Source organism: Myodes glareolus, chromosome 17 (genome assembly GCF_982192425.1).
Source record: "Myodes glareolus chromosome 17, mMyoGla1.1, whole genome shotgun sequence".
Lineage (NCBI taxonomy): Eukaryota > Metazoa > Chordata > Mammalia > Rodentia > Cricetidae > Myodes > Myodes glareolus.
The window spans coordinates 31,884,422-31,956,510 of NC_142042.1; the positions used below are offsets into that span (position 1 = coordinate 31,884,422).

At 38.0% G+C, this 72,089-nt stretch overlaps 1 long non-coding RNA gene across 3 annotated transcripts; it reads left to right on the forward strand.

Moving 5' to 3' along the window:
• Positions 1–11,942: 11,942 nt before the first annotated feature.
• On the forward strand, positions 11,943–54,331 carry LOC125414831 (uncharacterized). 3 transcript variants are annotated; one of them, XR_015735246.1, is made up of 4 exons: positions 11,943–15,418; positions 50,903–51,188; positions 51,618–51,713; positions 52,378–54,331. It is a non-coding gene; the product is annotated as an uncharacterized LOC125414831 (long non-coding RNA). The 3 variants fall into 3 exon arrangements; XR_014997796.2 differs by lacking the exon at positions 11,943–15,418 and adding an exon at positions 39,535–39,617; XR_015735247.1 differs by lacking the exon at positions 11,943–15,418 and adding an exon at positions 41,877–41,991.
• The last annotated feature ends 17,758 nt before the right edge of the window (positions 54,332–72,089 follow it).

Sequence of the window (72,089 nt, forward strand, 5' to 3'; positions counted from 1 at the left end):
ACAGAGAAGAGAAGTGATGGGCCTGAGAATTTTTATTTTCCCCCAAACTGGGTAAAAAAAAAAAAAGTATCATTTTAGTAGGATTTTAAAAGGGATGTGGATTTCAGGGTTAAGCTGATCATCAAATATAATTTTGATTTAAGTTTCTCAATTTTGAGGTATCTTCTAAGAATACAAAAAAAATACAGTGGGGAAGGGAGAGAAATCAAACAGCGTTAGTAACAGGCAATAGAATGATGACAGAGTATACGGGACATAAGAAAGAAGAAAAGGAAAGCAAAGCAAAGAGAGTTGAAAATACAATTAAGCACTTAATTATATTAAATATACTACAAGTCAAGGAATTGCTTTAAGTTGAGAGTACCTCCAAAATATTTGAATACAAATTAACTTTTGTGAAAGCAGAAACATGGTTTATATTAAAAACCAGTATTCCAAAATTGTAGAAATTAGCCTTCATAAACTATGGAAGCTAAGCATTTATACTTAAGGTCATAAAACGTCCGAAAAGTGTGCCTCTTTTGGAGCTATTACTTCATTAGCTCTCATAGATTCTTATAAATTAAGCATACTTAATTGAATACATTTCTTTGTTCGTTAATAGTGTAGAAAGGAAATTAAATCATCATGTCAAAATTGTTTTCCTGTTAGCCCCTCATAGGATTTTACCTGAGAGTTTCCAGAGAGTCAGAAAGTCTTCACTTCAAAATTCAACTGAGAGCAATTAAAGGGAAATATTTTCCCATTAAACATGAAAGAATCTAGTGTTAGCGCCACTGTGAAACCCTGCCCAATGTTGTCTGAGGATATTTGCCGAAGGAGCCCATCAACTTTCTTCCTGGAAAGAAACACTGTAAAATAATCGCATCGTTATACCTGAGATTATTTTGTTAGTGAGCAGAGAAATTTTAAGAGAAATATCAAGTTGCAGGATCTCTATACATCTAATCAAGTAATCAGAAGGGCCATAAACATAATCCCCTTTAATGGAGGGTCATTTGGAGATATGGCTGTACTAGATTTAATAAAATAAAATAAAATTTAAAAGCATCTTTAGCCAGTACAATAAATACTATGAATTACTTGATAAAGTCATAAGCAAGCCTTGTTCCCATAGTAACCACTAAAGCTGATGCAGAGAGAAAAGAATAATTTCTGAGATTTAGTATGCAATTGGCAGTGCTTACTTAGCTGTAGATACTAATGTGAATAATCTTTGTTCGGGTATCTAATTTTCAGAGTTGTATATGTAAACTCATTTTCAAGATGCCATAATTTAGCTTCAGGAAAAGTCTGAGAGCAGGCGCTAACTAGAAACAAATCTGTGCTTAAAAGGTAAGATGTACAACTCATCAACCGCTCGAAAAAGCAAGCATCCCAACTCTTTATTCTCCATGATAACTTTAGAGTTCACCTTACTTTGGTGCCACCATGTAATACTATATCATCGGCACCGACTGAATTAGTTGGACACTAAATGTACATTACTTGGAATATCCCAGTGGAAGTTCAATATCCCAAAGCAAGATGAGACATTTAGTTATATGTCTACTGGATTCATAAATTCTTTTAAGACCTACAAAATATTCTCAGAGGAAATTTCAAAATTTATATTATGAGAACCACTTCCCGTTCTTATCTTTTTTAGGGTCTAATATATATTGTCAATTGGAATCAAGAATTCTATGTCATCTTTACAGCATTATTTTACAATTAATGAATATTAATAGGCCTTGATTAATTTCTTATAACAGATAGTTGGAAACAAGTCTAAGCAAAAACCAAGCTAGATTTAATAGTAAATCTCCATGTCATTATTTGGGGTTTGGGGGGGTCCCAAAAGAAAGCATAATGAGAAAGACTTGCTACATCCCTGGACTCAGATGGAAATAATATTTTTCAAGGAGAATTATTTTTACATGTAAATGTGAACGTTCTCATTATGTGTTATAATCTGCAGATGACCCTATGTAGAAATGCCCAGATCACAGATGAACTTAACTAGTTAATAAATTCATTACTGTAAATTTTAAGCATACCGGGACTCTGCCGGAACCAGAGAAGCTTCCTCCGTCATTAGTGGAACTATCATAGAGACCAACAACTGGACAATATTCTGGGGATGAGGAACTGTGCGATACTCAGTACTAAATGCTTTCTTTATTAAACTTCTCCCCTCAGGGGTCAGGGAGCTATGCAGAAGAGGAGGCAGAAAGGTTGTAAGACACAGGGGATGGAGGACACCTGGACAGATGCACATATGTACTCACAGCGCCTGTGGGCAACATGCACAGGGCCTCCACAGGGCAAGCCAGATGGGGTCTCATTACTGAAACAAGGAAGTGGGCACAGGGCCTCCCCCCCCCTTCCCCTAACCAAGAAGCTATCTCCAGTAGACATCTCTTTAAAAAGGATTTTTTTCTTCAACGGAGTTTTATTAGGCATACAAACTCCACTTATGCATAGGCCCTATGCCCAGGACTAGGTGGCCAACACAAAATGAACTCAATGGTATTTTTGTAAACTTTTTCTCCCATATGGCTTTGTTTGGGCATTTTTGGTCTAACTGACCTTTTGCTTGTATATTATGGTTTCTGGTTTTGTTTTGCTTTTTACTCTAAATGAGTTTTGTTTTTATATGTTTGTGTACCTATGTATGTATGTGTTTCTTCTGTTTTTTCTTTTGTTTTAATTCTGTTTTGTTTGGTGGTTTTTGCTTGTTTGTTTGTCTTTGATTTCCTATGGTTTTCTGAAAAGAGAAAGAAATTGTGTGAGTGGGAAGGTAGGGAGTCCCTAGGAAGAGTTAAGAGAGGGATAATCGTGATCAGAATATATGAAACAGGTGGCATTAAAAACATTTATTTTTGATATATACATAAGAAGTTGGTTTTAAGAATGAAAACGTGCTTTTCTTTGGTAAATGATACCTTGACAGTGAAAAATCAAAACGGAAGATGGATAGAGAGCAGCAGAAGAAAATAGCTGCATTCTATCCAATTTGCTACCAAATAAACCTCTATTGCAAGCAAAGTCAGGAATTCAAATTTCCCCAATGCTCATTCGCTGACCTCGATGCTGTTAATAGCTCAGAATTATTCAAAGAGTCCAAAGAGTGTTAATTTGGTTTTGAAAATTTGTTATTGAGTTGCTTAGTTTTTTCTAAAAAAAAAAAAAATTGATCTAGTTCTAAATAACATCTTGTTGGGAAGAAAGGAGAGACTTTCAGCTCTACCCCTACCCCCTCATGTGTATGAGTGCTTCTTCCTGAATCCACTGAGAGCTTTTGGAAGGTAGAGAGATCATCCCAGTGCCTCACATCCTGTTATCCCTGGTGATAGGACTTCCTGGGGTTTTGTTCTTTTCTGTTGCTGGTCTTATTTGATGGCCTCTTCAGACCTATAACATTGAAAAATCAAGCGAAAACCAAAGTAATTAGCATTCCTGATAGAGGCAAGCAAGCACTCTGCTGACTGAAGATGATCTGGGGGGAACATGAGGAGGGCAGTCAGTGCTATGCTTGTCAAAGGACAAAAACCATACCTTGGAAGAGGCTGAAAATGGGTTAACATCATGCCAGGAGGCTGGACTGGTCCTGAGGACAATAAACAGTAAGGCATTTAGGTGTGGTGTATACTAGCAGCTCTGAGAAAGCAATCAGAGCTTCAAAGCTAAAACTGTTGCTCTTGGCACAGAAACCCAAAGCTTATGCTCAGCTACATGCAGTCTGTTTTTCAGAATTATGGAAAAAATCCTATGCCCATTCCTCTCCTGTTTCCCTCTATCCCCATGCACTTAAACTAATTGCCTTCCCAAAGAATTATCACCTCACATGATAGGCATGATATCTACCAGGAAAATAGCAAGGCTAATATCTCTAGGTGCAGATTTATAGCTATATTATCTGTAGGAAGAATGGAAACTTACTTTACTTTTATAGAAACTTGGGTGTCTTAATAACTCGCGTGTGTAAGGGAATTCTCTAAACTCTGGCCCTGACCAGTAGTAGCACTGGGGTTTGAATAAGCTCAGATATAAAAGCCATTGTGTTCAACCTCTTCATTAAATGATTTTCAATGAAGTTGAGATACTCTAAGATCCTCTTTGGTAAGGAAACCCATTAAATTAAACAAAATATTCAGAAAGTATATTACTTTTTGCGGCTTGAATCTTTTGCTTTTACTTTGCTCTACTTGTTTGTTTGTTAGTATGTGCTTGTATGTATGCATGTATTCACTTATTTGGCAGAGTATCAGAAAGCCTGGGATACTATAAAACATTATGTATCCCAGGCTGACTATAAAGTTCAGATCTTCCTTCTTCCATCTCCTGAGTCCTGGAACATCAGGCGTATGTCGCCACACTCAATGTTAGCTTCTATTTTGAAAAGGATGCTTTTCATTCATTTTTATTTCACTCAATAGTAAATTGCTCTTCAAATATAATAATATTTATTTTTATTTCACCTTATATTCTCTGTAGAAAAATAATCAATTGTATCCAGCTTTTATTCCTAGATTTGCTTAGCTTTCCATCCCAGATTAAAAAGTTTTATAATCTCTTACTCCCCAAAAGCCCCTTCAGATGTCATTCCTGTGATAGGCAAAAGATTTTTGCTTTTCAGTCATGTGATTGTGCAAGGAGTTCCTGGTTTTCAAATTGGTCCTGTTCCAGGTTTATCTGTAGGTCAGCTGGAAGCTTGGAACATTCTCAGCCTTGTAAACGTGGATGCAAATGAGAGCTTGATTCCCCGGCCAGTTATTAAAGCCTTGAGAACTCACCAGAAAGCAGAGTTACAGTATTGTATTATTGGCCAAAGTTCCAAATCACCAGTACAGATCATTAGTGAATTAAGCAGTCAAGAAGGGCAGATGCACTTAGTGCAATTAAGGGCATATATAAGCTACAGCTTCTTTACCCGTGATAAGAAATAATCCATAAAAGTAACCTTCAAGGATATTTGATGTAAAGTAAATGCTCAATTCTCTGCTCTGATTATAAAATTCTATCCTGTAGGTGCTGCAGTGGCTGACTTCATGAGTACTGACACCTGCTTCCTCCACAGTAGCCATGGGGCGGGTGGATCAGAGAGGAGCACTTGTATCAGAGTTAAGAGGGCCCGTGGTGGAGAGTGTGGAAAACGTGCTTCACTCAACAAGTCTCTTTGCCAAGGATCTTTAGTGTGCATGTCCCAACAAGGCTACAATCAATGGGAAAGGGGTAATTCTGTTTATCTCTTTTCTGAATGTTTCCTTCCGTGAAGCCCAGGCTGGACTGGAACTCATAAGTTTAGCTTCCTGAATGGTAGAATGACAGACGTGTAATTCTATGGCATGATGCCCAGATTGGAGATAAAACTCACGTACTTTTTATTGGCCTGTATTTGAATTAAAGACAGAAAGGAATTAAGCCCACTTAGTACCTAATACTCCATTGAACCTGGTCGCTCCCTTGGTCGCTGTTTCTTTTCTACGTATAGTCTTTGAGGTGTGGCGGGAGCAGGAGAAGGAAGTAGTTCTCTTCTCTGTTAAATTAAAGTTCTTGTGCTGAAATATATTTGAATGACATAATAGGAGCTGGTGAATTTCTGTAAAGCAAACTCTCCAGATCAACGGACTCATCTCACCAGCGACCCAGAAGCCTCCTCAGTGTCTTTCCTGTGAGTTAACTTAAATGGAAACTAAACAAATAAATGCACTTCAAACAAGGAAATGCACATAGTAAGTGGATAGGAATATTAGGAAGTGAAGCATAGCTTTTATGATTCTGCTACTGAATATTCATAAAATTCAAACAAAATGACAAGCTAGGCTTCTAACTTCTAAAAGAACTTACAAATTGGTAACATGTAAGCTTTGAAAATACTTATAGCTAATGCAAAGTTACAATATTCAATTTCTTTCAAAATAACTGATTAGCATGAGGCAGTATAAAATGTATTGCTTGAATTTTTAGTAAGAATAGTTAATAGAAACCAGCAAAAGAGAAATATCATTATTTATTAAGGTAAAGATTTATGTATCTTTGTAAGATTTCTTTATCTATTATCAATTAATAAAACAAAGTAACAACATGATCAAAAGTCTATTGCTTTAGTATCTCCTTCACATAGTGTTAAATCAAGATTTATAAAGACCATTCACATTGCTCTAGAAGTGTTACTGGTATTACTTCACATGGTCATATTAGCTAATTCTGATATACACTAATCATGGGAAATCCAATGGCTTAACCATATTCTTAGTTTAGTTCACAGTTGTATAGGAGAATATGACTGAGTTCTGTGCACAGGGTACCATACCAGCATGTTAAGTGGCTAAATCTCCATCTGGAGAACTGTTGAAGATCAGCCTTGACAAAACTTGTATGTTCCAGGATAGAACCTTGAGCATTAGAATTATTAAACAAACAAAAAAAAAACAGGGATATGAGAGAAATAAGAGGCAGATATACAGAACAGCATCGGGGAGGGGGGGTTAGGTGAATATTGAATCCAGAATCTGCCCTCGTTTATTCTCCACATGCTTATAAACTTCACTCCAAAATGGGAGGGGGACACAAAGGACTTCATTAACATGGTATAAGGAATACACTTGTATTCTCCAAGTGGTCCAATTGGAGCAGATCCACTTCTAACCCAAAGTATTAATTAATCACACCCTAGGTTGAAGTCTCCTGTTTGTAGCCACATCTGCTGTCAACACTTGGAAAGAGCAAAAATAAGCTCAAACTCTCTGACCTCAAGTCAAGGTGGAAAAGACTCACATTCGTGGGCCCTCACAGAGAACCATGTTTGTTCTTCTGGCAGTGGCTGCAAAACTAATATCATAATTCCTTAATGGGCTGCTCTTCCACTCCACAGAAACTGCGCTCCTGGTCAAGTGGCCTCACCCATCTCGAAGCCTCAAACTGTGCAGTAAAACTCTCCGTTATTTGAATTTCTGGCTTTCTTTTTCGTCGGAGAAATTCTTGGCTTTTAAAAGGCTTATATATTTGGTTAGGCTGGGCCAGTTGCATTATAATTAAAATATGCTTGTCTACAAAGGAATAATTAGTAATTTGTTTTTCTAGTTTATAATTTTATATATTGACGAATACTGGAAAGCCTAATATGAGTGTGTTCTCCCAAAACATGATGTCTTTTTTTAAAAAGTCAAATCCTAAGATATTTACTTGCAGAACATTTCAGATTCAAAACAATATACCCCCTGCTAGTCCTTGATTCCCCTAATTACTTGCAATGTGTTTGGGTTTGTTAATTCTGGTATAGAGGTAGCATTCCTCAAGGGACTTTTTTTCTCTTTCTTCCATTTCCATCCTTGAACTTGCCTACATTGTATTACAGAACAAAAAAATAAGGTTTTGTCTAAAGAAGTATATGCCAACTGCTCCTATCCTTCAATAGCCCCATTCTTGCCACAGTTTGAATGATAGTCAAGCAGGTCTTTGTTCAATAAATGTCCATTTGAGGTGATACTGGTTCAATATATCATATTGTATTCTGAAGAGAGTTACTATAAAAATCTGTGAAATATTTGTTTTTTGGCACAAAATTCTACTAGGAACATCTCCAGAATTGGCTGATGTGATTGACATGAGGTGAGCATGGAGGTGGTATGAGAGTCGGGTTCCTGCTACAAGTTTACCTGGAGTAGCTTTCTAGAACTTCCCTTCTTTGTCATCCACCCCATAGTCCACCTGCAGGAGTCTCAAGTGTCCTACAGAGATGCTACTTGTGTGTTCAATACCACATCATGTAACTCATCCGGGTAAACCACTAACCAAATGTCCTATATTAGCTGCACGTTCCTGAAGGCTAGTTTCATGTGGCAGTTTTCAGAGGTCGTCCTATTTTTCTACTTCAGACAGTGGATTTGTGATAGCTGGATCAGCTGTGAGAAAGCTAAATTTTGTTCAGGTTCGTAGAAATCTTCTGGACTTTGTCTTTATTCCCGGTACACCCAGTACATCCCCAGTGCCCTGATGTGAAGTTCTTTCTGATATATCAGTGTCTGAGGCACATCTTGATTTCTCCAGCATCCCTCTTCCAAACTCTGTTCCTAGAGGCTATCACAGTGCTTTGTGACGTTTCAGCAGTCCTTAGCTACAGTTGCCTGGACAGAATCTCGTTGACCAATCAGGTTGAAGGGTGTGGCCCTCCATTGTCTTGATAGGGTATAAATACAGGATTCTCAGTCTTCTTTTTCATACTACTGGGAGGCTTCCTTATGGAGAAGGTCATCAAACAGAATCACAGGAGCCTAGTATAAATAAGGACCCATGGAACACAAGCGCCAACAAGAAATAGGAACAAGGCTTCGTGTCAATCCAGTCCAGTGCCTGAAACAAGCCTAGAGTCAGTCTGTCTCTAGAAGATACAGAAAGATAAGCAGACCCAAGCTAAGTATTCTCCCTGCTCCCCCACCCCGACTGCCTATTCTTCTCTGGCCTCTCATAGGTGCCCCACCCCCAAACCTACATCTCCACTTATAAAGCCTACTTTATATGCAAATTGATTTCTCTCCCCAGACCCAAACTTTTATGACCTCATTGTATTGTGCTTGCCAGTATGAAAGACCACCAAGAAATGGAAGAGAACCTTAGAAAAGAGCAAAGTGAGGATGAGGAGGATCTCTGAAAGACTCGCGTTCTGTTTTTTTTTTAAGTTTATTAAATTATGAAAGTTTTCATTTCCGCCCCTCCTCCCAACACCCTTCCACTCCCCCCTCCCCCTCCTCCTCCCTCTTCATCCCTAAGAGCAGTCAGGGCTTCCAGCCCTGTGGGAAGTTCAAGTTCCTCCGCACTCCTTCCAGGTCCCTGAAGGTGAGTATCCGAACAGACTGGATCCCAAAAATCCAGCATATGCAGAGGAAACAAGTCCCAGTGTCATTGTCAGTGGCTTTTCAGAAAGGCTCCGGACCAGCCACATTCAGAGATCTGGCCACATTCAGAAAATCTGGTTGGATCACATGCTCGTTCAGTCCCAGTCCTACTGGCCTTGGTGAACTCTCATTAGATCCGTCCCCTTGTATCAGTGGGTGATCACACCCCTCGCGGTCCTGAGTTTTTTTTCATGTTCTTCCTTTTTCTGCCCCTCATTTGGACCATGGGGGGCTCAGTCCGGTGCTCCAATGTGGGTCTCCATCCGTATCGCCATCCATCATCAGATGGAGGATCTATGGTGATAAGCAAAATCTTCATCAGTATAGTTATAAGCCAAGGCCGGTTCAGGCACCATCTCCTCTGTCTAGAGAACAGTCTGGGGATCTCTTCTTGGTCCTGGGATCCCATTTATAATCAAGTCTCCTGTAAACCCTAAAATGACTTCCTTAGTTGAGATATATTCTTCCCTAATCTCATATCCATCCTTCCTCCCTCCCCCCATCCCAGTCCACCTAGCTTTCCCCATTCCTCCACTACTCCCTTCTCTCTAACCCTCTTCCCTTCCAACAACCCTCCCATCCCCCCATGCACCCGAGGTTACCTGGCACTCTTGTCTATTTCCAATCTCCAGGCAGATAGCTACATGATTTTCAACAGGTTCACCTTCTTATTTAGCTTCTCTAGGATCACGAATAATAGGCTCAAAGACCTTTAATTATGGTTAGAAACCACATATGAGTGAATACATACCATATTCCTCTTTTTGGGTCTGGCTTACCTCACTCAGTAAGGTGTTTTCTATTTCCATCCATTTGCATGCAAAATTCAAGATGTCATTGTTTTTTACCGCTGAGTAGAACTCTAATGTGTATATGTTCCACACCTTTATTAACCATTCTTCTATTGAGGGGCACCTAGGTTGTTTCCAGGTTCTGGCTATTACAAATAGTGCTGCTATGAACATAGTTGAACAAATGCTTTTGTGATATGATAGGGCATCTCTTGGGTATATTCCCAAGAGTGGAATTGCTGGGTTCTGAGGGAGGTTTACTCCCAGTTTCCTGAGAAACCGCCACACTGATTTCCACAGTGGCTGCACAAGTTTGCATTCCCACCAACAATGGATGAGTGTTCCCCTCATTCCACATCCTCTCCAGCATAGGCTATCATTGGTGTTTTTGAGTTTGGCTATTCTGACAGGTGTAAGATGATATCTCAAAGTTGTTTTGATTTGCATTTCCCTGATTGCTAAGGAGGTTGAGCATGACCTTAAGTGCCTTTTGGCCATTCGGAGTTCATCTGTTGTGAATTCTCTGTTCAGTTCAGTACCCCATTTTTTAATTGGGTTAGTTAGAGTTTTAGTGTCTAGTTTCTTGAGTTCTTTGTATATTTTGGAGATCAGATCTTTGTCTGATGAGGGATTTGTGAAGATCTTCTCCCAGTCGGAAGGTAGCCTTTTGGTCTTACTGACAGTGTCCTTTGCTTTACAGAAGCTTCTCAGTTTCAGGAGGTCCCATTTATTCATTGCTTCTCTTATTGTCTGCGCTCCTGGGGTTCTGCGTAGGAAGTGGTCTCCTGTGCCTATATCTTGTAGACTACTTCCCACTTTCTCTTCTATCAGGTTCAAAGTGGTCAGATTAATGTTGAGGTCTTTAATCCATTTGGACTTGAGTTTTGTGCATGGTGATAGATATGGATCTATTTTCATTCTTCTACAGGTTGACATCCAGTTATGCCAGCACCATTTGTTAAAGATGCTTTCCTTCTTCCATTGTATGCCTTTAGCTCCCTTGTCAAATATCAGGTGTTCATATGTTTGTGGGTTAATACCCGGGTCTTCTATTCGATTCCATAGGTCGACTTCTCTGTTCTTATGCCAATACCAAGCTGTTTTCAATACTGTAGCTCTGTAATAGAGTTTGAAGTCAGGGATGGTAATGCCTCTAGAAGTATCTTTATTGTATAAGATTGTTTTGGCTATCCTGGGTTTTTTGTTTTTCCATATAAACTTGATTATTGTTCTCTCAAGGTCTGTGAAGAAGTTTGATGGAATTTTGATGGTAATTGCATTGAATCTATAGATTGCTTTTGGTAGAATTGCTATTTTTACTATGTTGATTCTCCCAATCCATGAACAGGGGAGATCTTTCCATTTTCTGGTATCCTCCTCAATTTCTTTCTTCAAGGACTTAAAGTTCTTGTCAAATAGGTCTTTCACTTCCTTGGTTAGAGTTACCCCAAGATATTTTATGCTATTTGTGGCTATCATGAAAGGTGATGTTTCTCTGATTTCCCTCTCAGCTTCTTTATCCTTTGTGTATAGGAGGGCAACCGATTTTTTGGAGTTGATCTTGTATCCTGCCACATTACTAAAGGTGTTTATCAGCTGTAGGAGTTCTTTGGTAGAGTTTTTGGGGTCGCTTATTTACACTATCATATCTTCAGCAAATAACGAAAGTTTAACTTCATCTTTTCCAATTCGAATCCCCTTGATCCCCTTATGCTGTCTTATTGCTATTGCTAGGACTTCAAGCACTATATTGAAGAGGTATGGAGAGAGTGGACAGCCTTGTCGTGTTCCTGATTTTAGTGGAATGGCTTTGAGTTTCTTTCCGTTCAATTTGATGTTAGCTGTCGGCTTACTATATATTGCTTTTATTATATTTAGGTATGATCCTCGTATACCCAATCTCTCTAACACCTTTATCATAAAGGGGTGTTGAATTTTGTCAAATGCTTTTTCAGCATCCAATGAAATGATCATATGGTTTTTTCTTTCAATTTATTTATATGATGGATTACATTGATAGATTTGCGTATGTTGAACCAGCCCTGCATCTCTGGGATGAAGCCCACTTGATCATAATGGATAATTTTTCTAATATATTCCTGGATTCGGTTTGCCAGTATTTTATTGAGTATTTTGCCGTCAATGTTCATGAGTGAGATTGGTCTGTAATTCTCTTTCTTGGTTGTGTCTTTGTGTGGTTTTGGTATCAGGGTAACTGTACCTTCATAAAAAGAGTTTGGCAATGATTCTTCTGTTTCTATATTGTGAAATACATTAAGGAGTATAGGTATTAGCTCTTCCTGGAAGTTCTGGTAGAATTCTGCATTGAAACCATCTGGCCCTGGGCTTTTTTTGGTGGGGAGGTTTTTGATAACAGCTTCTATTTCTTCGCGACTAACAGGTTTATTTAGATTGTTCACCTGGTCTTGATTTAACTTTGGTAAATGGTATTTATCTAAAAACCAATCCATTTCTTGTACATTTTCCAACTTTGTGGCATATAAACTCTCGTAGTAAGATCTAATGATTCTCTGAATTTCCACTGTGTCTGTTGTTATGTCCCCCTTTTCATTTCTGATCTTATTAATTTGAGTGTTCTCTCTCTGCCGTTTGATTAGTTTGGCTAGGGGTTTGTCAATCTTGTTGATTTTCTCCAAGAACCAACTTTTTGTTTCGTTGATTTTTTGGATTGTTTTCTGTGTTTCTATTTTGTTGATTTCAGCCCTCAGTTTGATTATTTCCAATCTTCTACTCCTCCTGGGTGAGTCTGCTTCTTTTTTTTCCAGAGCTTTTAGGTGTGCTGTTAAGTCTCCAATATATGCTTTCTCCGTTTTCTTTAATTGGGCACTTAGTGCTATGAACTTTCCTCTTGGAACTGCTTTCATTGTGTCCCATAGGTTTGAGTATGTTGTGTCTTTATTTTCATTAAATTCAAGGAAGACTTTAATTTCTTTCTTTATTTCTTCCTTGACCCAAGGATGATTCAGTAGTTGACTGTTCAACTTCCACGCATTTGTAGGCTTTCTGGAAATCACTTTCCATTTCACTCAACCAGATGTTAGCATATGCTCTTAGCAGATACGAAAAGAATGGCTTACATTTTAATGTACACCTCAGTTGTATAGAACAAAAAGAATATGAAAACTGTAAACTCAATAACGCAGCTCAAGCGCAGATCCTGGAGTGATGGGCATATCTGCACTGTCCAGTGCTGTGTACACAAGACACCTATGACTATCAGCACTTGAAATATGACCAGTCAGACTGAGGAATAAGATCTTAATTTTATGTCCTTACAGTTGACTACATTTATGTTTTAATCACCACATACAGCTAGTGCATACTGCAAGGCTCAGCTGTAGAAAACTAGCAAGAAACACTCTGGTTTGAGGTCTAGTTCAAAATGATTCATATTCAGAGATGTGACAAGATCTGTGTTCATTAATTTCCAGCTCTTGCTTTATTCTCTTATTCCCAGCAGCAAGAGGATTGCTGCTGCAGGATAATGTCGAAATGGTCCTCCAATCTATTCTAGCTAATGACTAAGGGTACCCCAGCTGTAGTTTTCAAATGGATTGCAAAAGCTCCTCAAGAGAAGCAATATCATCTTAACATATATCTCTAATATACTATAACCCAACTTAGACACTTAAATATTTATTGCTAGGATTTTCTTGGAAAGAGCATGACATATGCATTTAGACAGATAAGGATAATTTATATCAGAAAAGTAAGTGTGCATCTTACTAGAGCAGAAGGGTTGTTTGTAGCACACACTGTGGGCTTGTCCTTCTGAAGCTCTGTGCTGTTTGGCTGTGTATCTCTATGTGTGTCTGCATGACTGTGAGTATGCCTGTGTGTCTCTGGGTCCATGTGCATTTCTATTTTTGTCTGTATATGTATCCATGTGTTTCCATATGTATCTGTGTGTCTGTGGGTATACCTGTGAATGTGTCTGTGTTTCTGTCTGAGCATATTTCTATGTGTGTCTGTGTTTGTATATGTGAATCTGGATATCTGCAACCTACCTCCGTGTTTATGTGTATGTGTAGTTGCATCTGTGTGTCCTTGTGCATGTATGTATATTATGTATGTGTGTTTATTTGTCTATGTGTGACAGCATATATCTATGTATGTGTGAATGTGTGTCTTGTGTGTGTATGTGTTATTAATAACTATGGCTCATAGGCAGTAGACACTTTACAGAGAAGTCCAAATTGTTTTAATTTTTCTAGCTCTGACAAAACTCTAAGTCTGTATTGGTGCTTAAAATGGTAGTTTTATATAAAATACAGACATCTGAAAAATTTTAATATTATTTTAAATTATTAATATTAATAAAACTTTTAATAATAATTCAGAAAAACAATGTAAATTCAATCAACAAAATAAACATTATTTATAAAAGTAGATTTGTTTTAGCTAAAATAATTCATCATCTGTCCTTTTAAGACTCATCTTTCAAGAGGTAATTGATTAATCAGAACTTTCAATGTTCTACAGTGCTTCCTTCATCACAGAAGATGGAAGGTTTAAATTCTTACTTCCAGAGTACACTGAGCATAATTTTATTTTCATTCAGCTTTGCTAAGAAGTAGCAACAGCACAGTAATCAAAAATAAAGGAAACACGAAGTAAGAGAAGACAGACAGAGCTGGTATCTGCTCTTTAGCTATGATTTCTAGGCCATGATTTCTGTGACCGTCACCTTACACGTTCCAGGATCCCTAAGTCCAATAAAGCAGAATTATTTAGAAGTATATACATCATTATATCAAGGCATCAGATATCTTTCATGAACTCCATCTGTTTAGGTATTCTGTCCCACTCTTGTTGCTAAACCAGAGTGCCTAGAGGAGGAACATCATACTGTATGAGACTTTAATGCCTATGATGACAAGTTTATTTATGCACAGTATAGCATTTTTCTAAGAATCATCTCAAACTCCCCACAGACAAAGCTTTTGGCCTCACTAGGTATTTTCCCTGCTATCAGCTGTGATGTAGGTGGGCCTTCTGTCTATGTGTTGTTTTCATTGGTTAATAAAGAAACTGCCTTGGCCCTTTGATAGGACAGAAAATCAGGTAGGCGGAGTAAACAGAACGGAATGCTGGGAAGAGGACAATGAGTCAGATGCCATGGAGCCAGCCACCAGGTCAGACATGCTGACTCTTTCCTGGTTAGCCATCACCTTGTGGTGCTTCTCAGATTATTAGAAATGGGTTAATCAAGATGTGAGAGCCAGTTAATAACTCTAGAGATATCGGCCAGACAGTGTTTAATTGAATACAATTTGTGTGTCGTTATTTCCGGGGCTAAGCTAGCTGTGCTGGAACCAGGCAGGACGAAAGGCAGGCCTGTCCGCGGCTCCTCACTACACAGCTGGGGACTGTTCTATTACACTGTTGCCAGAATTCTACATCCAGTTTAACTTCCACTTTCTAAAACATATTCTCTACTACTAATAATACTGAAAAACATTATGTAATTCATACATTTTTTTCAATTAGCAATTAAAGATTTTCTCACACACACACATACAAGAGTGGGTTCTTTGGTGACATGATTAGGATGAATGTCCTTATGAGAGAGACTCCAAAGAAAGTTCATTCTTTTTGCTTTTGTGCTTTTCTGGCTTGTGAGAATAGAGTATCCCTGTGAAAGGTGGACCAACAGTGTGCGTTTGGAAGCAGAGAGCAGCCTTCTGGAAGCATCAACAACGAAATGGACTTCCATCCTACAGAACTGTAAGAGAGCAAATATGTCATTTTTTAAAAAAAATTAAAGAAATTTAATCAATTTAATGTTTCTTTCTTATTAAGGAAGGGAAATATGGTAATCCAGAATATATATATATATATATATATATATATATATATATATGTATGTATGTATGTGTGTGTGTGTGTGTGTATGTAAGTTATTTTGCCAAAAGATACTCTTAAATTGTCATTTACCTTTGACTTAAATTCTGGACAATGTGGTTATTTCTAAACTAGCTTACATTATTACTTTATAATATCAACTAGGAACTTGTGAACCAAAGTGGTTTTCCCCCCTTAACTGTAGCTCATGTTCACATTTGACTTGGCTGCATAACTAATGGCTGTTCTGAGAAATACATTTCTCTGATCCGTTAATACTCAGTTCTTATTAAACAATTCAATTACTAAATTGCACCACTCAGTATTTTACATTAACAGTGACTACCCACTGATTATAGATAGATGGCCAGGTCATTTTTACGCAAAAGCACTTTTGATCATTTAACATATTACTATCAAATTAGTTGTATTGCCATAAAACTCACAGTAGGCAAGTAATCAACAGAGAAATGACTGAATGCTTGATTTATTTTGTAATATTGAGGAAGACCGCATTTGAGGCAATATGAAATCTGAGTTCAGTATAAACTGGGTATTTTAAAGAAGAGGAACAAGAAAAATAGCTCTTCCTGTTTCAATTTTATGGAACTGAAAAGAACTAATAAATGCTAAATACAGCATGTGTGTGTGTGTGTGTGTGTGTGTGTGTGCGCGTGTGTGTGTATTTCACATATTCGTGTTGCATACATCAGCAGGAATGAAACCAACAGTGTCTTTCTGGGGTTATTAGTAATTCAGTGGTCCTTGAAACTTAGGTTTCTGAAGAAGCTCTGGGAGACAGAATAAAGAGTTAGCAGTAAGGAGCAGATGGTAGAAGTACTTTGAATGCCATATTGATTTTCAATTTTATTTATGGGAAGGTGGAAATAATTGGCATGCTCTACACACAGTAACAAGATTTGCTGGTGACAGGCAGCTTGTATTTTGGTACTTTAATCAATTTCTGATGTGCAAACACAGGACAAAGAAAGGAGGCTGAGTAAAGTTGATTGCTCGATTAATGAGGAAACAAATAGATATGATGTAGGAGAGTTTTAGAGTAATAATTGGTAGAATTTCTTGATGTACTAGATATAGCTAAAGGTAAAAAAAGAATCAGATATGTGTGGGATAACATGTCAAATAACTTCAGTAAATGGGGTAGCCATTTAGTGGGATAAAAATACCCCAAGGCACTGCCGGTCAATTTACATGCCACATTCAATACCTCATCTCAGCCATATTCTCCACGCCTTGCACCAGGGTGTATTCAGGTGAGTCTCTTGGAGCTTCCCCTCTGCACACCTTCCTTAAACCCATGGATATAGTCTAGGACCCACACACTATGCCCCTCTTCTAGTCTAGACAGCTCTGCTCACATGAGTCAGAATTCATAGACCCTTGGTGCACAGCCAACCTCTCCAACCAGCTGGGTCCTGCACACCTTGAGCCTGGATCTAGCCAGGTGAATCCACATTATCCTCTCTAAAACCCTCCTCACAGGTGATGCTTCTCTGATTTCCCTCTCTGATTCTTTATCCTTTGTGTATAGGAGGGCTACTGACTTTTGGAGTCGATCTTGTATCCTGCCACATTACTAAAGGTGTTTATCAGCTGTAGGAGTTCTTTGGTAGAGTTTTTGGGGTCGCTTATGTACACTATCATATCATCTGCAAACAACGAAAGTTTAACTTTTTCCTTTCCAACTCGAATCCCCTTGATCCCCTTATGTTGTCTTATTGCTATTGCTAGAACTTCAAGCACTATATTGAAGAGGTATGGAGAGAGTGGACAGCCTTGTCGTGTTCCTGATTTTAGTGGAATGACTTTGAGTTTCTCTCCATTTAATTTGATGCTAGCTGTCGGCTTGCTGTAAATAGCCTTTATTATATTTAGGTATGAACCTTGTATCTCTAATGTCTCCAACATCTTTATCATAAAGGGGTGTTGAATTTTGTCAAATGCATTTTCAGCATCTAATGAAATGATCATATTTTTTTTCTTTCAGTTTATTTATATGATGGATTACATTGATAGATTTGCATATGTTGAACCAGCCCTGCATCTCTGGGATGAAGCCTACTTGATCATAATGGATAATTTTTCTAATATGTTCTTGGATTCGGTTTGCCTGTATTTTTTTTTCTCCCAGAAGTTCGGGGTGGTTTTTTTTTCTTTCTTTCTTTCTTTCTTTCTTTCTTTCTTTCTTTCTTTCTTTCTTTCTTTCTTTCTTTCTTTATTAAAAATTTCCACCTCCTCCCCACCTCCCTTTTCCTTCCCCCTCCCCACCTCCCCCTCCCTCTCTAGTCCTAGGAACAGTCAGGGTTCCCTGCCCCATGGGAAGTCCAAGGTCCTCCCTCCTCCATCCAGGTCTGGTTTGCCAGTATTTTATTGAGAATTTTTGTGTCGATGTTCATGAGTGAGATTGGTCTATAATTCTCTTTCTTGGTTGAGTCTTTGTGTGGCTTTGATATCAGGGTAACTGTAGCTTCATAAAAAGAATTTGGCAATGATTCTTCTGTTTCTATATTGTGAAATACATTAAGGAGTATAGGTATTAGCTCTTTTTGGAAGTTCTGGTAGAATTCTGCATTGAAACCATTTGGTCCTGGGCTTTTTTTGGTAGGGAGGTTCTTTTTTTTTTATTCATTTTTTTTCCGTTAGACTTGTTTATTCAAGTATCCGAAAACACTCTTTCCACTTCCTCCCCTCCTCCCAATACCCTCCTGCTCCCTCCACTCCCCCCACTCCCTCTCCTCCTCCCTCACCATTCCCCAGAGCAGTCAGGGTTTCCTGCCCTGTGGGAAATCCAAGTTCCTTCCCCCTCCCTCCAGGTCCAGGAAGGTGAGCATCCAAACAGGCCAGGATCCCAAAAAGCCAGTCCATGCAGACGAAACAAGACCCAGTGCCATTGTCAATGGCTTCTCAGTCTTATTTGGACCTTGGGTGCTCAGTCAGCCCTCATGTCAACCACATTCAGAGAGTCCGGTTTGATCTCATGCTCATTCAGTCCCAGTCCAGCTGGCCTTGGTGAGCTCTCATTCGATCAGTCCCCTTGTATCAGTGGGTGAATGCACCCTTCGCGGTCCTCACTTCCAGTGCTCCAATGTGGGTCTCCGTCTCTATCTCCATCCATCGTCAGATGAAGGCCCCCTCTGATTTTGCTTTCCTTGCTCACGATCTCCCTCCCTCTGCTTCTCATTTGGGCCTAGGGAGTTAAGTCCAGTGTTCCAATATGTGTCTCTGTCTCTATCTCCATCCATCGCCGTATGAAGGTTCTGTGGTGATATGCAAAATATTCATCAGTATGGTTATGGGTCAAGGCCAGATCAGGCACCCTCTCCTCTGCTGCCCAAAGTAAAATCTGGGGACTTCTCCTTGGGCCTGGGGACCCCTCCAGAATCAAGTCTCTTGCATACCCTAAAATGGCTCCCTTAGTTGAGATATAAACTTCCCTGCTCCCATAACCCCATAACCATCCTTCCTCCCTACCCTCCTCCCATTCCCCCAAGCCATCCCCGATACTCCCCCTCTCCCCTCTCCCTAACCATCTCCCCATACTTCCACCCCCCCACCCCCCGTGCACCCAAGTTTGCCTGGCAATCTTGACTACTTCTAATATCGAGGAGGATAACTATATGATTTTCTTCAAGTTCACCTTCTTATTCAGCTTCTCAAGGTTAACAAATTATAGACTCAAAGACCTTTAACTATGGCTAGAATTCACTTATGAGTGAGTACATACCATATTCCTCTTTTTGGTCTGGGTTGCCTCACTCAGTAAAGCGTTTTCTACTTCCATCCATTTACATGCAAAATTCAAGATGTCATTGTTTTTTACCGCTGAGTAAAACTCTAATGTGTATATGTTCCACACCTTTTTTAACCATTCTTCTATTGAGGGGCACCTAGGTTGTTTCCAGGTTCTGGCTATTACAAATAATGCCGCTATGAACATAGTTGAACAAATACTTTTGTGGTATGACAGGGCATCTCTTGGGTATATTCCCAAGAGCGGAATTGCTGGGTCCTGAGGGAGGTTGACTCCCAGTTTCCTGAGAAACCGCCACACTGATTTCCACAGTGGCTGCACAAGTTTGCATTCCCACCAACAATGGATGAGTGTTCCCCAAACTCCACATCCTCTCCAGCATAGGCTATCATTGGTGTTTTTGAGTTTAGCTATTCTGACAGGTGTAAGATGGTATCTCAAAGTGGTTTTGATTTGCATTTCCTTGATCGCTAAGGAGGTTGAGCATGGCCTTATGTGTCTTCTGGCCATTCGGAGTTCTTCTGTTGTGAATTCTCTGCTTAGTTCAGTACCCCATTTTTTAATTGGGTTAATTAGAGTTTTAGTGTCTAGTTTCTTGAGTTCTTTGTATATTTTGCAGATCAGACCTTTGTCTGATGAGGGGTTGGTGAAGATCTTTACCCAGTCCGAAGGGAGCCTTTTTGTCTTACTGACAGTCTCCTTTGCTTCACAGAAGCTTCTCAGTCTCAGTAGGTCCCATTTATTCATTGTTTCTCTTATTGTCTGTGCTACTGGGGTTCTACTTAGGAAGTGGCTTCCTGTGCCTATATCTTGTAGACTACTTCCCACTTTCTCTTCTATCAGGTTCAAAGTGGACAGATTAATGTTGATGTCTTTAATCCATTTGGACTTGAGTTTTGTGCATGGTGATAGATATGGATCTATTTTCATTCTTCTACAGGTTGACATCCAGCTATGCCAGCACCATTTGTTAAAGACGCTTTCCTTCTTCCATTGTATACCTTTAGCTCCTTTGTCGACAATTAGGTGTTCATAGGTTTGTGGGTTAGTATCTGGGTCTTCTATTCGATTCTATAGGTCGACTTCTCTGTTCTTATGCCAATACCAAGCTGTTTTCAATACTGTAGCTCTGTAATAGAGTTTGAAGTCAGGGATGGTAATGCTTCCAGAAGTTCCTTTATTGTATAAGATTGTTTTGGCTATCCTGGGTTTTTTGTTTTGCCATATAAACTTGATTATTGTTCTCTCAAGGTCTGTGAAGAAGTTTGATGGGATTTTGATGGGGATTGCATTGAATCTATAGATTGCTTTTGGTAGAATTGCCTTTTTTACTATGTTGATTCTCCCAATCCAAGAGCAGGGGAGGTCTTTCCATTTTCTGGTATCCTCCTCAATTTCTTTCTTCAAGGATTTAAAGTTCTTGTCAAATAGGTCTTTCACTTCCTTGGTTAGAGTAACCCCAAGATATTTTATGCTATTTGTGGCTATCGTGAAAGGTGAAGTTTCTCTGATTTCTCTCTCTGCTTCTTTATCCTTTGTGTATAGGAGGGCAACTGATTTTTTGGAGTTGATCTTGTATCCTGCCCCATTACTAAAGGTGTTTATCAACTGTAGGAGTTCTTTGGTAGAGTTTTTGGGGTCGCTTATGTACACTATCATATCTTCTGCAAAGAACGAAAGTTTAACTTCATCCTTTCCTATTCGAATTCCCTTCATCCCCTTATGTTGTCTTATTGCTATTGCTAGAACTTCAAGCACTATATTGAAGAGGTATGGAGAGAGTGGACAGCCTTGTCGTGTTCCTGATTTTAGTGGAAAGGCTTTGAGTTTCTCTCCATCCAATTTGATGTTAGCTGTCGGCTTACTTTATATTGCTTTTATTATATTTAGGTATGATCCTTGTATCCCCAATCTCTCCAACACCTTTATCATAATCCCAGGACCAGATGGTTTCAATGCAGAATTCTACCAGAACTTTCAGGAAGAGCTAATACCTATACTCCTTAATGTATTCCACAATATAGAAACAGAAGAGTCATTGCCAAACTCCTTTTATGAAGCTACAGTTACCCTGATACCAAAACCACACATAGACACAACCAAGAAAGAGAATTACAGGCCAATCTCACTCATGAACATCGGTGCGAAAATTCTCAATAAAATCCTGGCAAACCGAATCCAAGAACACATTAGAAAAATTATGCATTATGATCAAGTAGGCTTCATCCCAGAGATACAGGGCTGGTTCAACATATGCAAATCTATCAATGTAATCCATCATATAAATAAACTGAAAGAAAAAACCATATGATCATTTCATTGGATGCTGAAAAAGCATTTGGTAGGGAGGTTCTTGATAACAGCTTCTAATTCTTCTCGACTAACAGGTCTATTTAGATTGTTCACCTGGCCTTGGTTCAACTTTGGTATATGGTACTTATCTAAAAAAATGTCCATTTCTTTTACATTTTCCAATTTGGTGGCATACAGGCTTTTGTAGTAAGATCTAATGTTCTCTGAATTTCCTCTGTGTCTGTGGTTATGTCCCCCTTTTGCATTTCTGATCTTATTAATTTGCATATTCTCTCTCTGCCGTTTGATTAGTTTGGATAGGGGTTTGTCAATCTTATTGATTTTCTCCAAGAACCAGCTTTTTGTTTCATTGATTCTTTGCGAGGGGTGTGCCCACTCACTGAGACGGTGGGGCTGATCTAATGGGAGCTCACCAAGGCCGGCTGGACTGGGAATGAAAAAGCATGAGATCAAACTGGACTCTTTGAACGTGGTGGACAATGAGGGCTGAGTGAGAAGCCAAGGACAATGGCAATGGATTTTGATCCTACTGCATGTACTGGCTTTGTGGGAGCCTAGACTGTTTGGTTGTGCACCTTCCTGGATCTGGATGGAGGGGGGAGGACCTTGGACTTCCCACAGAGCAGGGAACCCTGACTGCTCTTTGGACTGGAGAGGAAAAGGGAGGGGGCTGGGGGGAGGGGAAGGGAAAAGGGAGGTAGGGAGGAGGTGGAAATTTTTTAATAATAAAAAAAATAAAAATAAAACCCTCCTCAAATTCCAGATCTATTCCCAAATTTCTTACTAGGATCGGAATGCACATCCCATGAACCAGTCTAGCCAACACTGTCCATCTAACTTCATCCTCATTACGCCTAGGTATGGCAAATCTTCTGATTCTAACCTAGACCTCATATCTTGTGCTCTTTCCCAGCCTCTGTATTCACATTAGACACGAACTAACAAAAGAAGCCAACATACCCAGTTTTATTACTTCCATCAAATCTTTAAACCCTTTAGAGATTTATTTCAATGAGAAGTAGCTAGATAAACCCCAGGATGAAGAATTTAAAAGAGCAGTTATAAATTTCCAAAGAATTCAAAGAGATTAAAGACACAGCTCAATGAATTTATGGAGAAAAAAAGAAGCTAATGATATACAACAAAACACAAACACAGGGTGATTGAACTGATGTCGACAATCCAGGATAGAAAAATTAAATTTAGTAAAGATGTAGATACACTAAGGAGAATTCAAACTGAAATAAAATGGAACGGATAATCCAACTAAGAAACTCAAGTGGAAATCTGATGAGTAGAATGAACCATGCAGAAAAAGAATATCAGGACTCAAGGATAAAGAAGAGGAACTAGACCAAACAATCAAAAATACATGAAGAAAATTAAAACATAGTAAAGGAATATACAGGTAACATTGGATATCATAAAAAGTTCCAACTTTTGAGTTATTGCAATTGATGAGTGAGAAGTCTAGCTCAATGGCACAGATCAGATCTTCAACAAGGCAAAAAAAAATTTTCCTAAACTAAGAAAAGACACATGTCTACAAATAGAAGAAGCAAAGAGAACACAATATTAAAAAATATATTATCCATGACATACCATAATTAAAACACTAAAGAACATATAACAAATGGTATTGAAACATTTAAAAGACAACGAGGTCACATAGAAAGGATAACTCAGAAAAAAAGCAGCTAAATCTCAGTGGAAACCTTGAAAGACAGAAGAGCCAGGAGTTTATGCTATGGAAAGTATTTAATATTTTAGAATAGGATTATCCAAACACTGGACTTCCCCAGGGCACATTAGACAAAGAAAAATTGCCTTGGGAAATATATAAACTTATCATTTGAGATCTGCTGGGTACTTACTGATTTGCTGGATACCTTTTCTCAACCCCTTCCATTTTGGCTAAGGCATTGATTCATTTTTTATAAGAATAGACATATATCACTTGTGAGATTGTGGTGTTCACCTGTAGTGCTTTAGCTAACACCCCGACCTAGAATTTATATGGCAGAAGATTCTTTGAAAGCCTTTAGTTGATGCTTTATCCTGATAAGTAAACAGACAGGCCTCTAAGAACAAGTATGTAAGTAAGATGGCTTCCCTAATGTCATTCATTTTCAGTGACTCAAATGAGTCTCTTTTTCTTGTCTTAGACATTTTGAGATCCCTATCTCCAAAGGGAGAGACTGTCAGTAAGAGACACATCACAATCCCTATTGGACTTTATAAGCTAACAATTGTTTCTCAAGTTCTCCATGCTGCTCCTATGTATGAACAGATGGTAAGAAGTGAAGCTAGCATACAGCCATGTTAGTTTGTCTCTTTTCTCCAAAGCAGCATAATTTGAGGGGGCAGGCAGAGAGGAATAGATCATGTCCTACCAATCACTCGATCACATCTTGGTAGTCTTTCTTATTCCACTATTGTTCTATAACAAAATACCATCTACTGTGCCATTCTAAACATTACAAGTTCCCTTTACACAGTCCTGGAAACTGGGAAGCTCAAGATTACGATATCAACCACTTCAAGGTCAAGTGGGGGAAGTCACAGCTTCCACAATGATGCTTCTTCCTGTGTTCTACATGATCAAAGGCTCACTGGAAAGGGGTATCGCCCTTTTTCTGAGAAGGTCTTGGTGACCAGGCCTAGAAGCCTAGAATCTTCAAGAATAGTATGAGTTACACAGCAGGATTGAAGACTTCATTCTTTCAGTTATGTGAAGATGACTAGGAAGATTCCTATCATCAATCCCTTTTGGTTTCAAGAAACAACATCATTCAAGCTCATTCCTCTTCCTCACATTAGCCTAAAACCAATATTTGATCACATGAGAAAAGAATACAGAAGTGCCTTTAAGTCAATAGCAAATACAGGTAGTATATGGTCAATGAAGGCATGAGAAATCACTGAAATTCGTCACCATTCCCTCTACCTAGTTGTGTTTCCTGAAACACCCTTCTCTGGGCATTGACTCCCAAAGCACATCTTAATTAGCATTCTTCCTTAATACTCTACCCGAAAGTGCAGTTCTTGTGGAATCTATTCTTCAAGACATTTATTAAACTGCTGCTATTTCAGATATTCTGGGTCTATACTGTATTAGATTGCGTTTTTGTTTGTAAATATTGAGAACTTCTGGATTCCAAAGCATGTTTAGAGCCAAAACTTTTAGATAAAGAATTGTGGCCCTTTATACCAAACAAAGAAAATAGAGTTGGTAAGGATTAGAGTGTGAATGATGCCTACAACCAACATGTCTTCCCTATGCATTTACTCTTCATAGAAGAAAATTAGCTTTTCTCTAACCGATGATTGAGTAGGTAATCCTTCCCAGGCTTTACTCTTCAGGAGAGTTTGCCATTCCATTCATAAAATTTACATGCACATGTTAAAAATATGATGTCCATCTTTAATAGCTTTTCAGTTTTAACTTGTCAGAATATATTTATCAACATAATTGATAAACAATGTGTAAAACTTTCCCAAGGAATACAGGAGAACAGAGAGGTGGTTCCGTTGGTGAAGTGTTTGCCATGCAATGTGAAGACCTGTGTTCAGATTTCCAGCATCCTTATAAAAAAGCTCAGTGTAGCAGCATATGTGGCAACGCCAGTGTGAGAAGACAGAAAAGTAACTCCCTGGGCCCGGCTAGCCAGCCAGCCAGCCTTGAACAAGTGACTAGCTTCGGGTTCAGTGAAGAATCCCTTCTCAAACAATAAGAACAATTAATGGAAACACCTAAGGTAGTCGTCTGTCCCACTCCCGCCCAACACTTGTCTTTATACAAAACATTTGTGCCAACACACACCTTGACATAAATATTCACATACTCCAAATGAAGTAAATAAAGCAAACTATCCTCCATTATTAGTACCAGATCATATAAACTTTATCCGTTGACTTGTTGCTGTAATTGCTCAGCAAGGGAAGACAGTGGTCACTGGGACAGTGACTAGGATAATTTATTTTGTCTACAATTCTCCAAAGGACTGCATCTGTGGAAATAGCACACGTTTTAAAATTATCTGGCATTATAGCTCCATCAAGTGGCAAAGGCGACAAGAAACGTTAAGGCAATTTCTTTAATTTTTTGGCTACAGTTTTTCTCAAGGCCAAAATAAGGTTTTATTTGTTTATGAGCCTCCCATAAGTTATTTTCTATTTGGGAATTCTGATCATGTTATCTCTGCACAGATATTTCAGATTCCTGTGTGTGGAAATGGAAGCAATTCTATTGTTTCAATTTTGACAATTTGACTAGCATAAACTTCCATTTGTCAATGGATTTGGCTATTGCTGGTCTTCAGATCTTTAATAACTTGTGACTAGAGGTACCAATTCCTAGACATCTGGGTATTTGCATGTGGCTGCTTCTATGAGACATATGGTGTGTATACAGATTCTCTCAGAGCAGCAGACTGAGGCAGAAAGAGTAATGGAGCACAAGATGCAAGTCTGTTATTTTGCAACTTAATTAATACCCAAAGGAACATTGCATCATTTCCCCCTGATCTCTACACCATTAGCTATGAACCCCTTCGTGTAGCCTACCAAGGAAGTGGGATTTTTGGATTCATCTTAGAGTTATTCCACAGGTTACCTATCTTAATTGAATATACAACCTATAAAATTAATTTACTTTAAAATCATTTATTCACAGAAACAATAATCTTATCATAAATAATAGAGTTAAATATGTTCAAGGTATCATTCAAATATGACCTACATATAAGCTCACCAGTTATTCCTATAGTCTTTGAAAAGGCCTGATGTATTAGCGTGATTATTATTTACATTTATTTGTCTTTGAGAATTTTCTACATGTAAACATTTTTTGATAATATTCATCCCTTACGCACTGTCCTCCATTTCCCTGTTTCCTCCTCATGGTCTTCTCCCAATTTCAGGTATTCTGTTTATAACCTACTGAGTTCAGTACCGCTGCCTATATGTGCATGGGTATAGGACAATTGAATTACATCTCTGTCCCATGAGAAAAATGGCTCCCTTACATTAACAGCCAATGTTTCCTCAACTAGCTGTGGAGGTCCATGGCCTTCTTCACTATCTTCACGGAATTTTGACTGACTTTATCGTGTGCATGAAATATCAGCCACTCGGATTTCACGAATATATGACCCTGTCATATCCATAAAAGCCTTGTTTCCCAGAAGGCTCCCCCAATCTGTGGAGATAACAGTTTTCCCCATCTTTAAAAGGAGAAACGGGAAGAAAACAATGGCTTCAAAGAGAAGATAAGACTCAACATATTTTTTTTGCCATCAATCACAAATTGTAAATTTGAAGTTTAAAAAAGTCCATTGGAAATAGAAATAAAAAGCTGAATTTTAGCAGTAGTTCTGTTTTCCACTACTCTGTGGCTATAGTCTATAACAAATACAGTAAGAGGCTTCTGTTTTTCCCACAGGAGCCCATAGCCATACTAGCACTAGGCACAACTGTTGACAGTGGCTTTTTCATCCACAAAAGTGTTCAGATTTGGATGAAAATTATATTTTTATTTTAAATTTAAGGCTATTGAAGTTTCACAAAACAGTTAAAGAATATGACATTTTAAAATTTGGGGAATGTATTTTTCCATTAATACTTTTGCATGATTCTGGCATGGCTATATTAACTAATAATTACCGTTGTAAACGATGACATTAGATAAATGAATACATTCCTTATATCAGAATTACTTGGTGTTACAAATGGAGCTGTTATCCTGTTACAATAGTAGATTCAGTAAAGAATAGAAACTTGAATGAAAATTTTAAGAACAAAAATGGTAAAAATATCACCATGTAGAGGCTAGAGAGATGTCTGAGATATCTCAGTGATTAAAAGCACCTGTTTCTCTTTTAAAGAACCCTGCTTCAATTGTCAGCACCCAGGTAAGGGCTCACATTCCAAATTCCTAGGATTGAATACCTCTTCTGACCTCCACAAGTACCAACCATTCACATGTAATATATTCATACATCCAGGCAAAACACTCATACTCATTAAATAAATTTTAAAATGTTTTAAGTACCATCATGTATTTTTCCCATTAATTGATCACTCACATCATTTATTTGACTCCCACATGCATGTTCAGGCAGAGCCTTAAATGTTAATTATAATAACACCATAGTTCAGATTTTCCATTTAAATGTACAATGTAATATGTTGTAAGTTATTTTGTTAAAAATAGTATTTCCTCTAGAGAGATTAAAAAGTTGCAAAGAATTTTAAGCTATATTTACTAAAATTTGCTACACAGTTGAATTTCAATATTATCAGTAAAGCACATTGACTTGTAAATCATGCAAAGAGCAAGCAGTAAACATTTTTGAAACATACTAGGAAGTAAATGCATTGAAAAGCTCAGAAAGAACATTCAAATTTCCACACAACACCATTGCACTAAGAAAGAGTTTGCTTTGCTCTATAACCAGAAGAGGGCATTAGGCGACTGTCATAAGAAGGCATGCTTGCATACTTTTTTAAAAGTCTAGAAGGAATTTTCTTCTGGGTCTGTTTTAAATTTTTCAGATATCTGAGACTAGGTCGCCTGCATGAGATCAAGCCAGTAGATATTGCAGCACGGAGCTGGGGAGGAACTGCCCCCAATCGAGGAGCTATTACTGACAACTTACGGCTACTAGATCTACTAGATGGGAGAGTCAGTTTACTTTATGGGTGTGGTCCGTGGTAGTTGACATCCCAGTGGATGACCCCATACCCACGATGAAGATAGCACTGATTGGACTCAGTGGGCTATTTTAAAAGGGGAGGAGTCATGATGTTGGAAGAGGGATATAGGGGTGGGTATATCTGGGAGGAATTTGGGGGTGAATATGGCCAAAACATACTGTTTAAATTTTTCAAAGAATAAATAAAATATGATATTAAAAAAAGTCTAGAAGGAAAACATTGGTGGAGAGAATGTTATCCAGTAGTGATGAATTACAGCATACAAGAAAGAAAATCGCTTAGAATTTATCAGATGAGTCTACTTGAAACACTGTTTTTCTAAACTGAGAATCTCATGAATGGTTTAATCACACACACACACACACACACACACACACATGTATATATATTATGATATATTGTATGTATTTTGTATGATATATATGTATATGTGTATATGTACACACACATTATATATATATATATATATATATATATATATATATATATATATATATCAAGGGTTAAAGACAAAGAAGAGTAATTTGCCAAAAACACGAAACATAGAAACCTAAGAGTATCTTACAGCTTTTTTCCAGATTTGATATAAACAAAGAAACAATCAGCTGGCTTCTACCAAGGCTATGTTCTCCTCCATTACCTCCTTGAAGACCATCCCTTCTTTCTTCTCAGTATTCTCAGTATTTCTCATGCCAGAACATCGTGAAAAGTAGTTCTGAGGGGGTTCTAGAATCCCACATCACTGCGAGGGCATGACCACACATTGACATACTGAAGCAAGTGCAACTTAAACATGAACCTTTTAAACACTTATTTAATTGTGTAATTATTTGTATGCATATGTGCTTGTGTGCATATGTAAATATGCTTGTATGTATATTCGTATGTCTGATGATGCCCAGAGCATCCAGAAGAGGGTATCATATTCTCATGGAGCTTGCTATAGACAGTTGTAGCTCACCTGACCTAATTGTAGAGAACTGAACTCTGGACCTCTGGGACATCATCAGGTGCTCTGATCTCTGAGACATCTCTCCAGCCTTGGAATATGAAATTTTCTATCTTACCTTCATAAAGTTTCTGGTAAAAATAATAATAAAACAATTTTCTCTTTTACCAAATATAATCTAAATGACTCCCACAAGTTACACTTCACCCTACATACCCACACACAAAAGAAAAAATGCAGTGTCATTACACACACACACACAAACACACACACACACACACACATCATAAAATTTTAAAACTTCTTTAAAAAGGGCTGATAATAGAAAAATTAAATATAGATCAATAAAATAGAATATAAAATTCTTTAATCTCAGCTCTTAAGAGGCAGAAATAGGTGGATTTTTGCAAAACAGTCTAAGAGAAGTAGTAGGAGGAAACAGAAGATGACAATGAAATGTTTGTGACTTAAAAGTGAGACAAGCTGTTGAGATGCCTCAGCAGATAAACACTCCGGGAAACCTGAGTTGGATTGTTGAAACTCATTTGCTGGAAGGAAATTATAACTCCATAAATTTTCCTTTAAACTCTACACAAAGACCAGGATATATACACATGATCATGTGTGAATACATATACACAGAGACAAAAACAATGAATGAAATAACTGTTTTAAAGAAAAATAAAATATTTGGGGGAATTAAAAACATGTTAGTAGGATGGATGAGAAAAGTGTAGAAATAAGAGCAAAATATGATACACATGTATAAAATATCATGGTGACACATGAAATGTCATGGTAAAATCATTGTGTGGCAAAATTAAAATAGGGAAACAGAATTCTATGTTGTCCCCGATGCCATCCATGTAATACTGATCCCAGGTCACAACAGAGTTAAAACATGGAAATTTCTTTTTCCTATATTTGACATTTTATAAGTGAAGAATCTTAGGACTTTTAATATTAGATGGTTAGCTGAAAGAGACAGAACCTTGGAAAGTGCCAAGAGAGCTGGATGCCTTATAGTTGTTAGAAGTCAGAGAGCATGCTGGCATTCTTCCCTGACACTAACTACTTCCATCATGGCATTGCTATAGGCAGCAAAAAAAATTGGTCAATGGAGCTAGTGTTTGTAATAATGACCTTTAAACAAAGATTGCCTATAGGTTTTATTTAACCACATGGTCATTGAATTTTTTTTTTAAAAAAGAAAGGTAACTTGTTTTAGATAACTTGGTTCAAAGAGGTTATCAGAAAGGGCGTGTGATGTATTTCAGTCATCAACCATCTGCTAGCACACAGAAATCCTGAGGTCCAAAAAAAGTCATCAGAAATTTTCACAACATGACAATAAATCAATAATATTGTAGACTAAATCAGGAAAAAACTTTATGAGAGTGATTGTGTATGCATTTCCAAAGTTATTTCTGAGACTGACATTCTGGAGATCTTGGCTTAAGTTTATCATTTAGTATAAAAGAAAGAACTACCCATTTCTCCTTAATTATTTATTTAAATGCATTAGTAGCAAAATAAGCAGCCAGAAAATATGTCAGTGGAAAAAGCAGGACTCATGTTTATTAGAAAAAATAGGTTGTATATAAATTGACTAGAGTGAATTAGGAAAAATATCAGAGCTTTTGTTTATGTTTTATAGTCCCTAAAATGAGAGAAAACATTTTTCCCATTTTCCTACATACATGTAGTTGTTGGTCCTTTTAACTCTCCTGAAGATTAAAACTTCATGTAGGTTCTGTGTCCCTAGTAACTCCACTATCCTTACTACTGTACTGGAGAATCTTGATCTGTTGAAGTTATTTGCATTTTGTTCCCGTGCTCCCATCTAAATATGATGGTAGATCGTGCGGCAGTACATAAGCTGTAGTAGTTATTAATGATGCCTTTGGATACCTTTGTGTCATGCGTTGTTCTAGATGTAGGCGAGACAGTGCGTAACAAGGTAAAGTCTCTAATATTAAATATCTTACGTTCTAATATTGTGAGACACCAATATTTAGCCTGGCAGACAAAGGAGGAGTAAAGAAGATAAATAAAAGCATAACTACAGGTCTCTCTCCCTTCCCCTCGCTCCCTTTACCAGATCCTCTGATGGTAAACAAGCCTCCAGAATACTTGCCTGCCCCAAAGAACTATTCGTCCTAAGTTGCAATCAGTTCCTCTTTAGCATTTCCTCTTTTTATTTGTGATAATTCCATTCAGTGACACTGTTGTGCCCTTTGTGCCTCACCATGCAACTAAATCTTTGATCACTTTACATGGTCTGGACAAGTACTCCTTATTATTCTTGTTTAAAAATGTATCCCTATAATCTACTTTCGATAATTCCCAAGGCTACATGTTGATTTGATAACGGTATCTTAAAATTAAATAGGGACAATGAATTAATAAGAAACACAGAATAATCCTTATATTAATTAATTTGAAGAATTCTGAAAATGCAATACTCAAATGTTGAGTATGTCATAATAGAACATCCATACTGTGTTCATAAACTTCCTTTTCTTAGTACACTCATACATCCAACTATTCTATCAATGATTAATCTTCTGAAAACCAAAGAAAAGGAGTAGATTGAGTAGGAGATCCTCATTCACTGTTACAGACTTGTCAAGAATTACTGTTTTGCAGTAGCAGATTAAGGCTACCCTTCCATCACCCATCATGCAGCACCCATGGAAGACAGACCCCATCAAAACACAGCAGAACACAGTGGCTACCACTTATGGCAGAATGGTGTAGGAAAGTTATTTGGCACTAGAAGTGTACTCAAACAAGATTTATTTTTTCTACTGTAAATTTTATCTTTTGTATGTAGGCCCAAAGAGCAGATACTCACAAGTCTTTTTTATCAATCTTGATCCTTCACAGCATTTACCTTTCCAAATAGCATTCAATTTCCTCTAGCACACACACACACACACACACACACACACACACACACACGCACACACACACATATGCATGCATGCATACAAGCATTGACACACAAGCGCACATGCGTGCAGAGGTCCTTCTTCACTTTCACTACCCAATAACAATCCATGTGTGGCCAGAAGAGATGATCTAATCATTTAAAACTGATACTACTTGCATTTTGGATAAGTTTTTGTTGCCGGAGGCTGCTCGGTCATTCCCTGCTGCTCAGATATGAAATACTCACACAGAAACTATAATTTAAAACACTCCTTAGCCAATAACTTCATCATATTGCTAGCTAGCTCTTATATCTTAAATTAACCCACAAGGCTCATGGTTTATTGGCAAGGATCTTGCATTTCTGTCTCCTGTGGTAGCGATAAGGTGTCTCTCTGTCTCCACCTACTTTCTCCAGTATTCAGTTTAGTTTTCCCTCCTAGTTCTATCCTGCCTTATCACAGGCCAAAACAAATTCTTTATTAACCAATGGCAATAAAATATATGCATAGCATACAGAGGGGAATTCCATATCACCTCCCATTTTCTAATTAAAAAGGAAAGTTTTAACTTTAACATAGTAAAGTCACATGTAACAAAACAGGTATCAAGCAATAAATACAGTTACAACATAGTTATCTAATTCATCTTTTATTATAACTAAGGAAAACTATACTTACAACTATCTCTTCTTCAATTCCATCTAAGACTCTAGAAGGATATATTACCTAAGTAAATAAGAAGTACATTGAAAGCAACTTCCAAAACTCTAGAATTGACAAAAACATCTCACTACCTGGACAGTCACCCAAAGTTCCTCTATTACATTGGGGCACTCATATTCACTCTATAGGCTATAGTATCTAGCAGACTTTTTCATGAAGCGAAAAATTTCAAAGACAATTTCACCTATATTGGCAGTTTGTCAGTCACTTTCTTCTGTGTCCTGCAGAATGTCTGGCAGACTTTTTCATGAAGCAGGAACCCTGAAGGACTCTCTTACCTTTAGACAAGTTCAGTAGTCATTTTTCTGTGGAAACTACATGTCCAGTTCATACAGCATGACATCGAGCAGTCTGGGCAAGAGCAGTTTCTTCTTCAAATGGCTAACCAACTCCTAAAGGAGCCTCTTCAATGTCCATCATCCTCTTGAAGTAGATTGGTGCTGCCAGGAGCAGACGTGTCTCATTGTCATGAAAAGTCTTAAGATCTTAAAACATTTTAGATATCATATTTTGTTAGTCTTTGAAAGGTTTGATGAATACATATCTAATTGCAATATATTTCTTGTATATCTAGAAAACCTAACTAACATGACTACAATCTTGACTATTATAGATGACTACTTATTAACATGTATTTCTTAATTAATATTAAATTTTTAAATGAGATTCACAAATACAATACCTTCATCAAGAGCAGAAATATACATATAACAAAACTGACCTAAAATTTGTATCAATAAACAGAGATACATACCAATGCAAAATATTCATGTCTATAGCATATTCACCTTTAATAAACAAACATTTATAAACAATCATTTGGGGGAATTTGGGCATTGTTGTCTAGTCTACTTCCTGCTGATTGGGGATGCTGTTAATTAGATCTGTCATGGGATATCTTGAGTGGTTGATCAATCTCAGCCATTTAACAATTAATTTCTTTTTCTCTTGCAGAAAAGCCACACGTGTAATTCTGTCTATATTTATATACCTTGCAGGCTAACTTGCTCTTATGATTAAAGATGTTTATCTTTCTCTTTTCTCAACAGGAATAAAATGTCAATAGGGCATAAGGACAGAAAGCAAATTCTATTGCCTAAACCATATTGTTGAATATGGTTTTTCTATATGTCTAAATCAAAATAGATAATAATTCTGAGAAAATAATGTTCTTTCATATAATTTAAATTGTGAAAAAGATAGTACCTATAATAAAGGGGTATTTTAACATCTTTAACATACATTATAATTTAGTTTAGCAGATGCTTCCAAGAAATATTCAGCATGCAAGTGAGAAGATATAGCTAACCATATTTTATGAGGACAATATTTGAAATGAATTCCCTAACAATCATAATGATGCGATGTTGAAATATGACCTTGTTGGTCTTCTTCCAGTGCCACCCACAGGAGATGTCGTCTGTGCAAAGTGCTTTGGATGTCTAATTTTTTGGCAGGGACTCTTTTAAAACATCAAAGGAAGGTAAAGTATTTTTGGAAGAAAATGAAAGTTTTATCCTAAACTATAGGTCAACAAGAGATGGGTGAGGTTAGGCAGTTTCCACATCAAAGCATGTCACTTGGAATCATCTGGGTATAAGTAATTTTGAACCCCTTTGTCATTTGCTAGTCTAAAATCCCAAACTGGAGTATTTATTGTGGAGAGATAGAAGTCTGGGCATGATAATCTTGAACCATGAAAAATATGCGATAAAAATATTTTAAAGCATACAAATTGCAAATTCAAGCAGAAGGTCTAGAGACCTTTGCGGACGTTTCACTTAAAGTGGGTTAAAAATCGATTGCCTTGGAGTAAATATTTAAAGAAGAAGAATATGAAACAATATGTATGCCCAGTAATTTATCACCTATTCTATAGGGCTACTTCTATAGAACTGTGAATTCAATAATTGGATTTATTTCAATATAGAGGACAGAATCCTGGATAGTCACCAGAAATTGGAGGTAGTTCAAAAAGCATTTAAATGGAAGTACCTCTCACTAGGATATAAATTAAAAGCAAGGATAAAACTAACTTGATTGCCATCTGAATTTTCCCACCTAAAGCAAATCATTTTGTTTGAATAGAAGAGTTGAGAACACAGCAAACTTTTGAAGGCAACTAAGTTGTAGTACCTCAACACCAACTCCACTCAGTGAATGCATATAAAAGTTTTAAAAAGACAAGATGTGTGTGTGTGTGTGTGTCTTAATACTATAGCCAACTGGGAAAGGAACTGTGAGATGCAAGAAAGAAATTCAGTTCAGCATGACTTAGTTAACCAGGTTGGTTCAAACTTCTTGAATCTGACACCAGACAGTTTATTTAGTATATTTAAGTACAGTACAACTTTGGGAGGGGGGGGGGAAGTTTCCTGGTAACAATGATTTCAATTCCATGTGCACAATAAAGCTTAAAGTGTGACTACATGGAAATTCCTTTGCAAACTAAGTTACCTCTATCACAAATGTAATTTTTATAGCTTAGAGGAGTAGGATGCAAAGTGGTCTTTGAACAAGATAGTGCAGAGGTCACCCAACCATAATGTAAGTACGGGTTATATACCCTGTAAGGCTAGGTTCTAGTCATTGAGAATCAATGCTCAAGATACTTATCTAGAGAGGACGAGTTTGTGATAAACATAATAGTCTGGGGGATTTGAAGGGTCCAACTGTACAGATAGGAATCTATAATAATCTATAATAATCAGGTTATGAACATTCACTCTCAACCTTCTGGATGGAAAACAGGGATACACTTTTCTTCTTCTGTTGAAGAGACAAGCCTGTGTGCTTTAACATTCCTAGATTTCTAGTGCTTGTCTGTGACCAAGATGATCTCCTTCCCTATGTAAATATGTGCTGTACAGGGCAGAGCTGAAGTAATGGAGCTACTCGGGCCCCATCGAGCACAGAAGATCATGAGTCACAGACACTGAACAGTGATTTATCTACATGGTTAGAATTTTATTTTTTCTTTGATTTCATTCCGACTGTGCCTGCTTCTTCCCTCTCAAAGTAAAAAAAAAATACTTTTATTATTTTTATTTTACAGAAAACCACAGTTACAAGATTTTGGATACTTTAATAATAATGTGAGCTTTGCCAGAGACATTGGATATTTTAAAAAAGACTGAATTTTTCAAAATGTTTGAATGTTTAAAGACTGTGTGAATTTTTAAAGTTCTACTATGTTTTATATTGTGATGATGAGACTATGGGGATAAAGAAGGAAGGAAACGTTACGGTTTCATAAATGTGTGTATGTTAGGTAAAGAAGGAATCAACTGCTCTGAGTAGTTGTTTGTCAACTTAACATGAGCAACAGTTATCAACAAAAGGGGAATCGCAGTAGATAAAATCCCTTATTAGATTGGCCTGTAGGCACGCTGTTAGGAAAATTTCTTGATTGATGTGGCAGGGTCCATTCCACTGTGGGTGATTCCACCCCTTAGGAGATGGTCTCAGGTTGTATAAAAAGGAAGACTGAGTAAAGCATGAGGAACAAAGTCATAAACAGCACTTGTCTATGTTCTGTGCTTTATTTCTTACCGCTGGTTTCCTGCCTTGAGTTCCTGTCCTTATTTTCCTCAAAGATAGACTGTAAACAGGAGGTATAAGATGAAATAAATATGTTCTTCCCAGGTTGCTTTTGGTTACCATTTTATCACAGTCACAGAGAGCAAACTAGAATATAAATTCAGTATTAATACCTACTTTTATTAAACGGAATTGCCTACGAATTTAGACACACTCCACAAATGCTCCAGAAACACTAAAATATAACTTATCTAAATTCCAGAATCTGCATGAAGTTCAAATTTGCTGATAGCTTGTGTCCACCTCTTCCCACTAGGGGACCAGGAACCTGATTCTGAGAACATTTCCCTTTACAAATTTCTCGGTTCTTGTATTAGTAGGGATCCTTTACACAGGAGAACACACACTGTGCAAATGCAAGGAGGATACAAATACTCAAATCTTGTAACTCATGTAGGCATTTATAAGCACTGTCCACTCAAACACAAGATGAGCATTAAATAGTTATTGTAGCCTCTTTTTCAGGGCTATTTTGTTTATTTTTGGTGGTGGAATGAATTGAGAAATATAGGAGAGTTGTGTTCTACAAAAGAAAGCAGAGGAGATAACTAGAATTCATTCTCCTACAATGGACAGGTTTCAGGGTGCGCTAAAAGGCTAAAAACATAGATGCATGTCATTCAGAAGTATTCAAAACAGAACATCTAAGTCAAAAATTTATTTTCAAATAAGTTAATAAGAAGCTATCCTCCAGGAGAGCCTAGCTAGGGATAGGATTGTGAATAAGGTTAAAATCAAAGAAAAAACAAGGTCTCAGCTGCTGACTTTTCAATCAGAGCTCACAGAAATCTCTGAAATAGCTTCTGTGATTATAATTTTATAGTATCTTGAGATAGTGGAGGGGAAGGTTAGGACGGGTTTATCAAAGTAACTCTGATTATGAAAGGACGGTTCTTTGAAGAAGGTAATATTTGTTAGCTATTTCAGTCAACCCCCACATCACCTAGATGGTGTATACATCAGTTGATGGAGCACTGGAGAAAGCCCAATGTCACCTACTACAATTTATCCCTTGTACATGGTTATTTTCATTAAGATCAAGTCAAGCAGTAACAGCTTCTGCAAAATGCAAATTAGTCATGCTTCTAGGGAAAACTTTTAAAAGGAGAGTTAGCAGTTGGGTTTTAACTATACTTTTTTTTGACTTATAATATATTTATCAGGTCCATCTTCCATAATATATTTTAGAGTTTCTTCTCCTTGAGTGAGTTTAGACCACCATTCATTATGAGCTCCTTCGTTGCTGTTCTCATGAATCCATGGTTGTCAAAATTCAAATTTAGTTTCCAGTCGTCACTATAAAATTCAAGAGGCAGCCTAAAGGATCGCTCTAGGACTCCAAGCATTGCTATTCGGCAGTAACATTTAGCAGCATCCTCATGTGATTGTCCCACTAATGTGCCAGTGTGGCAACTATTCACTCACTTTACTATTGGTTTGCAAAGTCCAAAGCAAACAAGTAACAGCTGGAAGCTTAGTGATTGTCTTCCCTGTGAGTTGGAGCCCCTAGATAACACAGACTCTAGATATATGGGAACTGAAGTATTAAGACATTTAGTTGTGTCATACAGACCTCTGATAAACAAGGTTTCACTGCACGTTTACCCCCTGGATGAACAACAGTTTTCAAGCTGCATCCTGTGACCTCAGCCAGTTAGTGTTCAGAGTTCTATGCTATCTCCTTTTCTAGGTCACGGATCCCACCTTTGACTTGATTCTAACCTATATAATGTGAAAATGTAATAAAATTTGGTTTTATTTTCCAGAGTTAGTTCAACAAATTATCATAAACTGGATGTGGGTTTTGGTAGAACATAAAATGCACTGCTTTTCAGATCTGGCGGCTAGTAGCCCCAGATGAAGTTATCACCAGGGTCAGGCTTCCCTGGATTCTTAAGAGAAGAGAGTCCATTTGGTTTGTGTCTGTCTCCTAGTTATTTCTGGTAATAGTTTACTTTTTTTTTTTTTGGCTTGTTACTGCATCATTCCAACTTCTGCCTCCTTCATCACAAGGCCATCTTCTCTGTTTTCCTATGTCTTTCCTCGCCCAACATGACGCCATCTTAACTAATTGTACGTGCAAAGATCCTATTACCAAATGAAGTTGTAGACAGACATGAAATTCGAGAAGACTATTCAATAGACATAACTGCCATCTCTGTGATTATAGTTATTCTGTGGGGGCTTGTTGAGATAAGTAACCATTTGGAAAAATTCAAAGGATAAAAATCCAAGCATCCTTCAGGAACTTGGGGGAGACTATGAACAGCAAAGACAAGATTTAGCTAACAGCTAGCATTAATTAACTGGGAGACCAGAGCTCAAAATGATAAGGAAATGAATACCAACCAGAGTGCGGATGCTATAGATAAACTCTGTCCCCTAAAATGATGTGATGAAATTCTAACCCCAATATTAAGAATGAGATGCTGTTTAGAATATTTTAGATGTAATACATTAGCTCAAAGAAAAATGTGTCTTTAATGCAGTGTGACTAAAGTGTCTATAAGAGTGACTTGGAGAATACAGACATGTGGCAGGAAGCATACAAACTGAGTAATGTATCTATAGACAAGGGAATGGCAAAGGTTACCAAACTATCTTGAGACAGAAGATACAACAATTTCTGCTACAGAATTTAGATGGAGTGTGGCCCATAACAACATTTTGATTTCAAATTTCTAGTCTCCAGTGCTGGAAAATAATTCATTTCTCTTGTTTAAGTAACCCACCTTACTGCATTTTGTATGTAGTCCTCAAGATGAATATTATAAATTTTGAAACACTTTTCTCCAGTCATGGCTCCAAACTAAGATACAATCCGGGTCATGATTTCACTGGATTTCACTGGACCTGCGCAGGATGTTAATATATAGCATTTGACACATATAGTGACCATTTAGATTTAGATTTACTCTGTCTTCTCTGTTTTGCCCACATGTATGCACGTGCATCACATTTGTACTTGGTACTTACAGAAATCAGAAGACGGTTTCTGATCCCATGGAACTAGAATCATAAATGGTTGTAAACTTCCATACGTGTGCCGGGAATGGAAGCAACATTTTCTGTGTGAGTACCAAGTGCTTTTAACCATGATCTCACCAGCCCCATATATCAACCATTTAAAAGCTCAGTGTATAATTTTTACTCCTTTAATGTGAGTTATATGACTATCAATTCCTGTATTTAAAGTGTTAACTTCCCCAAACGACAAATTCTCTTTATCAAGTTCTTCCTTTGATCCAGTCCAAATCCAATGTAAATATTTTCATCTCTGCTGTCAGTTAATTATTACCCAGGATCTCTAGCATGACTGTATATAATCTCTGGAGCTACTTGACTTCCATTTGCTTAGGTCAGCTTTTTATTTTTGAGGAGGAAGTTGGTGTTACTTGTGATCCTCAAGTGACCTACATGACCTACAGCTGGGAAGTGGCAGGGTATCAGTATCCATGCATTGACCTCTAAAGAAACTCCCAGCAAGCTTCCTGGTATAGGGACTCTTCTTTTTTTATTTTGGTTTTAAATAGTGAAACTTTATCTTTATTTAATAATAGCAAAAGCATCATTCAATGTCATGCATTGTTCTAGTGAAAAACATATGACTTAGAGTCTTCCCCTTCCCTATTACCACACCAAAGAATCGAGGCAACACTGTGGTCTTCTCCAGCCACCTCAGGCTTTACAAGGGGACAGCGGTCATAATCAACGACAGAGAGGGTCAGGCTGCAGGTAGCACTTGTACCTTCTATTGACATCTACTTTTTAGAACTTCTACTATCAATCAACAGGCTATATATAAGATTTTAAAACTTTTTTAATTCATTAATTTATTTATTTAAAATTTCCACCTCCTTCCATCCTTCCATCCCCCCCCCCCAACTCTTCAATTTCTTTCCTTCTACACATGTTGAATGTTGTGTGGCTACTCCTGGAAGCTGAACTCACAATTGTCCATTCAAGTTTCCATATCTGTGCTTGCTAATACTCTGGCAGCTGTATTGAGTTCAAATACTACCATGCCTTCTTGAACAAGGGCCATAATGTGAGAGTTACTTCTAACAATTTTTTAGCAAAAAATTTTCTTTTTACTTATCCAATCTCATGCCATATAATTCCCACTTCACAGCTCTCTTTTCTGGCTCATGAAGTAGAAATCATCATATCCTGGGTTTTTGTCCATAATGTCATGATCATAGAGATACTAAGAAATAACATGAACCCTAAGAAAAACATATATAGATCCACCAAGAAATTCAAAATAGACAGCCTGAAAAAAATAGGGAGCATGGGAGTAGGAGGACAAGGGAAGGTGAAAGAGGAATAGGAGATAAGAAGAGGAGGGATCAGGAAAACTTGATAGAATGGGATAGTCAAGATGGAGGACGGGCACAGATGAGAGTAAGGAAAGAAATATCTTGACTGAGGGAGCCATTATAGGGTAAGCAAGAAACCTGGCTCTAGATAACTTCCCAGGAATCCAGAAGGATGGCCCCAGCTAAGACCCTAAGCAATAGAAGAAAGGAGGCCCAATCTTGACTAGTCAGACTGAGGAATATCTTAAATGTCACCAAAGAACCTTCATCCAGCAACTGATAGAAACAGAGGCAGAGATCCTCATCGAGTACTGGACTGAGCTCCCCAAAGTCCAGTTGAAGAGTGGGAGCAAAAGACCATAATGGGTCCAGCCACTGAAACAGTCTACCTGAGCTAATGGGAACTCACAGCCACTGAAACAGTCTACCTGAGCTAATGGGAGCTCACAAACACCAGTTGGATTGGGAAGGAACAAGCATAGGCATAAACTAGTTTCTCTGAATGTGGTTGACAGTTGCATGGCTGGGGCAGACTGGAGGCACTAAAATTTATCCCTACTGCTTGTGCTGACTTTTTAGGAACCTTTTCTCTTTAAATGATACCTTACTCAGCCTAGATATAGTAGGGAGGACCTTGGACCTTCCCCAAAGCAATGTGCCTTGCCTTCTCCGATGAGTGGATTGGGGGGTACAGTGGGAGTAGTAAGTGGAGAGAATGGGAGGAAGGGAGGGAGTGGGAACTTGGGTTGATATGTATAATGAAAAGAGATAATTAAATAGAATAAAAAAGACCAGTCTTGAAAAACTAATATATATATATATATATATATATATATATATATATATATATATATATATATATTATATAATTCTAGCTATTCATTACCTTTGATTTTAAAAGTTGATTTAGTAGGAAAACTAAGGTAGGGTATATTGGGTTTTTTATATTTATTTTTTTATTTATTATGTATACAATATTCTGTCTTTGTGTATGCCTGCAGGCCAGAAGAGGGCACCAGTCCCCATTATAGATGGTCATGAGCCACCATGTGGTTGCTGGGAATTGAACTCAGGACTTTTGGAAGAGCAGACAATGCTCTTAACCTCTGAGCCATCTCTTCAGCCCGGTAGGGTATATTGTTATGTTGTTTTCTTAAAAGCATTTTAAATGAACAAACTGAGTACACAGTAGGGTAGCAGTCTTGAGTCTTAAGAGACTTCAAGTTGTATTATTAATTTTGGTTGTGAGGTCCAGCAAAAACATTTCAGTCTCTTAGATTATCTTAGACATTTTCATAATATTGCATCACCAGAAAATTAGCTCTCTAACTTACTTCTTGAAACACTGGGTTTTGAAATTCCAAATATCAGGTTTTGTATGGTAATCTACAGAAAAATGCATATGCCAGCAGGGAGAATGCATGCAGTGTAAAACCAAGGGGAGGCCTTTCCTGACTAAACCAAGGTTAATTTTTATTCTTTGAAAATTTCATGCATTGCATTTTTATCATATTTTTCCCATTTGTTCCCCTTCCCTACCTGCCCACCTTTATGTTCTTTCTTTGTCATAAGAAAAAATAAACGGGGCTGAGGAGAAAGAAAAGAGGAAAAAATGTCAGGGAAGCCATTAAAAATCATAGAGTCCAATTTGTGTTGGCCTGCCCTTAAGTATGACTGATACGCCCAATGTCATTCTATTGAAGAAATCAGATTTTTTTTCTCCAACAGCTATTATTTGCAAACAGCTCCTTGGTTAGGAGTGGGATATCATGCCCAGATATTTTGTACCATGCTGTAATTTTGTCTGGTTCTAATTTGTGCAGGTCTTGTAAGCAGTGTTAGTCTCTGTGAGTTCATATGTGTATCTGTCCCATCATGCTGGAAAAAGGTCTTTCCTTAAAACTGTCTACTATTTCTGGCTCTTGTAAAAGCCATCTCATCCATCTGAATAGATCCCTAGGCCTTGAGGGAAGTGGAGCTGGAATCATACCCTAAGCCTTGTGTACCTTAGTGACCTTTGTTTAATAGTCAACTCCCCCAAGGACATGTTTTAAGTTTTTCCATTAGTAACAATTTCATTTTTTTTTAAAGCTAGGTAAGAGCAGGTTATAAAAATGTAAGAAAAAGTCCTAAGAAAGTGAGGGATGCCAAGGGAGGCCAACCCTCCATCGTTATTTGTTTACTATATTATCTTATCTGGAGCTGAAACATAATTATCATAATGTACCGAAAATAAAGTCCTGATTTATGAAAATTTATAAGACTCTGTTATCTTTTATCTCTACTTTCAAAGAGAGTGAACACCAGGTCAGAGTTGCCAGGGATCTGTTGTGATGGTATCACTATAAAAAGTACCCTTCCATCTCAATTTCTCGGGATATATGGCAATCTTATCTATAAGTTACTATTCATTTTATAGAGCTTTGCCTTCTATAACAAAATTCTATTCTCTTTAAATAAATTATCTTCAACAAAGATAGAGTGTTAGAGGTAATCTTCAAGTAATTTCTCATTATATTAAATTAAAATCTGAACATCAAAAGAATAACAACGCTTTTCTGTGTGGACTCTACTGTATGGGTCATAGCAGCTCTCTTTGTAATTAAGTGCTCCTTTAACTAGGGATCAGCACTCAATGTAAATGACATGAGAAATAGTGATTCAAGAGTTGGAGTCTCTATGCCCTAGATTGTCACTGTCATTTAGGCCAAACACCAAAAGTATTTTATAGCTTTACACTTACGTGCCACAATTCTGATGGAGGGAAAATTGTATTATCACACCATGTAATGAAAACGATAAGGAAGAAATAGCTGTGAATCACTATTACAGATTTGTTGGACGAGACAGTATCTGAGAGTGGCTGATATCCTTAGATTACAGATTTGTAAGTTTCAAAAGTGCTTTAGATTCCATTGATTGCCCAGTAATTCTCAAGTGACCTAATCACACAAAGATAACAACAGTTTCTTTGGATTTATTTTTTGTGTTCTTTTCTCAATTTTAATATTATGCAGCTACTGTCAAAATTTTACTTATGCTTATTTTTGTTTCTACGATATGTGGGATTTCCCTCTGTATAGTATAAATATGTTTTATTACCATTGGTTAATAAGAAGCTGCTTTGGCCTGTGGCAAGGCAGAATATAGCAAGGCAAAAAATCCAAGCAGAAAAAGTGGAGGAAAGGAGGCAGAGTCAGAGAGATGCCATGTAGTTGCTGAAAGATAAAGATGCTAGAACCTTATCAGTAAACTACAGCCTCAAGGCAATGCACAGATTAATAGAAATGGGTTCATTTAAGATGTAAGAGCTAGCTAGGAATACACTTAAGCCATTGGGCAAATTGTAATTAATATAATTTTATGTGATTTATTCAGGTCTAGATGGCTGGGAAATGAAAAAGCGGTGTCTGTTTACAAAGATAAAAGCAGAAAAGCATAAATGCTAACATATACTTGGTATCTAATTGTAAACATATGAAATATATTTATCTCCTCGAATATTTTTATGTATGTCAAAACATTCAAAATCCTTTTCCTTTCTTTCTTTTTTTCAGTTTTAATATATTAGCATTAACTAGAAATGACAATAAAGATGCTGTGGAATCCCCCCAAAACATAAGGGAACACATTTGTCTGTTTCCATAATATAAGAATTTATTAAATAACAATAAATTCACAGGTTCAACAGTTTTAATAACATAAATTTTTCATTATATGCCAATAACTTTGTAATCTGGCCAAAGTAAATGCAGTTTCTTGTAGACAGCATTAAGCTTTTGTGCTCACAAATAAACACTAGGGAATTTGGTGTGTTAACCATATGAGCTTGTCTCTTCAATGAAAGAGATATGTATACCTGTTTTCTACCCAGAAGACTGGACATAGATTGAATGTAGTTAATAACCTTTGCTATCTATAAGGTCAGACTTAATTTAAATGCTCCAGAATTTTTATCTCAAATCATTGCTGTGGAACAATGATTCTGTACTTTGTAAAGATTTGTTTCTTGTATTGTGTTTAATAAATTGCTGATTGGCCAGTAGCCAGGCAGGAAGTAGAGGCAGAGCAACGAGAACAGGAGAATTCTGGGAAGAGGAAGGCTCGGTCAGCAGTTGTGACCCAGCCTCAGAGGAAGCAAGATGAGAATGCCTCACTGATAAAGGTACCAAGCCACATGGTTAAGAATTATGGCCTAATATAAGTTATAAGAAGCCTAAGCTAATAGGCCAACCAGTTTGTGATTAATGTAGACCTCTGTGTGCTTTCTTTGGGACCGAATGGCTGTGGAACCAGGAAAGACATAAATCTCTACCATCACTTCATCCCTAGTTCTTTATCTTGAGCACTGTTTGATTCTGTCCTTAGGGCAAATTTCAAAAGTACTTTAGCTTGGTGAACTCTATGTCACCTGTATAACCCAGACCACATCTTATCCTCCCCTATCCCTTTGCCTTAAACTTTATTGTATGCATAGGATTGAAATGATTTTACCAGGAAACTTTTTTTCAAAATTTTATTGTACTTAAATATGTCTAAAATAAGCTGTCCAATAGGTAAGTACTGTTGAAACAGATTTCATTCTTGTCTCATGCATATAAAACCTCTTCTGGACATGGCATTTACAGGGACCCACTCACCGAGTAAATAAATTCTTTATTCCAATGTTGTATATTTTATTTTATCTTCATTTTCATTCTTTGAGAATTTTGAACAACATATTTTTTTTACTATATCCTTTTCCCTTTCCAAGTCTCAAACTCTTAATAGATTCATTCCCTTCCTATTGACTTTGTGTCCCATCCATGCAGTTAAGATAAGGCCAATTTGTGATGCACAAATGTTATTGAATGTGTGGTCTTCAAATAGAATACAGTTGATTTATGAGGGACAACAGTTTCAGAAAAAAACTGATCTTTCCTTTCCTAGCAGTTAAGAATTGGCAATGGCTTCTGGTATGGTGGTGGAACTTTGTACCCAGCACACCATTCCATGCTATGATTGGGTCAAGTTTAGGCTTGCACAGGTCTTAAGCATGGTGTCACTACTGCTACAAGTTCATTTGAGTAGCTTCTCTGTCATGTCAAGAAGACACTGTATAGAATATATTTTGATATATTCTATCCTCCATCCTCTCTAGGCCTCCAGCCATCCCTGCTGGTCTGATTCTTTCTATTCTAGAGAGCACTCTTTCTACTGTAGAACAGCCCTCTCTGTCTCTGTCTCTGTCTCTGTCTCTCTCTCTCTCTCTGCATGTGTGTGTGTGTGTGTGTGTGTCTGTCTGTCTGTCTGTCTGTCTGTCTATCTGTGTGTCTGCCTTTTTCATGACCCAAAGAGTTTCATTAGGATTTCTTATAAGAGTGTAAGTAAAAATTTATTTACACGACTATGGGTAACTTCACAGTGATTACACCACTAAAGAAAATATTTTACCCTTTCCTATTTGTAGTAAGGGGCTGTGGGCAGGCCTGCTTTTTGTCCCGCCCAGCTCCCGCATGGCTAGCTTAGCCCTGTAAATAACAACACACAAATTGTATTTATTTAAATACTGTCTGGCCCATTATCTCTAGAGAGTTAGTTACTGGCTAACTCTCACATCTTGATTAACCCATTTTTAATAATCTGTATAGCACCACAAGGTGGTGGCTTACCAGAAAGATTCAGCATGTCTAACCTGGTGGCTGGCTCCATGGCGTTTGCCCCATTGCCCTCTTCCCAGCATTCTGTTCTGTTTACTCCGCCTACCTAATTTTCTGTCCTATCAAGGGGCCAAGGCAGTCTCTTTATTGACCAATGAAAATAACACAATAGACAGATAACCCTCCTCCATCACCTATTAGTCATTAATTGCATATAAGTCTTTAAGTAGGGTTGGGGCCCCATTTTCCTCTCTTCAGTTTATGACACAATAGTGATGAGGCCTAATTTTTGTAGATTCTGTGAAGATAATCACCACTGCTGTGAACTCAAGAAAGCAAAGCATGCTGTGCTTAGAAATCAATGTCCTGTAGAATCTCCATCTTTCTTCAGCTCCTTGACTTTTTCTACCCTATCTGAGCCTTGGAGGGCATAGTACAGGTGTTTCATGTATGATTGAGCCATGAATAGTCACTTATACTAGGTGTTTTGCTGAATTCATCAAAGTACCATCAACTAATTTTCTTTTAATAGTCAACAGTATTTCTTGTTTTGTGTGTTGTTTATACATAATGAAACATTGGTAAATTAGATAGCTCATCTTGAAAAAAATGGGTGGATTCTTTTCTATATATATTATGATGCCTTTAGCAAACTGGGACCTCTTTGTTTTGAATTGTGGTATCCTTTTGTTTTCTTTTGTCTGACTACTGTGGCTAGAATTTCTATCAATATGTTGCATAAAATTTATGAAGCTAGGTTTATTGGGTCTTGTCTATAATTTTGGAATTCCAGAATTTGAAACAGGATGATTTCCATGAGTTTCATACCAGCTTGGGATTAAAAGTGAGATCCTGCATATAGACCTTATTGATGACTAATGAAGGTATTACACACTTTGGATACAGCAATTGGAGGAATTAAGGCGAATCTGACCTGGAAACCTTCTCCCCGAGGACTAGATTGCATAGTATATAATAAGGTGCTATGTAGGTTGACAGGGAGAAAAGCAATTAAAAGTCCTACAGCCCAGCTGTGACGCCTATGAACCCCAACAATGATTAGCAAGGTAAGGCATCCCTAAAGGTGCAGGAGTGGCACTTACCTCTTGGTAGTATCCAACAGTTGTCTAATTAACCCACTCCAGGAGGAAAATCCTCCTTGGTACTGGCAACCTAGACAACTACCCATCGCTAATGAGGTCATGGATCTTAGGAGTGAATCTACTACTCCTTTTAGCTAAATCATTATAATTCTTTACTGCATTCTAATCACTTTTATACCCACAAATAACTGGCTCTCACCTCTCATCAAAGAAGTTTCTTTTCACAGCAATGAGAGTTCATTAAAATAAAGCCCAAACCAATCAAAATACAGAGAACAGCAGGCTATAGAACCAACCTCCAAGTGATACATTTGCAACTCAACCCCCACACCTAAGACTCAGGGAAGAGAAAGCTTCCAGAATTTTGTTAGAAGTCAGAGGACCAGGATGTCTGCTGAAAGATTTTATCTTCTGCACACTGAAAAGGAAGCTAAGACCATGAAATGTCAACAGTACAGCTTTCCAAACAAGACCTATACAATGACATCAGTTGGCACACTAGTGCAAATGGTTGAATTTTCATGGAGAATAAGTAGTATCCAATATGTATGTCACAGATTTTGCTGACCAGCATGTCCATTATTGCTTTCTACTATTTTTTTATTCCTGTCATTTTTTTAAAACTCTGAATTATTCAGAGAGTTTTACTAAAGCCCAAGACTATTAGATTTGACTTAATAACTAAGCCCTAACTTCATTTTATTGTGATCAGAAAATATTTTCTGAAGATATGATCCTTAAAATCTCAAGTAAGGGCCAGCATGATGACCTGTGCCTTTCATCACAGCACTGGAGAGGCAGAGGTACCCCGATCTCTGTGGATTCAAGATCAGCTTAGTCTACATAGTGAGTGCTAGGGAAGGCAGGTCTGCATAATGAAACCTTTCTCAAAACAAGCAAACACAAGTAAATCTGAGATCTACTCAAATGTGTTTTCTCCTCTGAGCACCATATATATACACACACACACACACACACACACACACACACACACACACACACACATATATATATATATATATATATATATATATATATATATATATATATGTGCTCTCGGTCAGTCTGTACAGTCTGTCTGTCTGATCCCAGATCTGTTATTCTTTTCCTATGTTTCCTTTAGTAAAAAACAAGATTTGAGAGTTTCTGTGAAGCTTCCTCAATAAAAATATAATATGATTTGTTTTAGCTATTTAACTATATAGCTAAATATATTATTTATATTCTGGTTTGCTCCATGTACTAAAATTATTCCATTTAACTGTATACTACTTAAAATATTAACATATTTATAGTAACTTGAACTTATTTTTACCTTTTCCATAAAAATAGTACCTGTCTGATCTATTTTGCTTGGTATGGTTTGCTTTGTATTTCTCCTAGTAATTTCTATTTCATTCTTTATCTCCAACATTCCTATGATCTGTTGTTGTGCCTCTTTGTGTTTTCTTTGATTCAGTGAAGCTAGTCTCTCCTTAAGATGATAACCACTGTAGATTTCTCTGATTTTATTTTGTCTTAAGTTTCATTACAGAAATTGTGCTCCTGTAGTGCGCGAAGTAGTTTAGCTCCTCACTACACTAAAATTTTTACAATTGCTCTTTGCTGGTTTTTTCAGCACTGTAGTAGTAGTAGTAGTAGTAATTATAATTATAATAATAACAACAATAATAATAAATTCTAAAAAGAATAACTATGGGAGTGAGGCCAGGCACATGCACCATGGTATGCATTATGTAGTCAGAGGACAACTTGTAGAAGTCTGTTCCCTCCTTCCATCATGTGAGTTCTGACAATCAAACTCAGGTCTGCGGGCCCGGCAGCAAGTCTCTTTACCCAGGGAGTCATCTTACCAACACCCTCAAACCTAGAGCCTTCAGTTGTATTTTTGGACTGGAGATTTTTTTTCTAATTTTGTTCAAGTCTAGTTTATAATTTTCCTTTAATTTTTATTGTTTTCTAAGTCACAACAAAAAAGTATCTATAACAATGTTGAAAAATATTCTATGCTTTGTTCTGGGACTCTTATGACTTTAATTTGCATATGCAAATATAAACTGCAAGTTAGTCTGTCTTGATGGACAGCAAAGAAGTGGAGTTTCTGTCTCATCTACTTCTGTCTTATCATTTTTTTTCTCATCTACTCATCAAATTTTCCTTGTGAATTCCCAGGGCCTGGGCTCTAGTCCACCCTGCAGAAACCAAAATCAGTACATGCTCAGTTCCTTATAAAAAAAAGCATTTGTATATAGCCTACATACTCCTAAGATACCTATGGATTACTTGTAATGACTAATAAAAGTCATACAAATGCTGATCATACTTCATTATTTAGGAAGTTATAAGAAAAATTGAACATGCTCAGTAAAAAGCAGTCATTAAAGATTAGCTTCATCTTTGATTATCAGTTGATTGAATCTGTCAATGCAGAATCCATAGAAGTAGAGACCTAGGTATCAATTTTGACTTTTCATTAAAATGTATGTCCCTGTAATGTTTAATATGACTATTAATCTGCTGGTGGGAATGCAAATTTATGCAGTCACTTTGGAAACCAATATGGTGGCTTTTCAGAAAATTGAGATTCAATCTACCTCGGGACCCAGCAATACCACTCTTGGGTATATACACAAAGGATATTTAATCATATTACAAGAACATGTCAATAATGTCCACAGCAGCATCATTCATAATAGCCAGAACCTGGAAAAACCTAGATGCCCCTCAACCAAAGAATGGATAAAGAAAATGTGGTACATTTAGACAGTGGAGTTTTACTCAACTGTAAAAACACAATGACATAATGACATCTTGAAATTTGCAGGCAAATGGATGGAACTAGAAAATCCACCCAGATTGAGTAAACCCAGACTGAGAAAGACAAACACTGTATATCTAAATGGATATTAGATGTAAAGGAAGGGATAACCAGGCTACAATCCTCAGTTCCAGAGAGACTAGGAAACAAGGAGGACCCTTAAAGGGACACATGAATCACCTTGGGAAGGGGAATAAGATATCCTGAGTAAATTTGGGGCAGGGGAGTGATGAAGAGAAGGGGGATGGGAACATGAGGAAAGACGATGGTCAAGGTGGGGAGGGATGGAGTTTGAGAGCAATAAAATAGATATCTTGATAGAGAGAGCCACTAGGGGTTAGGGAGAAACCTGATGCTAGGGAAACTCCCGGGAATCCAAAAGGATGACCTAAGCTAAGCTCCTAGCAATAGTGGAGACAGTGCCTGAACTGGCCTTCCCCTGTAATCAGATTGGTGAATACTCCACCTGTCATCATAGAGCCTTCATCCAAAAACTGATGGAACCAGATATAGAGATCCACAACCAAGCACCAGATGGAGCTCTGGGAATCCAGTCGAAGAGAGGGAGAATGGAATATATAAGCAAGAGCGGTCAAGATCACAGTGGAGAAATCTACAGAGAAAACTGAGCCAAGCTCATGGAAAGTCATGAACTCTCTACCAACAGCTGTGGAGCCTCCATGAGACCCTCCACATATGGAAGACAGTGGGGAAGCTTGAATTATCAGTGGGAACCCTGGCAGTAGGACCAGAATCTATCCCTGGTACATGAGCTAGCTTGTTGGAGCCCATTCCCCATGGTGGGTTGTTATTTTTGCCTTAACGTAGAGGGGAGGGGTTTGTTCCTGCCTCAACTCAATGTACCAGATTTTGCTGACTCCCCATGGGGGAGTGAATGGGAGGTGGGCTGAGGTGGGGATGGGGGGAGGTGAGGTGGGAGGGAGGAGGAGGGATGGAAGAGACAGCTGTAGTTGGAATGTGAAATGAAATTTAAAAATTAAATTAATTTGAAAAAAGAAAATACCACTTTACCATTTCTTGAATAATTTCCCAAAGCATATTTACCAAAGAGTATCAGGGGAGAATGTTTGATGGAGTTTGAAACAGCATAAATATAGTTGTCCACATTTTATTCTACATAGAGAATTTTAATATCTTGTTAGTAGATAATTTTCCAAACTTCTTTCATCAAGGACCCTTTCAGATCATCCTAGAAAAGTCTGAGATAGAGACGAGGATGAAATCAAAGAGAACCATTTGAGAAACACTCACAGCTGCATCTCTTCCAGGTGAGCAATTACCTGACTCTGTCTTGTGGGCCACCTGAGAACAGCATTACACATCGGGTGTAAAACAGGAAGAGCTTGCAGAAATAAAGAGGCTTGGTGGAACATGTTTACAGCCAGGGCCTTGGTCGCTAGCACTGATGCATAGCAGGTCATAACTGAGTGTCAGAAACAGTTTATACAGCAGCTGCCTCCCAGGCGCTCTGGCTGTAAGTGGCATGTCTATTGTCACTTTCTTATTTTCCCTGTGCTTTCTATAAGGTGACAGGAGATAACTCTTACTTAGAAAACTGGGTATCTCGCCTCTCCCACCTGGAGTGTCTGAGATGTTAAGTCCATTATGCTCAATTCATGTGATGGATTTCAAAGTACTGTAGATATAACTATGGGATAGATCACTGTACTTTTTTTTAAGTTTCTTTCATTGTGTTTTTGAAATTATAATTAATAACAACAGTTCTCTTTTCCCTTCCTCTCTCCAAACCTTCCTATGTATTTATCCCGACTCTCCTTCAAATGCATGGCCATATTTTCATAATTGTTATCGTGTGCATATATACATATATATTTTTTCTAAATTTCATGCATATATATGTATGTATATAGATATATATTCATAAATATAAACTGTTTAAGTCATATAATGATCTCTGTATTGTGTTTTTAGAGCTGACCGATTGGCACTGGACAACCAGTTGGCGTGTTCTTCCCTAGAGAAGGCCACATCTCTTGTTCCCAGATTTCCTCAGTTGCCTGTAACCCCTTGTGTAGGCCTGAGGCCTCATGGACTTTTGTCTATCCAGTTCGGTATATTCATTGATGTCATAATTGTTTATCTTATACCTCTTCCTTGAGTACTAACTTTCATGGTACAAGAAGGCCCAATGCAAACTTCCAAAAGAGGGAAGCAACCAATAGTCCCATTCACTTATGATACCTATGAGCCACACCAATGACCAGCATGGCACAATAGCACACTAATTGAATTTAAAACCTGTTCAAGAAGAGGGTCACTATGCCTTGTATTGGGAATCTATCTACTCAGTGCTATTGAAGTCATGGTTATTGAGGAAAATCCACAACCACTATTTTACTAAACCAATACAACCAGTACAACAATCTGTAAGTATTTGTCCTTATGCTGATAAGTGTAGTCTTCACAGTTTCTCAAGGAATCTTCTGTTTGTAGCAGAGACCACTGCAGAAATCTATAACCAATCAACAGACAGAGTTGTGAAGCCCAGTCCCAGTGGGTACATCTACAAACAATTTCAGTGCCTAAAGCTTGGGGAACATTGTGGAAGGACAGAAAGACTGTAAAAGCCAGAGGGTCAGTGAGTTAGAGACTGTCTCCTAGTAATGTCAGAATCTACACCTGTAGGTCCCATCACTCCACCTGTACACGGAGGTCTGAAGCTCCGGATGGGAAAGGTTGAAATGTGGCCAGGAGGGCACAAAAGCAAGTGCTGTAGATGTTCTCACAGATTAACTAACTCAGTTAACTGTGCACCCTTTTTAGGTGCTCTGGGCCTTGGAAAATAGGAGGGGTATTTCTTCTAGGTGTTCATTTGAGTTAGGCCAGTAGCATACAGCAGAAGAGAAATGTATCAATATTTATTGCTTGCTGAAATATATTTATGTGTCATTATCAGACTTAAGGATGAAAGTTGTTTCTCAGAGGTTGCATTATAGATAACTTGAGCGACTGTCTATCTTCTTTTGGCTAGTTTTGACTTTTGTCATGAAGCCCAATGTCTAAAATGGGAATTGACAGAAATACAAAACACTGACCTATCACAGGACACAAATCTCTTTGTACCTCTGTTTCCATCTGTCTGTCCCTATCTCTCTACTGTCCCCCCAACAATTTTATCTATCAAAAATGTTGTATTGGGGCAATCAGATCCACTTTCTAAAGTTTATGACTCAGAAAAAATACTCTCTTATTAAGCTGAACCAAATTGAATAAGTTTCTGTTACAATTGCATACAGTAAAAGTAAATAATAAAATGTGCATTTGATCATATTGGGTTCCTTCCCCAGCCTTAATATAGGGGAGGTGCTTAGCCTTCCTGCAACTTGATATGTTATATTTTTGTTCATATCCATGGAAGGCTTGTACTTTTTGAAATAAAAATGGAGGAAGAGAGAGTGGTTGGGGGAGGGAAAGTGTGGGGAGCACTGGGAGGAAAGAAAAGAGGGGAAACTGCTGTCAGGATGTAAAATAAATACATTTAAAAAATATACAATTGAAGTGCATGTGAAAATAGAATTTTGGATCAAATTTATTTTATTTAAAGATGAGTTTTTCCTAATCTCATAACCATAAATATATAGAAATAGATAAAGCAATAAATACAGTTGATAGAGATATGGTTGTGAATCACTATATTCAATAAGGCAAGATTAAACCAACCACAATTTAATGACTATCAATACTAATGCTTAACAATGTATTTGAGGGTATACTATATATAGCTTATAAAGAAGTTTAACTTACGATTTTAGAAAAGTTTACAATGGTTTATAGAAGTTGTGCTTTGGTTTATTAGGAATGAAGATAAAAAGAGACAGGATAACATGTGAATTATCTTTCAAAAATAGAGCTAGTTGAACTAAATGAAAATTAATGTTTTATGTTACAGGATAGGATATTGTTGCATCTTTGGGTCTCAAACTGGGCTGCAAATTCATTCAAAACTCCCTGGATGGATGGATAGATAGATAGATAGATAGATAGATAGATAGATAGATAGATAGATGATAGATAGATAGATAGATATAGAGATAGACATATAAATGTATGCATATATTGTGTGATTATATTCATATTTATATAAATTATAACTCATATGTATGAAGATATTTATTATATATGCTTCCTGATCATCATACACAATCATCTACAAGGCAGTTTTTAAAGCTTAATCCCCTAAACCATGAATATCAGGAAGTATTGTGACTATGGATTTCTTTCATTGAAGAACTGTTTGTCTCTCTTCTAAATCTCTGGAGCAGAGACTAATATATTTCCAGTGTATCTTTTAAGCAAAATTATACAGCCAGGAGCACAGGTGCATGTCTTTAACCTGAGCACTCCAGAGGCAGAATCAGGCAAACCATGCATTTGCTCATCATAATAGTGCCTGATTACCCAGTGCCACAGGTCCATCTTCTCTCCTCCGAGCCCAGGGCGGCCGGCTCCCGGCAAGCATGAGGATCTTCTTGTCCGCTCAGGCCATCACGGTGCTGGGCAACGCAACACTTTCTCCTCCGAGCCCCAAACTTCCACTGTCTTAATTTCGTGGGAAAATTCCCTTGTGTAGATTTAAATTTTAATTTTCCCGCATTGTTTCTGTGTTCGTCTTCCATCTTGCTCTAGCATTTCTCATTTGTTTATTATGAATCATTATTTTAGTTTGTTTTATGTTTTCTTTTCTCTTGGCAGAAACGGAAACAGGAATGAAAGACTTTTATCACACTAAATTCCCTGGAAGAAATCAGACACATTGGCACCTGTAATAACAGCACTGGGGAAGCAGACAGAGGATTACAATGACTTTCAGGCTAACCTGGGCTACTGTAGAAATCCTGTCTCAGAAGTCAAAAGAGAGAGAGAGAGAGAGAGAGAGAGAGAGAGAGAGAGAGAGAGAGAGAGAGAGAGAGAGAAAGAGATGGGGGGGCAAAGAGACAACTGCATTCTAAAATGGTTTGATTACATTTTCAGAGAGGTGGTGTGTTTAAGGAAACTAAAACCCTATATTACTGTTGATAATTTTATTTTTACATTTATATTTGTAGTCTGTACCCCATATACCAGAAGGGGGCAGCATAACGCTGATAGAATTGGCTTTGCCCACAAACTCTCTTTCTCTGGTCCTGGAAGACATGCTGCTTTCTATCTTCTTGCCTAAAAGAAGCTCCATTGTCACATCCTTTGCAGGACTTTGCCTAAGAAATTTTGTTCCCTCTTCTTTATATTTGAGTTTATAAACGATCAAGATTAAAAGCTGGTTGAAGTTTTCTTTTATTTTCAAGTTATGTTGTCCTTAAACAATGTGTCCTAAGATAAACCAGTTTAGAGTCAAGAACATTCGTTAAGACAAAGAATAGCTAGGATAACACATAATTAGTAGACACAAATATGACAAAGATCGTTGTCAATTTATCTCCTTCTGCCTACACTTCCTATGACACTGCCTCTTTGACCATTATCTAAACTGTAATATGAACTTTCAACGATTAAGGGAGAAAAATACTAAACAGTATAATAATTCAGAGGTATAGTTACAGAAAATAATGTAATTTGACAAGTGCTTTAAAGAAAAGTTTGTAGGGTTCTGAGACCCATAGTAGGAAGGCTGGCCAGAAATTACCAGCCTACAGAAAGGTTAATTTTATTCAATCACATTTGTCATTTCTTGGTCTTAGTTTCTTAAATATTGAAATGTCTCCAATAAGTTCTTGCCTGTATGTATCTTGAGGTGCTTCCGCTTCCCCTGTGCTTTCTGCTTAACTATTTCAGTATTTTGTGGCTCAGTACAGGTTTATTCTCTGATGTAGGTGGGTCTTCTTTCTATGTGTTGCTTTCATTGGTTAATTAATAAAGACACTGCTTGTCCTGATAGGTCAGAACATAGGTGGGTGGAGTAGACAGAACAGAATGCTGGGAAGAAGGGAAGTGAGGCAGACGCCATGCTTTCCTGGTAAGCCATGACCTCGTGGTGGCATACAGATTATTAGATATGGGTTACATTTCATTGGGGAAAACTTATTTTCCTTCTACCAGCTGGTACCAATTTCAGATAGCTTCATGGTTATAGGTGACAGTGACTGTTGAAGAAAAAAAGTGCTCATACCTTGGATATGTAATGCCCCTCTTTTCTAAGCCACTCTCTCCCCCTCTCTGTCTCTCTCTGTCTCTGTCTCTCTCTGTCTCTGTCTCTCTCTCTCTCTCTCTCTCTCACACACACACACACACACACACACACACACCAAGTTCCACATAATTTATTTCATCAAGTTTTAGTGCAACAAGAAGGGTTTCACCATGAGCAATCCCTTAATTTTGGACTCTTAGTTGAAATAAGAAATTCCTGTTTCATATAAATTCCTCAAACAAAACATCCCAAAATATTCACAGAACTGATTAAGACAACCCTGCATTTAAATTATTTCTACCTCTCATCCCTAGTTCAACCTTTTTATCAGATTCTGCAGTCATCAGTTGAAAGGATCATGCAGGCTTCAGTTGAAAAATGGTCATTATTCATCAAAATTCAGGGCTTATTAGTTTTTAAGCTGAGCACACTTATCCTAGAAGTATGCTTCTATATAGCCCTAATGTGTTGATGTGTCATTGGGGAATGAAAACAGTGACTTATTCTTGGAGCAGCTTGACCAAGAGTAAACCCAAATTTGATTTCTCCATGTCTGTCTACTCTGCATTCTGGCCTTTCGGTTGTCCCTGTGTGTTGTGATATAGGTGTGTGATCTGTCTCTACTACTGCCAGTGAGTTGTGGCTACACACTATGCCTGTGTCTGTGTCCATCTGCAACAAAGGGCTTTGCTCTATATTTATTGAAAATACAGAAAACATGGTGTAGGGAAAGAAATGGGAATTTTTTTTTTTTTACAAACACCCTTAACAAAGTTTTACAAGGGAAAAAGTTACTTCAATGGCTTCCACTCAACCACAATAGCTTTTATGACCTAAAACAGATGTTATCAGCCTATGTACACATGTAGCTCCTAACATGCATGTGATATTCATTGTTTAATTTATCTTTCTATCTCCTGTTGCTTTCAGCAACTGAGTACCAAGACACACACATGAACACACACTTTGTTCTGGGTCAGACCCCTGGAAAGGTCCATAACTCAAAATTAAAGCTGTGCATTTATCTCTAGTAGCAAAAGTTGATTGCATGAAAAATCTAAGGTATGATAAAGTTGGTCACATTGCTTTTTTGAAGGTAAATTAAGCTTAAACAAGCTGCTCAAATGATAGGCTAGCAGGTTATGTACACAGTCTTAAATCTAAAGGCATGTTATTAGCTTTGTTACAAGTTTGGCAAAAGTCCACTCTCTTTAGCACTAAGAGACACTTTCAGAAAAATAAAAAACCACACCCTAGTAAACAACAGAGAACCTAGATGAAAGTGGAGTTCTAGTGGCCTGTTCAAGCGGTCCTACTTCAAACTTTTCTTTTGAGTTAAACAAAAATGTACATAGAGTTTTGTAAAAGAAAAGCACTTGGCAATTTTTAGGATTATTGGTAATGTAATCGTAATTTTAATGATAATATTTAGTATTTATATCACAGAACAGGAACATGAAGCTAATATTGGAGGAGCTGAAACTCTGAAATTCTCTTTGCTTACATGTCAGTTACTTGCTGATGGAGGAGGGTTATCTGTCTATTGTGTTATTTTCATTGGTCAATAAAGAGACTGCCTTGGCCCCTTGATAGGACAGAAAATTAGGTAGGCGGAGTAAACAGAACAGAATGCTGGGAAGAGGGCTATGAGGCAGACGCCATGGAGCCAGCCACCAGGTCAGACATGCTAAATCTCTCCCGGTAAACCACGACCTCGTGATGCTACACAGATGGTTAGAAATGGGTTAATCAAGATGTGAGAGTTAGCCAGTAACTAACTCTCTAGAGATAATGGGCCAGGCAGTGCTTAAATGAATACAATTTGTGTGTTGTTATTTCCGGGGCTAAGCTAGCCGTGCAGGAGCCGGGTGAGGCGAAAAGCAGGCCTGCCCGCAGCTCCTCACTACAGATGGTGCCCACGTGGATAACTGAATCCACAGAAAGCTTGAGAAAGCTTGGGAAAGAATAGAGTAAAGCATGTTTTCTTGGTAGCAACAATTTCTCGGGTCTACTCTGCTTGCTAGAGGCAAGCAAATGCTCTCATCTAAGAGAGGCTTCTTGACTCAGCTTTAGCTGCAAAACCCTGCAGCTCATTAAGAGGTCCTGCCACAAAACACTTACGGTGTTGATCAAAAGCTGAATGCATGCTTTTCGGTTTTCAGCCGTAGCAGGAAAAAAGCTGCGCTGTTTTAAAATGCCGGCTTTCTGGACTGTCCTGCCAGGGCAATCTCTGACTCTTTCAGACAGGCAGTCCGACTGAGTGTGGTCTGTGAGCAAAATGCTCCAGCTTGCTTGCTGGCACGAACCTTGAAATGCCATAGAGTTGTGGCAGTAAAAGGCTCCAGTGGTACCTCTACCATGAGTCTGGAAAGCTAAGGAATGGACTGGATCTAGCCGTCAAAGTCACGGTTTTAGACTCATATGATCAGAAAAAGAGAGATATACAGTAAAAAGAGATTCAAAGAGGAAGAAAACCTCTAAATGGTTTACTATGAGTTAAAAATATATGCAGGTTAAAAGGTTAAAGTCATTAAAAATAAAAAAGAAAGGGAGATATAGCGTGTGGTGGTATACACCTTTAATCCCAATGCCTGGGAAGCAGAGACAGATCTCTGTGAGTTCAAGGTGTGTTAGCACACACCTTTAATCCAAGTGCTGGGGAGGCTGAGACAGTGGGATCTCTTGAGTTCAAGGACAGCCTGGTCTACAGAGTTATTCCAGGACAAAGATATACAGAGAACCAGTCTCAAAAAGTAAAAGTAAAAGAAATAGAGGTTAAAATAAAGCCATCATAAAGATGGAAAATACACAGAGAATCTTGATACTGTATGCTATTATGCTCTCTTTGAATTGTTTGAATGCTGAGGAAGAAGCAACAGCTGCTAAAAGATATTTGTTTATAAATGCTGCTGAACTAATCCAAGATAGATATGTTCAAAATACCTTGACTTCTGAATTTGGATCTAAGGATATGATACTTTGGAAAGGAGGTTCTTCTTTTGTTTTCACAGAGGATGAGACCCTGTGGATTGCTTCTATCCCAATATGGTATGATAGACCACGTCCTCCTGAAAGGTTACTGTGAACACCCTCAAGAAATTACTTCACTCAACTGCCAACTGAGATGAACCTGGCAGACAGGTTTTACCATGAAAGACCTGATTAACAGCGCCCCTATTCAGCAGGAAGAAGTTTGGAGAGAAATAACTACGTACATATTCCCAGATATTGTTTATAAATGTTCTTTTACATTTAAAGGGGGATATGATATAGATATGAATAATTTCATTGGTATGGATTTTAAGGTCAATTTTGTTATATGTATATATATTTCTGATCTTGATTGATGTATTGTGATTGTATAGTTCATTTAAAAATGCAATGTATAATTAAAAATATAGGTTGTTAATGGGTAATCATCGATAATAGTCAAGCTTGTAGTAATGTTAGTTTGATTTTCTAGATGTGCATAGATATATTTCAGAGAGACATTCTTCATATCTTTCAAAGACTACATAACATAGCATTTAATGTTTTAATAACTTAGAACAATGAGACAAGTCTGCTCCTGGCAGCACCAATCTACTTCAAGAGGAAGTTGGGCATCGAAGAGGCTCCTTATGGAGTTGGTTAGCCATTTGGGCAAGAAACTGCTCTTGCCTGGACTGTTGTATAAACTGGATACAGAGAACCCACAGAGAGAGAACTGCTAAACTTGCCTAAAGGTGAGATGATCTTTCGAGGTTCTTGATTCATGAAAGAGTCTGCGAGACATTCTGCAGGACACAGCAGATAGTGACTGAACTGCCTTTGAAATTTCCTGCTTCATGGAAATGTCTCTGGATATTATGGGCCTGAAGGCCAAAGATGGGTGCCCCAACGATACAGAGGAACTTTGGGTGACTGTCAAGGCAACAAGATGTCTCTGTCATTTCTAGAGTTTTGGAAGTTGCTTAATTCTTGTTAACTTATGTAATATTATATCCTTCTGGAGTCTTTGATAGAATGGATAGTCATAGTTATAGTTTTCCATTATTTATGATAAAGATATAGTTATAAATATTGTGACTGTAATTCTTACTTGATAACTGTTTTGTTATATATAATTTTACTATGTTAAAATGAAAGCCTTTCTTTTTTGTTTAAACAGAAAAAGGGGAAATGATGGAGGAGGGTTATCTGTCTATTGTGTTATTTTCATTGGTCAGTAAAGAGACTGCCTTGGCCCCTTGATAGGACAGAAAATTAGGTAGGCGGAGTAAACAGAACAGAATGCTGGGAAGAGGGCTATGAGGCAGACACCATGGAGCCAGCCACCAGGTCAGACATGCTAAATCTCTCCCGGTAAGCCACGACCTCGTGATGCTACACAGATGGTTAGAAATGGGTTAATCAAGATGTGAGAGTTAGCCAGTAACTAACTCTCTAGAGATAATGGGCCAGACAGTGCTTAAATGAATACAATTTGTGTGTTGTTATTTCCGGGGCTAAGCTAGCCGTGCAGGAGCCGGGTGAGGCGAAAAGCAGGCCTGCCCGCAGCTCCTCACTACAACTTGCATGTCCAACTCAAGTTAGACTCTACTTAAAACATTTACCTGCTCCGAGGTGTGGATGGGAGGCGGGGGAGATGGGGAAGGGAGTGGGAGGAGAGGAGGGGAAATTGTAGTTTAATATGTAAAATGAATTTTAAAAAGGAAAAAAAAGAAATTAAAAAATTAATAGAGTGACTTTCATTGCATTAGTATTTGATTTAAATTTAGTTGTGTAAGTTACTTTTCTACTCCTGAGATGAAACATGACCAAAGCAACATACAGATGTTTATTTGGACTTCGAGAGGGATGCATCCAGCGTGGCATGGAGGCATAACAGCAAGTGGCAGATGTGGCAACAGGGACTCGAAGTTAAGGGCTTACATCTCCAACTACAAACACGAAGCAGGGAGAGTGAACTAGGGATTGAGTTAGCCTTTAAACTCTCAAAGCTCATCCTTAGTGACAAAATTCTTTCAGCACAGAAGAACTTCGAATGGCCAAAAGACACTTAAGGTCATGCTCAACATCCTTAGCGATCAGGGAAATGCAAATCAAAACAACTATGAGATACCATTTTACACCGGTCAGATTAGCTAAAGTCAAAAACACCAATGATAGCCTATGCTGGAGAGGATGTGGAGAGAGGGGAACTCTCATCCATTGTTGGTGGGAATGCAAACTTGTGCAGCCACTGTGGAAATCAGTGTGGCGGTTTCTCAGAAAACTGGGAGTCAACCTCCCTCAAGACCCAGCAGTTTCACTCTTGGGATTATACCCAAGAGATGCCCTATCATACCACAAAAGCATTTGTTCAACTATGTTCATAACAGCACTATTTGTAATAGCCAGAACCTGGAAACAACCTAAGTGCCCCTCAATAGAAGAATGGTTAAAGAAGGTGTGGAATATATACACATTAGAGTTTTACTCAGCGGTAAAAAACAATGACATCTTGAATTTTTCGTGCAAATGGATGGAAAAAGAAAACGCTTTACTGAGTGAGGTAAGCCAGACCCAAAAAGAGGAATATGGTATGTATTCACTCATAAGTGGATTCTAGCCATAATTAAAGGTCTTTGAGCCTATTATTCGTGATCCTAGAGAAGCTAAATAAGAAGGTGAACCTGAAGAAAATCATGTAGTTATCCTCCTGGAGATTGGAAATAGACAAGAGTGCCAGGTAACCTCGGGTGCATGGGGGGGGTGGGAGGGTTGTTGGAAGGGGAGAGGGTTAGAGAGAAGGGAGTAGGGGAGGAATGGGGAAAGCTCGGGGGACTGGGATGAGGGAAGGGAGGAAGGATGGATATGGGATCAGGGAAGAATATATCTCAACTAAGGGAGTCATTTTAGGGTTTACAAGAGACTTGATTATAAATGGGATCCCAGGTCCAAGGAGAGATCCCCAGATTGTTCTCTGGACAGAGGAGAGGGTGCCTGAACCGGCCTTGGCCCATAACCATACTGATGAATATTTCGCTTATCACCATAGAACCTTCATCTGGCGATGGATGGAGATAGAGACAGAGACCCACATTGGAACACTGGACTTAACTCCCTAGGTCCAAACGAGAAGCAGAAGGAAAGAGAATGTGAGCAAAGAAGGCAAGACCAGAGGGAACCTTCATCCAACGATGGATGGCGATACAGACGGAGACCCACATTGGAGCACCGGTCTGAGCCCCCCAAGGTCCGAATGAGGAGCAGAAGGAGGAAGAACATGAAAAAGGAAATCAGGACTGTAAGGGGTGCGATCACCCACTGATACAAGGGGACTGATCTAATGAGAGTTCACCAAGGCCAGTTGGACTGGGACTGAACAAGCACGTGATCCAACCAAATTCTCTGAATGAGGCCGGATTCTCTGAATGTGGCTAGCCCGGAGTCTTTCTGAAAAGCCATTGACAACGACACTGGGACTTGTTTCCTCTGCATATACTGGATTTTTGGGATCCAGTCTGTTTGGATACTCACCTTCCTGGACCTGGAGGGAGGGGGGAGGAACTTGAACTTCCCACAGGGCAGGAATCCCTGACTGCTCTTAGGGATGGAGTGGGAGGAGGAGAGGGAGTTGGGGGAGTGGGAGGGTGTTGGGAGGAGGGGAGGAAATGGAAACTTTTATAATTTAATAAACTTTGAAAAAAAAAACAATTTCTTTCAGCAAAGTACCTTTCCTAAGCTTACCCAAACAGTGCCACCTACCGGAGACCAGGTATTCAAGTGCTTGAGATTATGGGACAAGGTGATCTCATTAAAACCACCATGGAAATTGTTTCCTAGGAAGCTGCATTAAGTTACAAACTCAGTGTAGATAGTGGTTTCATATATTTTATTGAGTATGTATGAATAATTATAAAGTGAAAAGTGAAAATTCAATTTTCAACCTTAATTTCCCTTTACAATGCATGTTATAGAAACTAGGTAAGTGTTTTTTCAGCTCCTGGATTGGGAAGGGGTGCATAGCATAATCCAGAATGTAAATCTAAGAAACAAGCACATATTCAGATAAAGCTGGCTTGATTTACATATAAATGTATGTAAGATTAGAATAATTTTTCTTTATGAAGTTAAATATATTTGTATTGTTAGAGAAATGTAAAAGAATAATGTTTTATATCCACACTATGGACAAATAAATAATAGCTAAATTTACATTTGACAGAACATGAATTTTCCAACCTGTGAACATCTGTGTTAACTAGGCACTTTGGTGATGATGTAGATGACCTTTAAGATTCTCATTCTTGACCTGTTTGCTCATATTCTCATTCCTCCCACTCTTCAACTGGACTTTGGGAGCTCAGTTCAGTGCTCAGATGCAGGTCTTTGCCTCTGTTTCCATCAGTTGATGAAGGTTCAATGGTGGATATTTAAGATATTCGTCAGTATGACTACAGGACAAGTTAAGATTGGGCCCCCTCTCCTCTATTGCTTAGGGTCTTAGCTGCGGTCATCCATGTGTATTCTTAGGAATTTCTCTAGAGCCAGGTTTCTTGCTAACTCTATAATGGCTCCCTCAGTTAAGGTATCTCTTCTCTTGCTCTCATCTCTGTCCTTCCTCCATCTTGACTATACTATTCCCTCAAGTCCTCCTCACCCCTCCTCTTCTTCTCTCCTCTTCCCCTTCCATCTTTCCTTCTTCCCCACCCCGCAACCCTATGCTACCTATTTTGTCAGGTGATCTTCTCTGTTTCCACTTTCCAGGTGGCAATCCTACCAAAAGCAATCTATAGTCTAAATGCAATCCCCATCAAAATCCCAACACAATTCTTCACAGATCTTGAAAGAACAATAATCAAATTCATATGGAAAAACAAACAAAAAATCAGCATAGCCAAAACAAACATACACAACAATGGAACTTCTAGAGGCTCACCATCCCTGACATCAAGCCCTACTACAGAGCTACAGTAATGAAAACAGCTTGGTGCTGGCATAAAAACAAGATATCAGCCAATGGAATTGAATTGAAGACCCAAATACCTATGAACACCTATTTTTAAAAAAAAAAAAAACTAAAATCATGCAATGGAAAAAAATAGTATCTTCAATAAATGGTGCTGGCATAACTGGATGTCAACATTTAAAAGAATGAAAATGATCAAAACTCAGGTCCAAATGGATAAAAGACCTCAATATAAATATGACCACACTGAACCTGATAGAAGAGAAAATGGGAAGTAGTCTTCAATGCATGGACACAGGAGATCAGTTCCTAAATATAACCCCAGTAGCACAAACACTGAGAGCAACAAAAAATAAATGGGACCACCTGAAACTGATAAGTTCCTGTAAAGCAAATGACACAGTCAATAACACAAAAGACAGCCCACTGAATGGTAAAAGATTTTCACCAACCCACTTCAGACAAAAAATTGATCTCCAAAATATATAAAGAATTCAAGAAATTAGAAATCAAAATTAAATAACCCAGTTAAAAAAAAATGGGGTAACGAACTAAACAGAGAATTCTCAAAAGAGGAATCTCAGATGGCCAAAAGATACTTAAGGAAATGTTCAACTTCCTTAGCTATCAGGGAAATGTAAATCAAAGCAACTCTGAGATACCATCTTATACCTGTCAGAATGGCTAAGATCAAAAACACTAATGATAGTTTATGCAGGAGTGAATGCGGAGTAAGTGGAACATTCATCCATTGCTGGTGGGGATGCAAACTTGTACAACCACTTTGAAAATCAGTATGGCAGTTTCTCAGAAAATTGGGAATCAACTTACCTCAGGATCCAGCAATACTACTCCTGGGTATATACCCAAGAGATGCTCAATCATACTACAAAAGCATTTGTTCAACTATGTTTATAGCATCATTAGTTGTAATAACTAGAACCTGGAAACAACCTAGATGCTCCTCAGTCAAAGAATGGATAAAGAAAATATGGCATATTTACACTTTAGAGTACTTCTCAGCAGAAAAACAAAACAAAACAAAAAACAACAGCATCTTGGCATCTTGAAATTTGAATGTAAATGGATGGAATTAGAAAACACTATCCTGAGTGAGGTAACCCAGATCCAAAAAGATAAATATGGTATGTACTCATTCATAAGTGGATACTAGCTATAAACAAAGGATATTGTGTCTATAGTTCATGATCCCAGGGAATTTATGTAATAAGGTAAACCAAAGAAAAATATAAAATACCTGCAAATTGGAAATGGACAGGATTGACTGGCAGGGTTGGGAGCATTGAGGTGGAGGGAGAGGGAAAGGTAGGAGAAGAAAAGGAGGGTAGAAGGGAGGAGAGAGGAGAACTTGAGGTAATGGGATGGTCAAGATGGAGTAAGAACAAAGATGAGAACAAGGAGAGAGATATCTTGATTGAGGGAGTCATTAAAGAGTTCTAGAGAAATTTCCAGGAATTCAAAAGGATGACCCCACCTAGGACCCGGGGCAATAGAGGAGAGGGTGCCCGATCTTGACTTCCCCTGTAGTCAGACTGATGATTATCTTAAATATCATCATAGAGCCTTCATCCAGCAGCTGATGGAGGTAGAGGCAGAGACCCACATTGGAACACTGAACTGAGCTCCCAAAATCCAGTTGCAGAGCAGAAGGAATGAGAATATGAGCAAGGAGGTCAAGACCAAGATGGATTCACACACTGAAACAGTTTGCCTGAGCTAATGGGAGCTCACCAACTCCAGTTGGATTGGGAAGGAACAGCATAGGACCAAACTAGTTCCTCTGAATGTGGTTGACAGTTGCATGGCTGGGGCAGCCCGAGGGGCTGCTGGCAGTGACACCAGGATTTATCCCTACTGCTTGTACTGCCTTTTTGGGATCCTGTTCTCTTTGGATGTAAACCTTGCTCAGCCTAGATATAGTAGGGAGGGCCTTGGACCTTCCACAAGGCAATGTGCCTTATCCTCTCTGAGGATTAGATGAGGGTGGGATGGGAGGGTTTCTGGAAGGAATGGGAGGAGAGGAGGGAGTGGGAACTTGGATTGGTTTTTTTTTTAATCTAATAAAGAAAAAAAAGACATAACTGAAACTAAACTTCAGAATTTTATGTTAATTCAAACTCACTCTTCTTTAAAACACCCAAACTGTGGGTGCTCAAGGAGCTTTTTGTATCATCATAAATAATAGGTTTCTTTAAAAAAAAATACATGTTGAATATGCAAAACAAATCAAGTCTTTATCCTAAGGATTTAGAGTGACTTGCTGTCTACCTGGTCACAAGTTGCAGACCGAAGCCTGTGAACTTGTGCTTCTTTTTTATCTTTAAGGAATCATCTTAAGACACTGTGGAACTTTTAAAGTGCCTTTCTTCAGACTCCTACGCACAGAGAATAATACTCCAAATGGAACAACACGCAGCTTCTCCTTGCTTCTGATGAAACCTGGTTGACTTCCACATGGCTGAATTTCCTGTAGACCTTTCAAGAACAAGCTTCCTCATTGTTCCAAATCAGCTTCTGCAAACAGTTGCAATGTCACAGTTGATATACAGCACCGAAGCGCACCACCCTCTAATCCTCCTTCCTCCTGTCACCTTCCCCAGGAATGAATCCTTCCCTGTGTTTAGTAGGAAGTTTGGTTTGTGATTTATAGCATTCTTTCCCTCTTATTCTTCCTCTCTCTTTCTAAACGTGTCCCTACAGAAGCAGAGGTTGTATAAAAACACCTCTGCATATTGCTGTAATCTTCAGGTCCTACCACTCCCATCTTTATTTTGGTTCAGCACGTACTCCTGAGGCAATGGTAGTCCTCTTGGAGGTTATTATCCTTAAGCTCCCTAGATCATCGGTTTTGCCATCTAGCCAACTCCTTCTCATTCATGAAGCTCCTCCCCTCTAGCTTCCTCATTCTCTTTATCCTAGAACCTTTCTCTTTCAATCTAAAATATTTTAGTCTGCTGTCTATGTCCGTACTACTTCCTTCTCTGTGCTTTGAACATCTTTCTTTCCAGCCATTCTAAGTCGTCCTTCACCCCTGTATTTCTCCTCTGTGAATGCTTGTGTGATTGTTGACATTAAAAAATGCACACACTTTCCCTCAGATCCAACAGTAACCATCCTTGCTTAGCTGTTTTTTTTCCCCATTTCTGTCCTCCTTTCAACTTTAACAAATGCTGAGACAGGCTTAGACCCTTCTCACTCACTGCAGTGCTGACTTTAACTAGCCCAGGAATCCTCTTCACCCTTAGGTGCCATGTATCCTCTTGACCGTCATTCTTTTGTTCCTTCACAGAAAGATCTGGCACCAGAATCTGATTCTGGTTATTTCTCTATTTACTGGCATTCTTGGTTTTAATTTTATTTTTATTTTGTAAAAAATTTTCAAATTTACTTATTTATTACTTATCTAAGTCAGTAATGTTCAAATTCTTAGAAAACATTCTACCATTGAGCTACAGCCCCACTTCAGTTTCCATTTATAACGTTCACACATGCTCATTGCTCCTATTTGGGGCAAGTTAAAATTGAACCAATCCAAAGACAGCAACCATAAAAACATCCACCCCTTCTTAGAACTTAAAGTTGTCCTCTTGTCTTTGTTCACTATGCATTTGTTAAACTCTTGCATTTCTTTGGCACATAACTTACAGGTGCTTTATTTCTTCATGTTTTCATTTCTCATTTTCAGAGAATCTGCTTCTGCAATGCAGAACACTTTCCAAATTCTTGCCTTGACTGTTCCTAGAATGCTTCTTGATCACTCATGACAAACAATAAAACGATTATGACCCAAAGGCTTTTTTCTGCAAATATGCCAAGAAATAAAAATAAAATAATTGGAAAACTCTGTCATGTTGTTTGAGACTCATTTCACTTTTCTCTGAGTTTAAGCATGATTCTATTTTTACTGCTCGGACTACTGGTTTCCTCAACCAGCCAAGAGATCACTATGGAACACAGGCATTGCTCTGAAGGGCACAGGCTCCAAGGAAGGGATGCTGCTATAGTTGTGTTGACTGGGTGTTTAATCAGATCAGGAGAGAGAGAGAGAGAGAGAGAGAGAGAGAGAGAGAGAGAGAGAGAGAAAGAAAAAGAAAGAAAGAAAGAGAGAACTGGGCCATTGTCACAGATGGCCTCTGTCCACAGACCTGCCAGGAAAACCAGACCAACACTCCTAAGACTTATCTCAGTCTTGGCAATAATTTCAGTGGAAGAATAGAAAGGATGCCATTCAGCCATCTGTAGCAATTTCATGCTTGTGAAGAACTTTTCTAAGAAAGCTGTAAACTATGGTTAGGGCAGAGTGCACAATGTTCTTTTCACAAAATGGCTTTCTAGAAAGAATTGCATAAACCATGATAAATTAATGCACTTGAAAGGAACTGACAGGAAGGGAATGCCCCGGCATGTCCTCATTGTACCTGTGGAAAAGGCAAAGGCCTGGGAGGAATATACTTGGCTCTTTTCACATGAGCAAGCATGATAAGACATATCACCAGTTATACTCTTTCCCTGTACTTGTATTTGCTTAAACTGACTGCAAACATCACTTCGTGTTTTGTTTGTTTAATAATAGAAATTGTGAAATGCTTCGTTCACACTACTTTTAAGCTTAAACAAGTGGAGTCTGTGGCTACCACACAAGGATATTTTGGCATATCCTTTGATCCACAGATATGTAGCCTTGCTGACCAGGGTAGACTGACACATAGTAACCAATGTGGATTATTATAACTGGAGGCAATTGTGGAACAGTCAATAGGGTCCATGCTCCACAATAAGGAGCCCAGGTATCTGATCCTATCACTTAAAAAACCACAATCAAATATCAAAAACTTAAAGATTACAATCTTGGGATCCTAAGAGTTCTTAAAGTTCTGATGAAAATTGCAAGTGTTATATCCTGCAGACTATAGAAGATTACAGTAAGTTCGAGGAAAGGTTTCAACTTTAGAGTCTACAGTCCTTTGTGAGGCATGTGTTCTGCTTAAGCCTGTTAGTCACAAAACTCATTTGAACTTAATTCCTAGTTTTGGGGTTGTATCAGGTTTTACTGAATTTTTCAGGTTCAGTTTGAAATGAAAAGCTCGGCAAAATGAAAGAAATATGATCAGCCATAGAGGCTTCTGCTAAATTTTTCTTGTTCAGGGCTGTTCTTATTTCAGACAGAATCTTATTTGAATAGGTCAGAAACATAAAATTCTATAGTTAAATGTATAGAAGGCACCAGGAATTTTCATCATTACTAACTCTATCTAACAGCTCTTTTTTCTAAAGGTAGTCCCTCGTCCGGTGGCCAGTGGAATGCAGTGATTGGTCGAGTGGTCCCTCTGTGATGATTCAACACTTCTTTCTCCTCTCAAACTTCTTCCTATCCATAATTGGTGTTGTCTAAATATTTTCCATGATATATGACAAAAGAGCCACAACATAACAACTTTTTAAATTCATATTTCTCTTCTTAATCATTGTTTTTTTAAATTTTAAATAGTTCTTTTTCCTTTTGTTCCTAATAGGGATATTTAATTTGATTAGTTTCTTTATTTAACTTGGATATTTTTCATTCTCTATTGGCTCATTGTTAAGGTGATTTGAGTCCACATCTCCAAATGCTGTTCTTCAAATTGATGATCTACTCTATTTTAATGTCATCTATTCCATCTTGAAGAACCTAGTCAAGAACATGGAAATTGATAGAATGGTTTATAGGCTCTATGATGTGTGATATCACACCCTTCCCAGATGAGGACATGTTTATCTGAAAAAGAAGACTTAGAATGCATCCTATCGATTTGGAAATAGTTGGAATAAGACATTATTGTAGGAAGAACCCTAGGCAAAAACAAAGTCATGAAAATAACAGCTTTTCAGGGAAAAAGGAAATAATTCTTAGAGTAGACTTAACATAATACATAGTTTTAAAAAGAAGTTAAAATAAAAAATCATTGATATTTTTAATTAAATTACAATCAATTTAGGTAAGCTAATACTTGCATTTGAACAGATATTTTGACACTGCATGTTTTTAACTATAAGGAAAATTAAATAGCTCTCCTCAGTGACACTTAACAAAGCAACGAAACAGTAAGTAATCCGTTGTCTATATGGACACCTACAGTGCTTATATAAACTGAATAGGCCACTAGCTCATAGTGGTCTACTTAGTTTAGGGGTCTAGTTTAAAGATAAAGAAACAATTAACATTTGATAACTAGCTCAAATAGCCTGATATTTTTATGTCATTATTTCCTTGCTTTATCTACTTTATATCAAAGCTATTAAATCAAAATGAAACCCGTGAAGAAAGCAATGACTGGGCTCAAAATGTACATGGCTAATATTTTTTGTAACATAATTTTTTCAAGTTTACGAGGGCAAGTATTTGTCTTGAAACTATGACATAAACCTTACAAATTACATCAGTTTCAATTGCTCATAGAGAACTTTACACTAACATATTAAACCCATCTGCAGCACAGGGAAGCATAGATCCTAAAACTTGTTCCATCACTTTTTTCTTCTACATTCTTTAATCATGTTAACATTAATGTTTGTGCTTTATAAACAATCTTGCTCCTTCGAGCAACATATTGATGAATAGAATCCATGTGTTTAATATATCCTAGAATCTTCTTAACTTCGCAAAACCATTAATCATCTGAACTGAAAACTTTACAATCATCAAGCCTTCTCCTCCATTTTCCCTATGCAATCTTTACTCGAAAAATATATTATATTTTCACTGAAGTTTAAATCCCTAGAGGAATCAAAGTACATGGCTGACTGAAGAAAATACCTTGTTATGATGTATGCTATGTAAACTTTTCTATTTGTCTATTTACTCATTTAGTATCTTATATCTTTTTGAAAATAGACTCTTCTCTCAAATAATACATCCCGACCACAGTTTTCCCTCCCTCCACAGCTTTCAGCTCCCCACCATCCCTCCTCCTCTCTCCCTTCAGAAGAGAGCTGCCTCCAAGATATGACCGACATACAGGACAAAACAAGATACAATTAGACAAGGCAAGAGCCCTCATATCAAGACTGGACAAGGCAGCACAATAGGAAGAAATGAATCCCCAGAGCAGACAAGAGTCAGAGATACACCTGCTCCTACTGTTAGGAGTCTCACAAGGATACCAAGCTACCAGCCATAACATATAAGCAGAAGACCTGGTGAGATCCATGTAGGGCTGGTGTTTGCTGCTTTAGTTTCTTCAAGTAGTTGATTAGGTATACCTTATTCTCCTGGTGTGTTCTACCCCCTATGAGCTCTAAATTTTTTCTCCTCTTCCATTGGGTTTTCCAATCTCCAGGGGTTGGAATCCAACAGAGACCTCCAATTTAGATTCTCTCTCCACATAGTGTTTGACCGTGGGTCTGCCTCTGCTCCCATTAGTTGCTAGATGAAGCCTCTCTGATGCCAGCTGGACAAGACACCAATCTATGAGTATAGAAGAATATCATTAGGAATCATTTCATTGATTATTTTTCCCTTTCCTCTTAAAAAGATGTCTTAAAATCTATTTCGGTTTACCTTAC